The 72,089-nt window shown below is 37.2% G+C and overlaps 4 protein-coding genes and 1 pseudogene across 6 annotated transcripts; 3 read left to right on the top strand and 2 right to left on the bottom strand.

Moving 5' to 3' along the window:
* The first annotated feature begins 12,644 nt into the window (after nt 1-12,644).
* Nucleotides 12,645-26,566, top strand: LOC105051109 (uncharacterized). The gene is given in 10 exon segments (XM_010931405.4): nt 12,645-15,576; nt 16,107-16,424; nt 16,549-16,685; nt 18,672-18,785; nt 18,891-18,959; nt 20,536-20,677; nt 22,403-22,563; nt 22,645-22,774; nt 24,896-25,353; nt 25,355-26,566. Coding segments are annotated over 10 exon segments (2,373 nt in total). The 5' UTR covers nt 12,645-15,555; the 3' UTR covers nt 26,178-26,566.
* Nucleotides 26,567-28,447: 1,881 nt separating this feature from the next.
* On the top strand, nt 28,448-38,667 carry LOC105051110 (uncharacterized). Its single transcript, XM_010931408.4, has 16 exons — nt 28,448-28,716; nt 30,051-30,145; nt 31,646-31,759; nt 33,309-33,413; nt 33,499-33,570; nt 35,006-35,118; nt 35,216-35,350; nt 35,448-35,516; nt 35,817-35,904; nt 36,010-36,081; nt 36,167-36,267; nt 36,653-36,770; nt 36,886-36,945; nt 37,033-37,143; nt 38,172-38,288; nt 38,380-38,667. Exons 1-15 carry the CDS (start codon nt 28,593-28,595, stop codon nt 38,277-38,279), a joined length of 1,485 nt encoding a protein of 494 aa, XP_010929710.1. The 5' UTR covers nt 28,448-28,592; the 3' UTR covers nt 38,280-38,288; nt 38,380-38,667.
* Nucleotides 38,668-39,691: 1,024 nt separating this feature from the next.
* Nucleotides 39,692-40,905, top strand: LOC105051112 (uncharacterized protein At4g14100). Of its 2 annotated transcripts, none has more exons than XM_010931411.4 (2): nt 39,692-40,169; nt 40,566-40,905. In XM_010931411.4, the coding sequence occupies exons 1-2, from the start codon at nt 39,692-39,694 to the stop codon at nt 40,715-40,717; spliced, it is 630 nt and encodes a 209-aa protein (XP_010929713.1). In that variant the 3' UTR covers nt 40,718-40,905. The 2 variants fall into 2 exon arrangements, with proteins under 2 accessions (XP_010929713.1, XP_073099239.1); XM_073243138.1 differs by having other exon boundaries at nt 40,532-40,670.
* An 850-nt stretch (nt 40,906-41,755) lies between these two features.
* Nucleotides 41,756-46,896, bottom strand: LOC105051111 (LRR receptor-like serine/threonine-protein kinase RPK2; annotated as a pseudogene).
* Nucleotides 46,897-54,886: 7,990 nt separating this feature from the next.
* Nucleotides 54,887-57,036, bottom strand: LOC105051113 (succinate dehydrogenase assembly factor 2, mitochondrial). Of its 2 annotated transcripts, none has more exons than XM_029266426.2 (5): nt 56,839-57,036; nt 56,622-56,717; nt 56,398-56,524; nt 55,326-55,394; nt 54,887-55,235 (listed from the first exon to the last, which is right to left on the bottom strand). In XM_029266426.2, exons 1-5 carry the CDS (start codon nt 56,898-56,900, stop codon nt 55,089-55,091), a joined length of 501 nt encoding a protein of 166 aa, XP_029122259.1. In that variant the 5' UTR covers nt 56,901-57,036; the 3' UTR covers nt 54,887-55,088. The 2 variants fall into 2 exon arrangements, with proteins under 2 accessions (XP_029122259.1, XP_010929714.1); XM_010931412.4 differs by having other exon boundaries at nt 56,818-57,036.
* Between the last annotated feature and the right edge of the window lie 15,053 nt (nt 57,037-72,089).

The raw sequence follows: 72,089 nt of genomic DNA on the forward strand, positions 1-72,089 counted from the left end.
TGAAAAAAAAACTTTGTAAATTGAACTTTAGAAAAAATAATATTTTTTTAATTAAAGGAAAAGAATACGTAATAGAATGCTAAAAAGAAAAAAATGGAAGAAAAATGAAATTATAATTTCAAATGATAACTATTTTAAAATAAATAAAAAAAGTATCATAAAAAAAATAATAAAATAATAATAAAATAGGAATTATAATTATAAATTTAAAAAAAATTTAATTTTAATTTAAATTAAAAATTATCATTTAAATTATTATTTTTATTATTTAATTTAATTTATTTATTAAAAGATTACAAATACATAATTAAAGAAATAAAAAAAAAGGAGAAAACGCCATAGAGAATGGCGTTTTCCCCTCCCCAAACCCTTTTCCCCTCCTTCTTCCTTCTCCCCTCTTCTTCCTTCTCCCTCTTCTCCTTCTCCCTTCTCCCTTCTCCCTTCTCGATCTTCTCCGGCGTCTCTCCGGCGGCACGGCGGCGAGGTCTCGGCGGCGGTGAGCTCTTCCCCCCTCTCTCTCCCTCTTCCTCTTTCTCTCTCCCTCTTCCCCTCTCTCTCTTTTTCTCATGCCGGCGGCGGGCCGCGCGTCCCGGCCGCGGGTCCCGCGTCCCGACGGTGGCCCCCGGCCCCCTCCTCTCTCTCTTCCTCTCTCTCCCTTCTCCGTGGCCGCCGGCCACAGACGGCCGGTGGCGGGCCGCGCGCCCCGGTGGCGGGTCCCGCGTCCCGACGGTGGCCCCCGGCCCCCTCCTCTCTCTCTTCCTCTCTCTCTCTCCCTTCTCCTTGGCCGCCGGCCACAGACGGCCGGCGGTGGGCCGCGCGTCCCGGCGGCGGGTCCCACGTCCCGGCGGCGGGTCCCGGGTCCTGGCGGTGGCCCCCGGCCCCCTCCTCTCTCTCTTCCTCTCTCTCTCTCCCTTCTCCTTGGCCGCCGGCCACAGACGGCCGGCGGCGGGCCGCGCGTCCCGGCGGCGGGTCCCACATCCCGGCGGTGGCCCCCACCCCCCTCCTCTCTCTCTTCCTCTCTCTCCCTCCCTTCTCCTTGGCCGCCGGCCACAGACGGCCGGCGGCGGGCCGCGCGTCCCGGCGGCGGGTCCCGCATCCCGGCGGCGGGTCCCGCGTCCCGGCGGTGGCCCCCGGCCCCCTCCTCTCTCTCTTCCTCTCTCTCTCTTCCTCTCTCTCTCTCCCTTCTCCTTGGCCGCCGGCCACAGACGGCCGGCGGCGGGCCGCGCGTCCCGGCGGCGGGTCCCGCGTCCCGGCGGTGGCCCCCGCCCCCTCCTCTCTCTCTTCCTCTCTCTCTCTCCCTTGTCCTTGGTCGCCGGCCACAAACGGCCGGCGGCGGGCCGCGCGTCCCGGAGGCGGGTCCCGCGTCCCGGCGGCGGGTCCCGTGTCCCGAAGGTGGCCCCCGGCCCCCTCCTCTCTCTCTCTCTCTTCCTCTCTCTCTCCCTTCTCCTTGGCCGCCGGCCATAGACGGCCGGCGGCGGGCCGCGCGTCCCGGCGGCGGGTCCCGCATCTCGACGGCGGGTCCCGCATCCCGGCGGTGGCCCCCGGCCCCCTCCTCTCTCTCTCTCTCTCTTCCTCTCTCTCTCCCTTCTCCTTGGCCGCCGGCCACAGACGGCCGGCGGCGGGCCGCGCGTCCCGACGGTGGCCCCCGGCCCCCTCCTCTCTCTCTTCCTCTCTCTCTCTCTTCTCCTTGGCAGCCGGCCACAGACGGCCGGCGGCGGGCCGCGCGTCCCGACGGGGCCCCCGGCCCCCTCCTCTCTCTCTTCCTCTCTCTCTCCCTTCTCCTTGGCCGCCGGCCACAGACGGCCGGCGACGGGCCTCGCGTCCCGACGGCGGGCCGCGCGTCCCGGCGGTGGCCCCCGCCCCCTCTCTCTCTCTTCTTCTCTCTCTCTCTTCCTCTGTCTCTCCCTTCTCCTTGGCCGTCGGCCACAGACGGCCGACGGCGGGCCGCGCGTCCTAGCGGCGGGTCCCGCATCCCGTCCTTGGCCCCGGCCCCCTCCTCTCTCTCTCCCTTCTCCTTGGCCGCCGGCCACAGACGGCCGGCGGCGGGCCGCGCTTCCCGGCGGTGAGCCGCGCTTCCCGATGGTGGGCCCGGCCCCGGCCCCGGCTGGCGGTGGGCCCGCGCCCCGATGGCCAGGGCGGGCCCCGCGCCCCGACGGCGGTCCTCAGCCCCCGCCTCTCCCGGCGGTGGGCCCCACATCTCGGTTGTGGGCCCAGACGGTTGGTGGGGCCGCGTGCCCTGACGGCGGGCCCCGCGTGGCGATGGGTCCGATGCGATGGGCTGAGATGACGGTGGGGCCCACGGGTTTCGGCGTTCGTTTTTTTTATCTCATTAATTTATTTTTATTTTTATCTTTATCTAATTAGATCCAGTTGTATTTTAAATTTTTAAATATATTGCATTTCATGAAAACGTAGACCCGTCAATTGATCAATGTATAATATTCTACGTTATCCATATAAAATATATATGAAATATATATTTTTATATGGATATCGTAAAATACATACATTGGTCAATTGATTGTCCAGTTTGGACAGTTTGGGAATTGCATTTAATTCTATAGATAATTACATTATTCGAATGATATGCGGAGGGTTCGAGAGAAATTTCGGACAGTATTTTTCTTTAGTTCTCCTCACACATTTTGAGTCCTGTGGGGAGAACTAAGGGAAAATGCTGCCGAAATTTCTTTCGATCCTTTTTGCGTATCGTTTGATTAATGTAATTAATCTATAGAATTAATACAATTTTCGAATGGGATAGGATCTATCTGTACCTATTTGTTGATGATATGATGCATGTATCATGTAAATCTTTTGTAATGATAAAATAATTAATAATATTAAATATTTTAATCTTGATTTTATTGTAGGTTTTTTTGAGAAAATGGTCAGTACTCGAGTTCGTGTTTTATTGTATTATGATGGCATGATACAGAATGATCAAACTGGTGTGCAGTATAGTCACCCTGCAAATCGGATGATTAGAATATCCTCATCATTATCACGTCAAGAATTATTGGATCATTTATACAGCAGTATTCCTGTAGACAAAGAAAAATATGAAATAAAATTGAAATGGAGATCTCCTAATCTGTCGGGACAGTTAATGCATAGTAAATATATCTTGGTTCCAATTGATGACGATGATGATGTCGAAGAAATGCTGACCTTTCCTTTGAAATATTTAGAATGTCGATTTTTAGAATTATATATTGAAAAAGAAGATGTACCAAACTTTGGATATCATAGTCGGTTTTTAACTCAAGCGGATAATAATGTTGGGCCTTCCTCACCTTTCGTAACTCCTATGATACAAACCGATAGTGTTGAGGCCGGTTTTGCAGAACAACATTCCACTACTGCCGGTCCTAGCTGTCCAATTATTTCAAGTGCTGTGGTGACTTCTCCTGTGTCTTCTGCTATGGTGACTTCTCCTTTGGTACAAGTAGTAGTAAGTGCGGGAGACGACACTCATATAGGAAATGATGATTGGGTAGTCGGTGGAATAAATTCTGATAGTCTGGGTTTTGAGTCAGATGAAAATGAAGATGAAGACAGTTGGATGGATGAGGACAGTAGCAGTAATGATGATGATGATGAAGATGAGAATGATGATGAAGATGTTCAAGCTAATATTAATATGGAAGAATCTCAATCTCGTTTGCACGAACCTCCATAATATTTTAATGATATAAATTTAGATGATGGTGGTTGTGTTAGTGCTGGTCGAAGATTGAATTCTGACAATCAATTTTGGGACTCTTCGATGACTGAATTTTCTAAAGGTTTAATGTTTGAGAGTAAAGATGATGTAAGGAGAGCTGTTGATCTTTATCACATTATGAAGCATCGAACATACAATGTAGTTCAGTCGCATTCGAAATTATGGTCCGTACGATGCGCATCATCAGATAATGTTCAGTATTGTAAATGGAGGCTTCGTGCTGCATTGTTGAAAAAATATGGATATTTTCAAATCACAAAATATGAGGGTCCTCACACTTGTTTGTTTACGGGATTGAGTCGAGACCACAAACATGTCAGTGGAAAGATGATTAGCACATTAGTCCGACATATTGTTGAGAAAGATCCCGGTGTTAAAGTTGAAGCTATAGTGGCAGCCGTTAATGATCAATTTCAATATACAGTATCATACAGGAAAGCATGGTGTGGAAAGCATAAGGCATTGGTTGATATTTATGGAGAATGGGAGCCATCTTATGCTAAATTACCTTATTATATGGCTGCACTTCAATATGCAAATCCTGGTACAGTTGTTTCATGGAATTTTTTTCAAGCTGTGAATTCTAATGTTCGTGTTTTAAATTATATTTTTTGGGCTTTCGAACCATCTATTCAGGGTTTTATGCACTGCCGTCCTGTAATTAGCATTGATGGCACGCACTTGTATGGAAAATTTAAAGGTAAGATGTTAATTGCAACAGGCATTGATGCAGAGAATGGGATATTTCCATTAGCATATGCAATTGTCGATGAGGAAACGACTGCAAGTTGGAGTTGGTTTCTTTTCCAGCTCAGAACACATATCGTTAAAGATAGAAATGGAATATGCTTAATTTCTGACAGGCATCCAGGTATATTAAATGCCATCGCAGATGAGTCTATTGGATGGAGTCCACCACGTGCTTATCATCGATACTGTTTAAGACATATCTGCAGTAATTTCAACACTCATTTTAAAAATGTTCAGCTGAAAAGAGCAGTATGGCAAGCAGGAAGTGCTCATCAAGTTCGTAAATTCAATTTTATCATGGGTAGGATTAGAACAGTGAATGAAGAAGCTTGGAGCTGGTTGTCCGAGATAGAAAAAGAGAAGTGGACATTGGCACATGATGATGGCCTACGCTATGGTATTTTAACTACAAATTTGTTGGAGGTTTTTAACAGTGTTTTACGAGGAGCTAGAAATGTGCCAATTACAGCTTGTGTTCAACTGACATTTTATCGTCTTGTCAAATATTTCAATACGAGGCATGCTCAAGCCTTGAGATATGTAGAGGAGAATCAAAATAATCTTTTTACTCCTCATGTTGTAATTAAAATTGCTGAAGATCAAGTTAAGGCTAACCAGCACCAAGTAACAGCATTCAACCTTCAAAGAGGTATATATGAAGTGCTTACGAGAAGAGCAAGCGGAGGATTACGAGGTGGAGGAAATTCTCATACTGTTACATTAGCTGAAAGAAAATTTCTTGTGGAAAGTGGAGCACGTACAAATATCCATGTTCACATGTTTTAGCTGTGTGTCAAGAAATTGCTGTACATTTTAGTGCTTTTGTGGATGATGCATATACAATTACAGCATACATGAATGCTTGGAGTGGTAATTTCAATCCACTACCACATGAAGATTACTGGATGCATACACGTATGTTCAAATGTATGCCTGATCATCATCGTTTGAGACCGAAGCAGAAAGGTAGACCAAAGTCAACGAGACTACGAAATGAGATGGATGATAGGCAAATAAGAAATAAGAACCACTGTGGTATTTGTAGGGAACAGGGTCATGATCGTCGTCGCTGTCCGAGGATATTTCAACATACTTCAACTTCAAGCAGTGGAAGAAATTGAAAGCTTCGATAATTTATTGTTGTCATTGTTTTATGAATTACTGTGGGATTGTATTTGAATTTTCGTGTTTAATATGTTGGGATGAACTGAATTTTGTGTTTAAGTTGTATTGTGTGATAATATTGTATTTAAAAAAAAATTTAAAATATATTGTCTTATTTTTTTTAATACATTTGTGATAAAATTGCTTGAGACAGCGTATTATGGCTTATGATCCACGATATCCCGATCCCCGAGACGGCAGCATTCTTACATTGCAGGAGCACCATCGATCACAGACTATTTTAGATGGCGGCGTAAGCACTACAATCTTATTTACTCTTTAAAATTTTATTTTAAAAATCATGTACGTTATCTAATTATTATATTTTATTGCAGGAGTCCAGACATCTTCGTCTACGACGATCCGATGCAGATTTCTGGAGGATAAAGGACATCCCAGATAGAGTGTTAGATTATTTACGATATCTGGGATTTTATGGAGTATATCGGATCGGTCGTATACAGATGGACGTTGGTCTTATTACTGCTTTGCTTGAGAGATGGCGTCCAGAGACACACACATTTCATCTTCCATTTGGTGAGGCGACCATCAGTTTACAGGATGTCAGCATCCTTACTGGACTACCAGTTGATGGAGATCCAGTTACCGGAGTTGATCCCACACTTACCATTCCGGTGTGGCAGGCTTTGTGCTTGCGATTGTTAGGGTTTGAGCCCGACGTACATTTTTTCGATCATTCACGACTCAGGATTGAGTGTTTGGATGATCGTTATCGTCATTTTCATATTGCGGATGATGCACCAGAGGAGATGGTGCAGCAGTATGTTAGGGGTCAGGTGCTGCGATTGTTAGGTGGTGTCCTGTTACCTGATACTTCATCGAATAAGATGAAGTTGATATTTTTGCCATTATTAGAGGATTTAGACTTCGCTCGTCGACTCAGTTGGGGCAGTGCAGTACTAGCTTGTCTATACCGAGCTATGTGTCGGGGTTCCTATGCTGATCAGAGCGAGATTGGCAGTTATCTTGTATTATTACAGGTACGTGAATTAAAATTTTTAATTTTTAATATTTAATTATATTTTACATTCGATATATCATTTATTTAATTTTTAAATTTTGCAGATTTGGGTATGGGAGCGTATGCCGACTATCAGTCCATTACGACGACAGTTGCTCGAGATGCCATCAGAGCAGCAGGATCCTGATGTTCCATTCAAACTAGACGGACCATTAGGATACAGGTATCGAAATATTTTTTTTTTATTTAAATTTTATTATTTTAAATTTATTTAATATTAGTACATTGTGAAACAGATGGAACGTTGCATTCAACGTTCATCACGTATTGACAAGAGTGGCACGGGTTTATAGGTGCCAGTTGGATACATTAGTTGATACATCTCGACGGGTAAATTTAGAATTTTTTATAAATATCAATTTACAGTATTCATAATCTATTATAATTTTTTATTAATTTTTTTTATTTTAACTATATTATATCAGTTTTTGTGGGAGCCATATACAGATGGGATATTGGCTATACTGCCGCAGATGTGTACAGTTGGACACGACATATGGACTGCTAGGGTGCCACTTATTTGTTTTGATGTGGTAGAGTGGCATCTTCCCGATCGTGTCCTACGGCAGTTTGGTCAGACTCAGGGCATCCCAGAGCAGTTTGATACCAGCCAGGGACTTCATCGTATTGATCGACGAGGGAGAGCTCGTATCGACTGGCATATCAGACATGCACAGTACATCGATATTTGGGATGCACGTCGAGATCACATTGTTCATGGTGATCCTATTTTGAGAGGCCGTTCATATATTGATGACTACATGGCTTGGTTTTTTAGCATTACGGTGCGAGTCATTGGACAGTCTCAGTATGCAGTTTCTGGATACGAGGGCGAGAGTTCTACTGTACGTCTTTTGGTAAGATTATGAAAAGATGTTCATGTTATTTGTGTTATATTTTTGTTTTATATTGTACACTATACTGATTGTTTTATACTAACTATTCTATTTTTATTTTATAGACTGATTCTATGTCGGATCTCGTGTTGGACACTCATCGTGCTTTATCTACGACAGATGAGGATGAGCGGATTCAGATACTGCGGGAGATGGAGAGAACAGGTTTCGGAACATTGGTGGTGATTGGTGTTGATCCACATACCTGTGCGCCTTGGTATGGAGCAGTTCGGGCGCCAGATATGAGTTATACGCCGTCACCATATGCTTCACATATGCCATCATCGCATATTCTGCATATGTCATCATTTGATGCTGCACAGATGTCACCGTCTTTTCATCCACAGATGGCAGCATCTTCTTCTTCCTACATCCCCCAGATGCCATCATCGGGTACCAGTTGGCCACATGAGTATGATACTTTTTTTTCAGGTCCATCCGTATATCCAGATGAGAGAGTTGAACGGGTCTCTCAGTCCGTAGATGATCCAACAGCATCAGTTATTCCTGAGCAGCATGATCAGCAGATCTCCTCCACTGATATAGGAGAGGAGCCATCACAGCAGGAGCAGCCGGCGAGGATCTTCCTGAGAAGGTCCAAGCGACCACGGGCGCCGCGACGTCCTTGTGGGACTTAGTCTTTGTTGTATTTGTATTTAGTATTTTTATATTTTTGTTGTACTTTTTTTTTGTACGTTTGACATTTTTATTCTATTGAATAATATTAAATATTGATTTTATTTTATATTATTTAATTTTAAATGATTAGATATTATGATTGGTGCATATGGATACATATATTCGAACGTGTCTCAGAACATTAGGAGAGAAAATGTTATGCTGAAAGGATTATAAAAATTATAACGTAAATAATAATATATCAAATGTTGGTCTTTGAATTGAACTTTAGAAAAAAAAAATATTTTTTTAAGTAAAGGAAAGGAATACGTAATAGAATGCTAAAAAGATAAAAATGGAAGAAAACTGAAATTATAATTTTAAATGATAAAATTTTTAAAATAAATTTTAAAATAAATATTATAAAAAAATAATAAAATAATAATAAAATAAGATTTATAATTATAAATTTTAAAAAAATTTAATTTTAATTTAAATTAAAAATTATCATTTAAATTATTATTTTTATTATTTAATTTAATTTATTTATTAAAAGATTACAAATAGATAAGTAAAGAAATTAAAAAAAAAAAAAAAAAAAAAGAGAAAACACCATTCTCTCCCCTCCCCAAATCTTTTTTTCCCCTCCTTCTTCCTTCTCCCTTCTCCTTCTCCCTTCTCCCTTCTCGATCTTCTCCTTCTTCCTTTACAAATTTAAGTAAAGGAAAAGAATACGTAATATATCATAAAAATAGAAGAAAACTAAAATTATATTTTTAAATTATAAAAATTATAAATTAAATTAAAAAAATATATCATAAAAATAGTAAATAAAAGAAAAAAATAGTAATAAAATAGAAATTATAATTTAAAATAAAAAATTAACTTTAATTTAAATTAAAAATTATCATTCAAATACGTAAAGGCTAGAGAGAGAGGAAGAGAGAGAGAGAGAGAGGAAGAGAGAGAGGAGGGGGTCGGGGGCCACCGTCGGGAGCGGGACCCCTCCGTCGGGGCGCGCAGCCCGCCGTCTGTGGCCGGCGGCCACGGAGAAGGGAGAGAGAGAGGAAGAGAGAGAGGAGGGGGCCGAGGGCCACCGCTGGGACGCGCGGCCCGCCGCCGGCATGAGAAAAAGAGAGAGAGGGGAAGAGGGAGAGAGAAAGAGGAAGAGGGAGAGAGAGGGGGGAAGAGCTCACCACCGCCGAGACCTCCCCGCCGTGCCGTCGGAGAGACGCCGGAGAAGATCGAGAAGGGAGAAGGGAGAAGGGAGAAGGAGAAGAGGGAGAAGGAGGGGAGAAGGCAGAAGGAGGGGAAAAGGGTTTGGGGAGGGGAAAACGCCATTCTCTATGGCGTTTTCTCCTTTTTTTTTAATTTTTTTAATTATGTATTTGTAATATTTTAATAAATAAATTAAATTAAATAATCAAAATAATAATTTAAATGATAATTTTTAATTTAAATTAAAATTAAATTTCTTTAAAATTTATAATTATAATTTCTATTTTATTATTATTTTTTTATTTTTTATGATACTTTTCTTTATTTATTTTAAAATAGTTATCATTTGAAATTATAATTTCATTTTTCTTCCATTTTTTTCTTTTTAGCATTCTATTACGTATTCTTTTCCTTTAATTAAAAAAATATTATTTTTTCTAAAGTTCAATTTACAAAATTTTTTTCCACATTTTTTCTCATTTTTTAACTTTACACTGTATTTATTTTTTGATCAAAATTTAATTCAAATTAAATTTTCCTCCCATTTTTTTCCTTTATTTAAAATATTTTTTAAATAATAATATTTAAATTAATTTAGTTATTTAAAATATTATTTTTAATTTCAATTATAATTTTAATTCTTATTTCTTAAAATTAAAAATTATAAACTTTGTTCTTCAATTACAATTACAATTGCTATTTTTTTTCAATTCTTTATCTTTTTTTAAATTTTTTTAGGTCATTTTTAAATTTTATTTGAAAATTTTTTTAATTAAATTAATTTTATTTTTATAAAATATATTTAAAAAATATTTTTATTTCAATTAAACATTAATTTTTTTTTTAATTTTTAATTTACAATTCTTATTTTTTGTGACTTTTTAAAAATTTTCACTTTTTAACTTTTTAACTTTTCCTCATTTTTTTTAACTTTTTAATGTCTTTCTTTTTTTATCAAAATTTAATTCAAATTTAATTTTTTTAAGTCACATTTATAAAATACCCTAAAAAAGAAATTGTAATTACTTTAATTTAATTTTATTTTTTTATGATATATTTTTTCTAATCTAATTTATAATTTTTATAATTTTAAATTTTAATTTTAGTTTTTTTTCATTTTTATCTTTTTGATATTCTATTATGTATTTTTTTCTTTTATTTATAATATTTTTTAAAAAATTATATTTAAATTAATTTAGTTATTTAAAATATAATTTTTAATTTTATTTACAATTTTAATTCTTATTTCTTAAAATTAAAAATTATAAAGTTTGTTATTCAATTACAATTATAATTTCTATTTTTTTTTCAATTCTTTATATTTTTATAAAACTTTTTTAGCCTATTTTTCAATTTTTTTTGAATCTTTTTTAAATTAATTATTTTTAATTTGAGAAAGTAATTTTAAATAATATTATAATTTCAATTAATCTTTAAAATTTTATTTCTTTTAATTTTTACATTATAATTCTTTTTTTTTGATTTTTTAAAAATTTTAAAATTTATAATTTTCTTAAAAATTTTTAAGACAAGTATTCGAATGATGTTTTTCAATTAAATTTCAAATTTTTATTTCTTTCATATTTCTTTCTCTTTTTTTTTATTTTCTATGATAATTTTTTTTAATTTTTAAGATTTTTTTTGACATCTTTTAAAAAAAATTTGAAATAAAAAATCTAAATTAATTTTTTTAATGAATTACAAATTCAAATCTTTATATTTTAAAATTTAATCAAAATTAAAATTTTAATTTATTTATTAATTTCAAACTTTAAAAAAAAAATTTACCATTATTTCACAATTTTTTCCCTTTTTTTTTGTGAAAAAATTTAAAAATACCATTTTGAATGGCGTTTTTAAAAACGCCATTCAAAATGGTGTTTTTAAAGACGCCATTTGGAATGGCGTTTCTTCTTTTTTTTTTTTTTTTGGGATGATGCCACCGTGGAAATGGGGGGTGACGTGGAAGGGGAAAAAACGCCATTCAAAATGGCGTTTTTTCCTTTTGCATTAGTTTGGTAAATAAGTTTCGTTTTGATATATTTTGATAAATAATTTTTTTTTTGTATTATTTTGAAAAGAGCTCCATGAAATGGGTTCCTAAGAGAAAGGAACGAATGGAGAATCTGCAGGATGCAATACCGTATAATTTTCAGATTCATAGAAATCATTATCTTATTAGGTAGAATTTTAATATCATTAAGATAAATAGATCCTTATTTTAACAGCATTGATTGTGTTTTTTCCTCCCTTTTCTCCCCTTTTGGGTGAGGATTTTGGAATCAAAAAATATTCTCCCAGCCTAAATAAACCTAACGGTATTGTCCTAAAAAAAGAAAAAAAAAAAGGACATGAAAATATGGTATGTTACACTCCAGTCTTTTTTACTATAATTCAACCATTGGTTGCTCAAAACGTTTCCTTACCTTTTAGCTCCTGGCTCATATAAATTTTGAATAAATCTCAAAATTTATACATACTTGTACGCCTTGTCCGAAAAAGGTTACAAATATATAACTATATTTGTAAGTCTTGGTCGTGTGGTTGACCATCTCCATCTCAAGTCAATGTTTTAAGCTTTTAAAAGAGAAGCGTCATGACAGCCTACCACGTGCGCCATCAATCCAGCTATCAATTGAAAACCCGCCAATCGGACGGCTCAGGGCCATCCCATCACGCTAGGATTATTCGTTATCGTGATCCCTAGTTCTAATCGTACTCCCATATTAGTGTACGAAAATGATAACTTGCAAGGACGCTCATAGACATTACCATGCGCGATCCACTGAACGCATTAAGATGACCCAGCGGCAACTTGGACGGCAGATAATGGTCGCATAAGATCTGTGTGCGCTCATCCAGGAGATGGCAGCCTCGCGGTCGGCGTCGCGGAGGTGGATCCCACATCTGATCCTCATGGAAGCGGGGCGTCGAACACTGTCCGGATCGTCTGCAGCCAGAATTATAAAATAAAGCTAAAATTCATAAACGTGGCAAGTTTTGATTGGCTTTCCGGGTATGGCCCACACCCGATTCGCAATGGTGCAGAGCCGCGCTGCGCCGCGCCATGTCCGAGCCCGACGAGTTAACGGTTCCGAGAGAAGTCTCTCTCTTTCTCTCTCTCTCTCTCTCAATCCCCTCCTCGAAAAGAAACCCTATCCACTGTTCCTTTGCCCCTCCCCCTTCTGGTCTCGCGATGCGAAAGGTATCATTCCTTTCCCAATCCGATTAGGTTTTCTCTTCCACCCTGTCGGTTCTCTTGATTTTTAGGGTATTCTTTTCGTTTCTCGTTGGCTATGTGGGGTTTTCCTCCGGGAGGACCTCTTTATTGTTTGTCCTTGATTGATTGGATTTCGATTCGTATGCTCAATCTTCTTGCAAGAACTTGTTGATTTGATGGTTTTGGTGTGAAATTCGCCCCCAAGTTCTGATTTTGGTACTGCTATTGTTCTAGTCGATTTCTTTTTTTTTTTTTTTTTTGGCGAGAAATTTCTTTATATAGATTAAATAGAATATTATAAGTTTCTTTATGATTTTTTGTTCTATCAAATATGTTTCTGTTTTTTTTTTTTTTTTTTTTAATATCATTTTCCCCTTCAATTGGTAGGTTTCTTGTTGTGTGCAGTGAACTGGGATTGATGGATAATAGGGAGATGTTAATTTTTTTGGTATTCTTTTTCTTTATGCTGCATTGCGTTGTAGCCTTTATTTCTTGTACTTTTGCTGTTGCCTTGTTAAGATGGGATTGGAATAAGTCGGTAGATGTGTATTTTGTTCCACTAAATAAGTAACCCGTTTATTCTTAATTATTTTAATGAATTTCTCTGGGCCCTGCCTGATGTTCTCCTAAAAAAAAAAAAAAAAGCAGTGCTTCTACTTAGTAGTTTGGATTTTTTTTCTTTTCCATCAGATTGTGGCAAAAGTAGTGCCTTTTATGCTGAGATTTAACTAGTGAAGTTGAAAAAGTGTTTCCATCATTATTTGTTGGCACTTTAAAGTTGACTCCTAAGACATGTTTTTTTTTTTTGAGCCACTAAAGTCTTGTATCATGCCTTTTTCCGATGATTTATACTTCTGTTATGATAAAATAATGGTTGCATCCTACTGAAGTGTTAAGGTGCATAGCATAAATTTTTCCTAATTGAGGGGGATCTTGCATTGTTCAGAAATGTAAATGTTGGTTTGCTCACCAGATTCTCTATGCATTTTCTCTAGCTCTGAGTGTAAGACATGCATTATCTCCCATAGGCAAAAGTACTCATGCAGACATTATAAGATGATATTGTGACTTATAATGCTCTCTGGTTATTGGTAAATTAACCTAAGAACTTTATCCAGGCTGGTTGGAAGTGACTCGTAACAGCTTCTTACTTTTTTAGACACCATTTAGGGATCCTTAGTTTCAGCGGTGTGATTTCAACACTTTTGTACTTTAAAGAAGATGAATGTGTCTCTTTAGAAACCTTCCAAACTGGACTCCTAGGTCTGCACATTGAACTGTCTGATCTACAGTAAAATTTGTTCGGGCTTTGTCTTGACCAAAGCCCCAGCTTGTTCATGTCAGGTGTCCCCAGATCTCAAGCTGAAGCCAGTTTGCTCCATGTATTGGGTTGGGAAGGCTACCTTTAGTTCTGGACATCATCGCAAAGTTACAGTTGTTATCCTTTTGGTGCATGGAATGGCCATGACGATATGACTGCACAAGAAGAGTAGGTTTGATTATGAGGTGCAAAGAATAGATATTGGAGTAATTTCTTTCTAATTAAGGTTTGTAAGAAGACTGCTGCGGACTTAGATCAGTGGGTGACAAAGAGATGCCGTTGTCTGGAAGTTTTGTTGGGGAATTATATTAGGTCTTATAACAGTTGCTTGGATCACTGATTCTTACCATTGTCTACACTTCTTCACTTAGTTTAAAGTTTCTGCAGCAGAATCATCTTATGGAAGATCCATATTGAACCCACCATTCCAAACATGCAAGCTTACTTATCTATTGTGGGCATCTGGACTTGAAATAGCTTGCAAAATGTCATATGCCATTTTCATTATCCTTTCGAGGATAAGTGTTGAGGTAACGTGGATGTAATGAGAAAATGCTTAAGTGATCTAATTGTTTGCATAAGTCAGAATTTTTTCATGAGGGTTTTCTAGAGATTTTACTGTTTGTTTCTATTGATGTCTAATGGTTCTTAGATTTAATTCTGAAGCCTGTAAGGCATTCTCATAAACTTTTTCCTACAAATCTACTTATAGTCTAACTTCTTGCACATAAAGATGGAATTTGTTGTATCAAAAAATTGTCCAGGAAGTTGCATTTTCAGTTGGAGTTATTCTAGTTAAGGGAACTGTCTTTTTCTGATTTTTTTAATGCCTCCATTTACGAGCAACATTTAATGGAAACTTTGAAGGTGTGAATTTATGTGAAAAATGTGAGGTGTAGAAAATTTTGCTTGGGGCATGATGTTTCTGTATGAGTTCTTTTCTCTGTAATTCCTTTCCCTTATATGCTCTTGATACCCAGGATATTGATACTGACAAAAGCTGATAATCTTTTTTACTATTCACAAGTTATTGCCGTTTTCACTGACCATCTTAGTGGATTTGCTCTTGCCATGCTGCCCCTTCTGGTTTTGTTGATTTTGTTGTGGTTGCTGTGAGATATGCCATTTATTTACACAGATTGTGCATCTTGATAGGCTTCCTTTTGTGCTGTAAGTGCAAGTCTTTGTTCTGTTTGTTCTTGCTGATTGCAAAGGCCGACTTTCTTGGGGTTGGTGGCTGGGCATTGGCTGATGCCTTCCTTTTTGGATTTTTGTGTTTCTCATAGTTTTATGCTACCTCTTGTCTTTACTGACTGCAGATCCTTTCGTTCTTGATATTGCTTTTTGGGCATTGGGTGATGCTTTCTTCTTTGGTTTTATGTTTCTGATACTCTTTTTTGTGCCTCTTCAGTTACGTTATTTTTAGCCCATTTTCCTCCAACTACTTTATTCTTTCCTGTTTGGCATGTGATCTTTTAGTTGCAGCTAAAGGTGCTGTATCAATCAAAGGAATGATAGTCAATAACCATTCTATGGAGAAACTGTCACCTCTTTCTGCATCTCTGCTACATCGCTTTGGCATCTAACCAACAAAGAGAAATGGCACGGTGCCACAGAAAAGTAATTGAAGATGTTTAAACTATTGATTAATTGTTCATAACATGTTTTCAATCAGGGTATATGGATGTTGGTTTTTGATTATTTTTTTAGGAATTATTGTTCATTTTGGTTGCTTATATGAAGAGTTTTACACAAACAAAATCAGAATAGGCCATTGAAAAATTAGTTTCTTATAAAGTCTTGAGATAGACTCCAGATTTACTTTCTTAGTTCCAAATCATCACAAACTCTATGCTTTTTTTTTATTTTGTTCCAATAAAGTAAATATCCATGTACTTATGTTCATTTGTTCTGTATGCATAATGATAAATAGAAAATTAAATAGCTCTTGTGGTGGATTGATATAGTTTGATACTTTGATGTAGCTGGACTCCCTCAATAATGCTCCAATGTTATGTTAAAATAATCAGAATGATTTAGCATAAGCATTGTATCAAGGTACTTTGTAACCATATTAATGAAGAATATGTTTGGGTAGAGATCAAGGATGCACACAAACTGAAACAAATTGTTGGTGCGATTGTATTCAGATGACCTGCAGAATGGCAGCTGGTCAACAAAAAAAGCGGCTAGCAAGTTCTAACCTGCACGAACAATGCCGAGGAAAGAAGAAGAAAATGCTGGACTCATCTGATTACTTGTTGAATCTGAGATCACATGTTGATCTGGAGTGGGATGATGGTCTGAAGAGAGCTGTGGCAAAGAGGGAACAAATTGGGATAACATGGATGGACATGGCACCTTTTGTTGATTCAATTCCCAAGTCTCATTCAGGTCTAGCTGATGTTATATCTGTTCCTCAAGAAATTTTTTCTTTGGAGAATTTGACTGAGGTGCTTTCGTATGAGGTATGATTGTACTTTTTTTTTAAATATGGGATATCCTTTTGTTTGAATTTGTTCTTTTGGTCTTCATAAAAATCCATTTCAAGATTTGGCAGAGTTTATGAACTTGTTACCAAATTGTTGTCAGGTTTGGGCAACATGTCTGTCAGAGTCAGAGAGAAAGTTTCTGACTCAGTTTCTTCCTAGTGGGACAGGTGCAGAACAAATAGTTCATTCATTGCTCAAGGGGGAAAACCATCACTTTGGAAATTCTTACCTTAAATGGCAAGTAATACTTATATAATTCTCAAATGTTACTTTCTGTTTTCCTGTGTCTGCCTGATGAGTCATCACTTATTACGGTGATAAATTTAGGGTCCAATATTTGCGGTGTGTCATGTTAATTCACTTAATTGCATACTTCAAGGGGTCTATTTGGGAACATGTTATTATTAACTTTCACTTTATTTATTAATTCAAACTTAATGTTTAAGAAGCTGCAGAAAATTATATGAGAGAAAAAAAAGAATGCAAGAGTGAAATTAATAGAAATTCAAATAAAAGTTCCCCTGGTGACAAGAAAAACCAACATTCAAATCCATATGGTTAAGAAGCAAGTTAAAGCCTTGAACAACTACAAGGGACATCCCAAAGCCAGGAAAGTCTGCATGTGGTACATGTACAAAAATATTTGTCAACTTCTTGCAGTAAGCTGAAAGCTTTGCGGAAATGTTTTGATTATGAAAACTATGGTCACAAGAAATATGTGATATTTTTTTTAATCTTGGGTTGAACTTCTTCTTCTATGATATGCTGAGTTGTGTGCTTGTCGCTTTCCACCTTGATGTTTTCTTTGTTAATTTTTCTTTGATCTCTTTTTCACTTTTCACCTTGATGTTTCCCTTTTTATTTTTCTTTGATTATGGTGTAATGTTGCTTTATTTGTAAAATACATCTCTATTAAGAAGGGATTGGTAAGAGGAGAGATATGTTGTTTCAAAAGCTATGGATGGTTAGTAGGAAGAGATAGGAGGTTAAGTTTCAGGTTGAATATGCAAAATATCAGAAAGACGTAAATTCATGGTTAGATAACAAATTACTGTTGCATGTTGTGAAGATGGCTATATATGCATGTATTGGAATTTTTAGCTTCAGTTCTTAATATCTCAATGCAAGGTTTGCCGAATTAGAACCTGATCCCATGCTGGCCGACTGATAGTATGAGTCAGTATGCCCCTGGATTGAACCGTATTGGGCTTGAACCGACATGGAAACAAGGAAGAATTGGGGAGGAAGGAAGAGAGAGAGAGAGAAGGGGGGAGGGAGGGAGAGAGAGGCTGGAGGAGATGCTGGCAGAGGCCCCCAGAGGGACATGGAGGCCTCTGGGGCTCTGGCAGTCCTCTACGAGAGAAATTGGAGAGAGAGATTGAGCGAGAGGGGGAGAAAAAAATGGAGGGAGGAGAAGGTGATGGGGAGGCTGCTGGAGGCCTGCTGTGGCAATCGGATGGCGGAAATCCACCTACGGCCGTCGCAGGTTCGAAACAGGAGAGGGTCCGTTATTCATCATGTTTTCTTTAAAAATATGATTCACAGTAAACTGGCAATGGGTTTGCCGCCTTTACTGTGAATTGTGTTTTTAAAGAAAACATGATGAATAAGGATGGGTCGCCCTTGTTTCGAACCCATGGTGGCAATGGGTGGATTTCCGCCATCTTCCTCTCTCTCTGTTTCTCTCCTTCCTCCCTTCTCTCTAATCTATTTTGTGGAGGACTGCGGAGCCCCTGAAGCCTTAGCGGGCCACTGTGGCCTTTCCATCTTCTTCCCTCCCCTCCTATCTTTCTCTCTTCCTCTCTTTCCATCTCTTTTGCTTTGCTTTCACTGGTGTTTCGAATCGAATGCCCAAACTGCACCATTGGGTGCCAGTATAGTTTGGCATGCCCTGAACCGCTCGATTCGGGGCAGTATGGTGAACCATGTCTCAGTCCCTATCAAGTCTTATGGGAGAATCTGATATTTCTTTATTTAAGACAATACTTTCTTCCTTTCATGCACAAATTACAGCTGCTGCCATGGCAGGGCATTTGATCTCAACCAAATTATTGTCTCATTTTCTTTTTGTCTTGTGCATAACCCTTTTTTTTCCATATTGCATGCTCTTGCTTATCATTGATAGCCTATTTCCATGAAGGATCTTTTAGTAAGATGCCTTTGATCCTTAATGAAATTGGCCATAAACTGATGTGATTGAACATGGGTGATATATTTTTACAGGTCTTCTTCACTTTGCTCCAGTAGTCTTCATCCAGATGCTGTTCTTCATACAGAGCAGCAATTCAGAGCCAACAGAAGGGCATACTATTGTGAGATAAATAAGTATCATACTGGGTATGTCAAATATGAAAATGTTTTTGGACTTCGTCTTCCTTGCTATTCATGCTAATACTGCTGTTGAAGTAATTATTGTGCTCAATGATATATTTTTGGTGGCAGGATGCTTGAGGTTCTGAAAAAATGGAAGGAGATATGGTTAAGCTGCAAGGATCCAGAAAGGCTGAGGAGGTGGCTCTTTCGACCGAACCCTTGTCCGATTTTTTGTGAATATTTGTGCCTGAAGTAGTCATCAAGATAGTTTGTGGTGTAACAATATCTAATTTCACATTGAAGTTCAAAGAATACTAAAATTTGCGCACATATCATATGCATGTAGAATATTGTGCTTCTAGTACAATTTGTTTGTTGATTAAAAAAATGTGCATGGCACTCTTTTTTTTTTTTTTTTTTTTTTTTGGAGTTACAGTTGTTTTGGCTGCATGATTTACTTCCTTATACTCTTTACCATCTTCAACATAATTTATACAAGCACAGATTTTTCCAATCTGGCATCTCTAACTTTTGAAGTGGGCTTGGTTGATGATTTGTTGGTTTGAATTTCTTGTGAGTGTCAATCTGCTGTTTACTCAGTTTGATCAATACATTTTAAGCCATGATGTTCACTTGCGATATTGCCCCTTTTCATCCTTGTAGCGTGGTTTAACTCAGAAATGGGCAGCTGTATGGAACATATATATTTAGGTTTCCTGTCTCACCTGTATCTCTTGTTTCAAATCATAAAAAGGCTAAATTACTTATATGCACATCCTTTTTATCCCAACAACTAACAAACTTGTGTACCTAATAATATTATTATGCGGTATATTTATGATATAGGATGGTCAAGTTTTGATGAGGTGATCAAAACACTAAGTTTTCTCATAAAATAGTTAACAAAAGAAAATCAGGATCCATAAAGCTGACCTTAATAGTTGGGAAAAAGCTGAATGGTTATGGTTACATTGACTGTAGCATTTTAGAGGAAATGTTGTGAAAGATAAATTTTTATTCTTTTTTTTTATACGATACACTGATAAGATAAATTTCATTTCGGAGAAAATTTGTCATGAGATGTTTTGACTCTAATGTGCATGTGGAGGAGAGAACTTGGAGATGGATTTTTGAGTAGTTAAACTTGATAACATTTCTAGAGAGGAGCCAGCAGGTAATCGAAGGAGGTGAAAGTGGCAATCTTCAAAATGGGAAATGAAATACCTTGGATCAGGTGGCTTTCCTTTTTCTGTGTTTTATAGTCCGCATATTGTGGAAAAGATGCATTAAGGATTTTAGGGGAATTTTTTGTACTGATTCTATTTCCATTGCTCTTGTTCCTATTTTCAGCAATCCTAATTTATGCTTACATGTCTACTAAGAAGATATGATGCAAATGTCAAAATTGATGAAAGGGGAAGATTAGATTGTTATGTTGCTCAGAATTAGCCAAATAATATTTAACTCTTATTTATGCAAGATATTTGTGTATTGTAAAGCTAATGTTCAAACATTGAATTGTTTATGACAGAAAAATATCTGATTGAATTGATCAACCAAAATCAAAATTTGCATACCCAAACACAGCTTTGTCTATATTTTCGCATGCATCTCAATTTATATTTTATACAAAGTTGCTACGATCATTTTGTGACCACGATTAGCTTGTTTTTCTCTTGAGTTTGTTACTATTTAAATGCTTAATTTCTAAGAACTCTTTGCCGGTGCATTGCAATTTTATGGTACCTTTAAGTTGAACTCTTTTGATGTGCAGGGAAGGTTTTACCAAGCACAAGCAATGGAGCTTAACAGCATGTGCAGAAAAGACTAAAGTTCCTAATATAGCCAAGAAAGAAGTCCAACATAAAATCTGCATCCGAAATGGTGATGCTGCTAAATATATGTCATTTATTAAGGTCAGATTACTCCCAATCGTACATGTTGATTAGCTTGTTGTTAATGCAATATATTTTTAGACTTTTAGTCATTTTAGGATTTTTTTTTTCTTTTGGTGTAACTTTAGGTACAACTTTGATAAACTAGGATGTAGGGATTGTTTGAATAGAGGACTGTTGTAATAACCAGGATCTGGGGATTGCTCTACATTGTTAGTAAGTTCAGTCTTATGCATGATGAATAAATTACAGACTTAACAACATTTTCATTCTGGAATTTACACACTCTGGCTCATCTCTTTCAGACAAATATGAACACTGCACCTAAGACTATTGCTCAAAGTTAAATTCAGTTACACTGATAAAATAATAGGTTTAGGATGGAAAATGATTTTTATAAGAAACTCAAATTTGATATGCATGATGCATGTGACTGGAGATGGATGACCTTTAGGTGGAGCCTCACAAGTGCTGCTTTGGAATTTGCTTTTAATAGTAGAATAGATCTTCAGGTAAGTATGAACTTGATTTCAATGAAATGAGTGCATTTTTGTAAAAAATCTTACAATTCCTTTTGTTTCACAACTTCACTTTTCTTTTATGAACACAAAAGCCTGTTTCAGTTAATGGTCCTAAAATACTTTTACAGTACGAGTATGATATATTTACATGTGTGGTTTGAGGATCAAAAATCAAGCCTTGACAATGCTACAGCTTACTGATCATGGGCAATTCTGAAGAACATGATGCTTCCAAGGATGAAAAAAGTTCGTGTCCACCCTCGTTATAGTGCTGTTGCATGTTGGGCCATGATTTAATTCACTTGATATTTTTAGTCCACGATATCTTTTTTGAGATGTTAGGTGACCGTATAAGCCCACGATGCTCATGCTGTAAGCCTGTAACCTTGTTTGCTGTTTTCAATATTTGGGCATAATTGTTTCTGGCAAATTGTAACCTTGTTTGCTTTTTTTTATTTTTAGGGCATAACTATTTCTGGAAAATTCTGAACTTGATTTGAGGTGAAGTCATCACTACGTGATGCACATCCTATAGCTCATAAAAGTGCACCTCTGGAAGCTATGGTTAAGACCTCTGCATTACTTAAAAACCTGGCAAGGGATTTCACCTTTGATTTTTCTTAATGTTATTTTTTTCAGTTTCCAATTTTTCTTGCTTTTTTAGCTTTATGATTGAAAATATATTTCTGCTGGCTAGTTTTGGGCCAAATTGAAACATTTAAGCAGATGTTCAAACATTAGTCTAGGTATTTGGCTGAAAATAGCAGTTCCATTGGTTGTGATGGTAGCATAACCTGTTGATTTTGAAAGTGGCTTACTGCTGATTACATCATTTTAATAGTTGATATTTTGCTGTTATTATTGGTGCTCTGACTTAACAACATATTGGTGTTCATATTAGTCTCAATGTGGATAATAAATTTAATATCTATATGTTTATGAACCTCTAAAGGCTTCATCACACCACAAAGGTGCAGAAGTTATTGGCTTTGGTACTGTTAAAGATCTATAGTGAAATTTCTACCCAAAAGAAAATAAATCTGTAGTAAAATGAGATTTTCTCCTAGTTATTCTTTATAACAAATTGGACTAGAAACAATAAATGGTTCCAGTAAATTTCTCCATATTCTCCTAAATAATATGCCACATCTCAAGAATTAAGAGTTGGATTCTATTTACGCAATTAATTGCTTATGTATATAATTGTTCCCTTTGAACATTTCAGATAAGCAGGACACAGCATCAGCAGGTTAAAAATATAAAGCATTCTGGTGATGGCATTCAATCAAAGTCTCTCAACCGTGTACTGGGTGATATTAAAAGTTTTCATGTACAGCCATTTGAAACATATGAAAAGGAAGAAAAGGAGAAGTTGTGCGACCATTGGTTTGTAACTTTTCACCTAATTGGCAGTCAGTTTATGTATTTGAATTTGAAATTCTGAAAAATTAAGCACTGTTTAAACAGGTTGCTGGTGGCAAAGAAAGATCTCCCAGCAGCTTTTGAGGTCCGTAGAAATAAAAAGTTGCAGAGAGACCAATGGATGAAATCATTGGAACAAGAACTCATGGAGAATAAGAAACTAATAATGGATAAGGTATACCTTAGCCCCCCTATCATATAATAAAAACTTCGAGTTATAAAGCAAATAAGCTTTTCTGGACATTTCATGTTAGTTGCAGTGCGACCTTTCTTTCATCAATTAATTTCTAGTGCTCCATTTCACCATGAAGGTCTGCCCTGAATTAGTATGTATGTATATGTGTGTGTTGCTTATGACTGACATGTACAATATCACATACATAGTTATTAGTAGAAGGAATGTTAGACATTTGCAGGGCATATCACATGATAATAGAGATGCATATGCACAATATGTTTTGCATAAGATGTAAAATAATTTATTTTAGTAAGTTTTGCATATGACCCTACATGGGTTTGACTTGGTGAATGATCTCATATATTACTTATATTCTGTCGCAAATGAAAGTTCACAGATGCACTATAGATATAATTTGCATTTCCTCTTGCCTTTATATGCTTGCTCTACCAGCATACCGCCTGTTTATTGACCATGACCTATTATCTCAACCCATTATCTGGATATATTGTAATTTCAAGCAGTTCTTGAAGACTTGAATGCGCAGACCTTGCATTTATGCCTGGAAACACATTTTTCATGTTTCTTCCCATCATGACTTGCATGCCTGTGAAACCAAAATTTTCATATCCTTTCTCATAGCTTCCATCTCTGTCCATAGTCTTTCTGTTTCTTCTGACACATCACCCCACATACCACGATCCTTGTTGATATTTGATGCCTCTCTTTACATGCACTTATTATCTAAATTTATGTTCCATCACTTCATACTCTACTGCTTTCTTCAAAAGGGAAATGCTATGCATCCTCCAAAAGCTCCCAAAAGGCTGTAAACCATTGTATTTTAGGGACTGCAAAGGGAAAGGTCGGCATTTCTGGCCCAAATGAACATCAAACTGGGTTTACACATGTTCTGGGAAGTTCTTGGGGGAACTAGCAAAAACCTATTAAGTCTTTTTCCATTACTTTATTTTTTCCTAGTTTATCAGACCACTGTCTCAGCTTTCATATCTCCTCCATGCAAATTGTACGTGTCTCGACCTATATTAATCTTTTGGACTTGCAGTCCCGTACACCATTGCCAGCCTTATTGCCACACTAACATTGAGCCAAAGGAGCACCGAGATGGAGTGATCTCATAGCCTTGTCGTGATATGCACTTGGTTGATAAATGCTTTGTTGATTGATGACTTCAATTTTTTTTTGGATGGACAGAAGAGGCCCTCCCAGATTTATTTGACTGTAAGAAAATAGTTACAGGGGACCTTACCTATCGGTAAGGCAGGGAAAGAGGACTACTTACAAGGACCAACCCAAAAGTGATAAGAAATCACCCCACCCTAATCTTCTAAGACTTTTGACACGCTCTCATACTTCAACAAGAGACAACATCCTCTTACTATTTCAAAGCACAGACCATACTTTGAATAGGGAGATGCTCTCAGGACACCTGGGGAAGAAGAACTATTTCTTTAGGAAATCTGATCATTAGTGTCCATCTAACTGGTCTGGCAGACTGCTATTTTCAGCTGATTGCGGGGCAGCTTGATGACTTCATGAATATCAGGTCTAAATCAGCAGTTGCTTGTTGCAATTGTATGAGTCTATGAGATTTTTATTTTAATGTAATTATATAATTCAATGAGAACATCCTTGGTAAAGAGAATTTCAGCTCATTCTGCTGATATAATTTGAGCTACATTCCCCTTAGAGATACGAAAAAAAATTAGTCATATGCTGGGCCAGTGATGGAAAAAGGAAATGCAAAATATTCGAGTTGATGACCTTGGTAATACTGGATGAACTTGTTTTTCTCTTTTTTCTTTTGGGAGGAGGGTGATGAAAACTTGTAGTAGCTTGTTGATTGCAGTTTCTTTATTCCTTTGCTCTTCATGACATGGTGGTTTCTACTTGCTGATTTACTGCTGTGAATGGGACCACATGCATTTTGTTCCTTGTTTTCTACTCTTTTCTGTTCCTGTTTTTATCTTTGTCTGCATCTTCTTTTATGTAATCTTCCTTTCGCCTTTAGTCAAGTTCTTTGAGGTTTTGATCAAATGAAAAAGAATGTACAAGAAGGCCTCTGATGCTAATCATTGGTTCTGTTTGATTGGTCAGGATGAGAAGACTGAAAATCTGGAGACCTCAACTCAAGAATTGGTAGAAAATGGTGATTATGAACATCAAGCCAGCCCATATGTGGCAGATCAAGATGATGCTGATTCCCCACATAATTCCACACATGATCATCATCTGGAACGTCTTCCTTCGCTCAACAGTCATCTGAAGCCAAGCACAATAGAGCCTAGCCCAATTGCTCTGAATAAAGAAGCAGAGGGACATGATATATTAGAACCTACAGAAAATTCCCCACCTCTTTCGCAGTCGTTAGAAAAACAGAATCCTTCTGATGATGATGTTACACAACCAAAGGCTTCTTGTTCATCTGCTAAAGACTTGTGGCCGACAGAAAGCATTCATGATCCTTACTACACTACTCCAGAGAACCATGCATGCACATCTGCTGGTGAATTATCTCTTAGGCAACCCCAGCTCACTGAAGAATGCACAACTGATGATTGATTTAGAGAGAAACATAATAGAGCCAGAAGCTGGAGCCCCTGTTGCCTCAACCTTTCATGTGGACAGTGGGGCATCGCTCTTCTGCTCTTATGCAAACCAAGACCACAATGAGCTGCTTCCCAACTTTTCAAAGGGACCAGGAATGCTATCATCTTATCCACATGATCAAATGAATGGCGTGAAACAACCTGGTTTGCAATTTTTAATGGCCAATGACAGCCTGCCAGATCCTGGTCACTTCTCCCACCAATTCCATGAGCAACAACAGCTTCTGGGGCGGAGGCAGGCCGGAGAAAAAGAGCTTTATGTGAATCAGATGATGAACAAAAATGTCTACTGCGAGGGCAGATATCCAAGCCAAGGGCACTTTTCACCAGTTGATCAGCAGAGTTTTTCTGCCCTCCAATCCTCTGTAAATGGTGGATCCATAGGCTACAATTGGTTTCCTGGTGAGCATCAAGCTTATAATAATTGGTCTGGAGTTGAGTCTTCAAGCAGCCGAGGTCAGTGCTTGGTTGATGGTAGCAATGCAGATGGAAGCCTCTTTAGTGTTTTCTCTAACAAGATGTCATCATGCCCTCCTTATGACAATGCAAACTCGGAACCATATATCCAAGAAAGGAACTACTCGAGTGGGGGTGTTCCTACAGCTGGAAATATTTATGGGTATGCGCATCATCAACTTGACAATTCAGGCAGTGAAGAAGCAGCCACAGCTCCTTCCATGAACAATGTGTCATGGATGAACTTCCCACGTCAGAATCCTGGCCTGCATGATCCTATGGGAAAACCTTTTCTAAGGCCTTGGAACCGGTAGCACCTTTGGCAATATTGCACGATATTAGGCCACTTTTTAAGTCAATTATCGCTGAGTCAGGAAGAAGCTTAAGTGCAGAAAGCAAGAGGGTGGCTTCCCAGGTCAGTTAACTTGTAGCTCTGGATGGGGATTGCTACTTGGTAAGCTGAATGACAAACATGAAATTTGATGTTTTGTACATATAAATTTATACCATGTATATATGGGATAGGAGGGGCTTTAAGATGCCTAGGTTTAATATATGTTTTGTTTAATCGGTAATTTTGATAGTTTGATTCGACTTTTTTGATTTTCCATTGTTGAAGGGCATATTTCATGTTTAGGGGGGGTGAATTCCTCTGCACAATAAAAAAATTGATTCATATACTTGGTTAAAAACCTTTTGTTCATTCTGTTTTCTTTGGATTAGCTTGAGTCTCTTGCTTTAAACATGTTAGACACAGTTTGCAGCAGCGCCGGCATTCTCCTTTTTGTGGAGGCTTATTCATATATGTTGATTGAAACTTTAAGCTCATGTACCTGCAAATCTGGGACAGGGTCCATTTTCTAACAAGAGCTATACAGCCCTTGCACCATTGATAGCACATTCATCAAATGTATGTATGCATGTTGAGGGTTTTTGCTCGATCGACCTAGAGATTGGACTGAAACTGTGCTGAGGCGCTGGTTTATGACCTAAATCCAGTCACAATCGCAATGAGATGGAGTTCTTCAGGAGAGATTGGGTAAAACTGGAATGGAGTAAAATGGCAAGCAGATTAGCATTGAACTGCTGACCATTCATTATCTCACTCATCTGTGATGTGATGCTCCCTCTGGAAGCAGATCAGACTGTTGTATATACGTTTGAGGTTATTCTGATTGATCATAATCTACTTTACTAAATAAAAGGAGCATGAATGCCAATCAGCTTTACTGTGGAACGAAGTATTAAAGCAAAAATGTTGCCATTAGACCACCATGTACCAAACCTATCATCAAGGTTGCAAAAAATAAAGCATCCTTTTATGTGGAATCAAGTCTGGAAAGTTGAGTGCAAATATGTGAAAACTCATTTCTGACCTTATTGGATGATGAGTCCTAATCTGGGACCCAAATTTTTCTGAACTTTTTCTAATGAGTCAATTCGAGTAAGGGTCGGGACCAGGTCAGATCCATACACATCCGACCTATTTGCGTCTTTTACCAACACTAACGCTAACAAACAAATCTCTCACTATTTCATTTAGTTGTCGGTGAGTGAGCAAAGTCGAGTTTAAGTGAAATCAGGCATTAGAAGTGTTTGGCTCAAGGAAACTCTTAAAAGAAGGGTTTCCCCAGCACCTGGAATATTAAGGTTTTATCTCCCACTCGAATGATATGGTAGTGGCACTTCCCAATTTATCCTTTCTCTGAAACAGACGTTGAAAGTCTAGAAAAGTAGATTTTGTTCACAAAAATAAATACCCCAGAGGTTTAAAATTTCTTGATAATTATTTCTTTGCACTATAAAATACTCTAAGATTTCGTCAAAAAAAAAAAAAAATGAAAGTATTATTTGAATTTTTTTGTTCATAAACAATTGTTTAAATTTCGACGTTATTTTTAAATTAAAATTCAAATTCATTCAAATCTAATCAAATCATCATAAGCGGTCTGTGGTCAACTCCATTGATACTGTGTTGTAGTATCTCTGATCTATATAGATTATTGATCGGATCCGTACTAATATTATTTATAATAATTTAAGATCTTACACAATAAAAAAAATTATTGCGGTTCTATATCAAAAATCTAGCTGATGCATAGTTAATTTGGAATTAAACACATGGTCCCTATACAGTGCAGTTTTAAAGCTGTTTTACGCTTGACTCTCAACCAAACGGGCTTGGAATCTCCATATGGAATGCTCCCACTAAGATATGAGGGGCGACAAGAACACACATTCGGTGTCCAAAATGCTGTCGCTCTTTTGTTCAAGCAGACGGGTCTTTTACCCACAAAAGAGTAAAAATAAAAATGGGGCAAGGAGAATAGAACCGGTCGGTGGTTGGATAACTGTCACCCGGCATCAGCTGACACCACGGCAACATCAACCGAAATACGAAATCCAGCACGTAGGCAGAGATACTGTTATAAATATTAAATATTACTACAAGTGTTACTATAAATAGAATATCATACGACCCCACCAACCGACGTCACGGGAGCCCGTCCGCAGCGGCAGGGATTATCCATTCCCTACCTCCATCTCCACACAAGGCTTTCCTTCCTTCCTCTTCTCTCTCTGAATCGAATCGATTGCTTTGCACGAAAAGTTTTCGATTCCAAACTCCATTTCTCGCTTTCTGCTCTTCTCTCCTCTCCTCTCCTCTTGTAAGATATATAAAGTATATATACTTGCTCTTTCCAAAGACGAAGACAGAAGCGTCGGACATGGAGGAGGCGAAGAGGGAGAAGGAGAAGGATGGGAAGAGGAGGGACGTGATACGGCTGGAGCGGGAGGCCGTCATTCCCGTCATCAAGCCCAGGATCATCATGAAGCTTGTGTCCCTCATTGGTATTGTATATGCATACCTGTCTTGGTTTTTGGAAGATTTATTCTTTCTAAAATTTGTTTCTCTCTCTCATGTCATTTGAATCTTGTTATCTTGTTGTTGTTGTTTTTCGCTTTCGACATATAAATATATATTGAAATTGAAATTGGTTCTAATTGCTATTTGGTTGGCTTTAGATCCATTCTGTCTCCTTTGTTGTTTCTGGTTTTATTTTTATGCTTATTGTTTCTTGGTTGCTTAAAAGGTCTCTCTTGAATGCATGCAATGTTGGTGTTGGGAGTTGAAATGGAAGGATGGAATTATGTACATAAAAAGAAAAGAGAGACAGAGGGAGAGAATAGAAATTGTTGTGAGATTCATTCATTACCCTTCAGAGTGTGGGAGTTTCTTACTTTCTTGTCATGGAGAAGGAAGAAAAAAAAATACTAAATTTAGAGTGTTTGAGATATTGGGAAAAGAATATGGAAATTAAAAAGGACACCTTAGTTCTACATTTTTATGAGACCTTTTGAGTTAAATTCCATTTTAGTGAGTCGACAATAAGTTGTAATTGTTTCCCAGGAAATCTTGTGGTTATCCGGTTTTGACTTTCTGCCAAACCAACAAAGGGAAAATTAAAATTTCCAGGGAAGTTTGGTTTTCTGAGCTGTTTTCCTTGCAACCAAAAGGACTTGAGGAATATCAGTTCAATAAACCATCCCCTTGATTGTAAAGCAATCTTAAATTGTCTTTATTCTCAACAACTATCATTATCAACCAGTTATTGCTTATACATAGAGAAACTAAAGACAATAAGGAATACTTGTGACATTGCTTAACATAATGCTTAGTATACTATGGAACTTAAGAAAACTATTCTTTAACTTCTGGACTAGTTTTCACCTGAAAGGTTCTTTATGAGAGTTGAACAATAATAATAATAATAAAAAAAATCAGTAATGCCCTCAAACCTATCAACCTTGGTACCTGGTCCACTGTCTGACCTTCCGTCAAGCTTGAGCCATTGTTCCTGCATATTTTGAGTCTAAATACCTCTTGTGGAACCATGTCTTTTTGTATATGTTGGATGATTTGCATGGATTTTTATAGCAAAATTTGATTAAGTTTCAAAATTTTTGCATCTTTTTTCTTGTTCATATTCTGTATCAAGTACATGTTGATGTTGACTTGGTTTCCTGCATCATTAAATTCTAATCTTTGAGTTTGAAATGCTTTTCTTCCCTTCTAGATCCACAGGATTTGAATGTGTGTATTTTGCTTTAGTGTTTAGTCTTACACTTCTCAAGCTTTTGCCTAGATCTTGATACATTCCACCTTGATTTTTTTTTCCTTACAGAGCTTGCTTCTGACCGAGCTGAATTTCTGAAGCTCTGCAAGAGAGTTGAGTACACTATTCGTGCTTGGTATCTTCTGCAATTTGAGGATCTGATGGTATGGTTTTATCCTTTGCCCTTTCTATATGCATGCATTTCTGAATTCATATATATGTATCCAGTGTAGAAATAATTGACCATATGCATATCAAGATTTTAAATTCCATGGGTTAGAGGTGTCTCGGTGTCTTCATGGAATGGGATCCCTCACTGTCCCGTCCCGTCTCAATGGTTGTCCCGATCATACATCCCAGTAGATATCTTTCTTTTCTCTCCCCTTCTTCTTTCATTTCTTTCTTTTTTTTCTTTTCTTCCTTCTTTCTTTTTTTTTTCTATCTTCCTTTTTTTCTTTTCTTTTTGTTTCATTTTCTTATCTCTTCCTTTCTTTTTTTTTTTTTATTCTTTCTCTTTCCTTTCTTGGATTTTTTACCGATTTAATGTTAATTTTTAAAAAAATTACTAAAATAATATCTTTTCAAAATTATTTACCAAAATGCTGCTCAAAATAAAGTCATCCTATGATAGGATGACTTTTCATGTTGACTCACTGCTCTTACCGCTGGCTGGGGAACAGTTCGTAGGGCGGCTCTATAAGTCACCCTATGATAGGGCGACTCTATAAGTGACAGAGAGAGGGGAGGCAGTGGGATTGAGAATCAGTGAGGGAGAGAGGGAGGGAGGGATGAGGAGAGAGGGGAGAGAGTCGCCCTATCATAAGGTGGCTCTGTAAGTCATCCTATCATAGCGCGGCTATTGAGCTGGCACCCTCTCCTTCCATCCTGGCTTCTCCGTGGCCATATGGCAAATAAGTTGTTCTATGGTAGGGCACTTTCTGATGGACAGCATTTTCGTAAATAGTTTGCACAAAATATTATTTTCATAAATATTTTTAAAATTAACATTATGTTTGTAAAAAAGCCTCCTTTCTTCCTTCTTTCCTTTTATTTGCTTCTTCATTTTTCTTCTTCTTCTTTCCTTTAATTTTTCCTTTCTTCATCTTCCTTTTTTTTTTCTCTTTCTTCTTCTCTCCCTGCATGGATGGGTTTTGGAGTTCCAACCCCATTCCGGTCCTATTTTCTCACAGTAGTAGGATGAGATGGTCGGGATGCCCTCCATCCCACTGAGATGTAAAACCTTGATGCATATATATGTGATGTAGACATTTATTCCCTTGAGGAAATAAAAATGTCTACACACACATGCATACATACATTTGAGAACATAATGTGTGTATCGTGGTTGGCACTCAGCATACATACATACACAAATAAATGCATGTGTCTGAAAATATATAAATGACCAAGTACAGACATGTAAGTATCATTACATACAGTTTATTTTCACAAAAGAGTATCTACGTGCAGTTGTGCATATGCCTTTGTATGTTTATGTACATACATTTCTGTATTATGATGAACAACTTCTTATGAATTCGCATGTACCCATAAGCTTGTTTGAATGTGCATTGAAATGTTGATAAAGTCAACTCTTTTTGTTGAAGTTATAACCATGCTGGATATCAACATTGAAGAGAATATATATATATATTTTTTTGCAGCAACTGTACTCTCTATTCGATCCCATCCATGGTGGTCAGAAATTAGAGCACCAACATTTTTCTTCGGATGAGACAGATGTTCTCGAACTTAATTTCCTAAATTTTTTTTTCCAGGTTGGTTAATTTTTTGCATTGTATCTCTATATCTCATCTTTGTATCTTTGTACCTAATATTCTTAATGGTCATGATACAGAGACACACACATATTCTAGTAGCATGTATTGAAATCTTAAGTTTAGTGAGAAAATTCTTATATATAGCTTGGCCTTGGCAAGCTATCTGATATCAGATGATGTAATCTACCTGTAAACATGAACTTGCATTCATCGGAGGAATTCCAATACAAGATTATTGTGGTGTTGAATTAGCCGCTTTCACCTTTTTATTCTTTATCATCAAAGAGTAGTAAAATTGTACAATTTATACTCAGGAATGACCTTGGGTGTCCAAGCATGTGCCAGAGGCCTCTGTGAGGGTGAGTCAGGTTTGGCCTGTCTTTTGGGGCAGGTTGGATATTAGATGTTAGATCAGGGTATGAGGCAGGTGGGCAGGATAATTATTGACACACCACATCTTTTTGATGGTGTCTTACACCTTAGTTAAACTTACAAGTTCTGCCAATCTTAAATTACTCATTTTTTACGATATATTGGTTATGAGTCATTGGCAAAGTTACTTGTTTGCAAATTTACATAAACTATTGAATGTGTTTTTAAATAATATTCTAACATTTGTAAGGAAAAAATCCACTTAACTAGTTAACATGTTAAGCTATGTTAGGTCTTCCACAAATGCAAGATATTTTCCTCAACTAATCTTATATTTTTCTGTTACTCACAGTCAGTTCTCTCATTATGAATTTAACCAATTTATAATTTTTAATACAATCCAACTAAGTGCCTTTCTTTCACTTAAGCTTTATCCATTTGCTGGCTGGCTGCATATTGCATCCACCCTGTGATAGACTAGGACGTTGCAACAGCTCTTGTGAAATACTTTCTATCTGAGCTATCTAATTAGATACATACCACCAGCTCCTTGGACTCTATATCTTGCACCATGTGATAAGGGCATAACTGTAAAGAACAGTTAAGACAATCATTTGCACTTTTGCAGGATATCACAATTAATGACCTGATATTTTGAAGTTTATTTCTTAGTTTTACTAGTATACCATTGCTTATAACTGGATCTTCTCTTCATTCTATCTTTTTGAAATTATCTTCAGATATTCATTTGTTTGGTAATGTGGTATCATAATGTACTAACCAAAGAAGTTTGCATTTTCCATTCCACATAATTCATGATATTGTCAAATAGTAACAATGAATTGGTGTGACTGTTAAGATGTATAGGGATAAACATATATCCTCCTACCTTTCCTGCTCCACCTTTCTTTTTCTTTTCCTTTTTTTAAAAAAAAATATGTCAAACAAGTCAGATTGCTGTGCATTGTTACCTAAAATGAGAAAAAAAAAGGAGAAAAAAAAGGACAAAACTGACATAGCATAGGGCATGCGAGCATCATCCTTGCAACATTCACATTTTCATATATAGCTCTCTCTCATCGACGTTTCCCATGATCATCATAACTTTTATCCTAAAATGGTTGCCTTAGTTTTTTTTTTTGGTTTCAGTTTAATTTATTTTTTCTTGAAACAGATAATGGAAAAGAGCAACTTTAGATTAGTGACTGATGAGGAGATCAACATCGCACAGTCTGGGCAATATCTCTTAAACCTTCCTGTCAAAGTGGATGAATCTAAGGTCTGAAACATGATTACATGCATTCTACTTGATGCTCATGATCTATTAAATGCAAACTAACTCTTTGATTTTTGGAGGCTTGTAGCTGGATAAAAAGCTTTTCCCGAGGTATTTTAAAGACCATCCTCAAGAAAACCTTCCTGAATTTTCTGATAAGGTACTGTCTGAATATTATTACAGAATATCATATTTTGGTCACCAGATGTATCATATGCTTTTATGCATATATATTTCATTATTAATTGTATCTCAAATTGAGTTCTTTAATCTCATCCTTCTCTCACAAGTAAGATTGCATTCACCGATGCCAAACAGACTCTGACTTAGGAATTTTTATTGTTCGACAGATTCTTTTCCCCTTGTTCTTACCGGTACAACCAGAGTAGTTACTCCTGCAAATGTTTTTCTGAGTGATCCATCCCTGTAAATCCTTCTCTATCTGTAGCATACAAACTGAACACCCATTCTCTTTTTTAGTTTGGTAATATTATATGTTAGATTTTTAGGCTCATTCCAGCAAGTTAATCTCCCAAATTTGATTGTAAAGATCCCTAAAATATACAATTTCCTCTCTTCCCGGCATCTATTATTGACCTGTAAGTTAGGATTTTAGCCTTAATCAAGAAATATTTTCTCCTTAAAGCAATAAAGGCTCTCCATTTAAATATTGTTATGTAGCAAGCCAGAATCCTCTTAGTTTGAGATTTGGATCTCTTAAACCTCTTGACTTGATATTTGTATCCCATGCACAGCCATACTGGTTCACAATTCTGGAGGCCTATACCCAATCCAGTACAGAAATACCTTTTTATCCAGTTTCAAGCTACCCTTTGGTTCCTGATATAATGGTTCTTGCAGTTAGGTACTCTATATTCATTTATCTGATGCATAACAGATGTTAGAGGAGGAAAATAAATCACAGATAACATCCACTATACATCAAAAAAATAATTGAAGAAATTGGAAATGGATCTGTTATCAAAAGTGAGCATGGAAACCACATCCATTTAAGACTTCTGAACCACGAAATGATGTCAAACAATGAAAAACACTAAATACAGAATCTATTTACTTCTGGTGTTAACATTCCAGTCATGCTAGAGTCTAATTAAACATGTGTGCAAATGGCTAGTGAATTGCAGTTAGATCCTTGGAGGTATATTAGCAAAAATCTGGCATATAGTGTAGCTTATGCTTTGTGGCAGGTCAATCTACTTTGTAATGTTCGCCCTTGGTTCAATGGGGTGCTTAACGTTTCCAATGCAATCCAATATTCAAGAAGGTTGGGTTGCTTTAACTTTCATATTATTGGTAAATGATGCTGTGTCGTCTTGACAGATAAAGAATACTTATGTGCATAGCAATTGGAATCTGGCAAGCATACTAAGTAATATGAAGTTGCGGAGATATTTACATTGCCCTTATTATCTTATGCAGCAAAACCAGTAATATGGTTTAATATTTAGCAAGAAAAATAACAATTTGATTCTATTACCTGTCGATATTTTAGTGAGCTCTTCTAATTTATTTGGAAATGCTAATTTACATCATGTTAAATACTTTTATAATTTTTGATCTTTTCTGTATGGAAGTACATCATTTTTCGTCGGGGCACTGGAATTGACCGTACAACCGATTACTTCTTTATGGAGAAACTTGATATGATTATAGGTCGTATTTGGAGGGGGCTTCTTAGAGTTACTAGGTAAGTTGTGTAAGAAATGCTTCCATTTATATTTATCCTCATGTTTTTCAATAAAAAGGTTCAATATTTACATATTCGAATGAAATGATAATTGCAGGCTTGAGCGACTCTTCTACAAAAAGCCAATTGTGAAGTCCAAGAAAGATACTAAGGAAACTACTGAAGCAAGTGCTGACACAGAAGAGCAAGACTTAGTTGTTGAACGTGTTCGGATTGACAACATGGAGCTAAGGTTCTAATTAATTCTTAATTTGGTTCTTTGTAGATCCAGAGGTGTTACAACAAAGATGTTCTCATGTTCTGATATATGCACATTTTACATGTTACAGCGTGCAAAATCTATTTGGCCAGCTTACAATCCAAGAACCAACATTTGATAGGATGATCGTTATCTACAGGTATATTTTTTTTAAAGGAGAAAAAAGGGTGATAATCTGATACATACTGCTTATTAGTCATAGAGGAAGATGTGTCTATAAGGAACTCCATTTAAAGATATCTGCATTATTTGGTTTTTAAAAATTGCTTGGTGAGAAAGGGTTCTGAAAATAACACCAACTAAAGTTGTCATTGGAGGAAACTGAAACTGTAACTTTATGGGATCTTTTTGTTCAGAAAATCCATTAATTTCTACTTTGTACCCTGTATTTCTCTTAGCAACCTGTCACTTGTGGGTGATGCTAATTGTAATTTTACAGGCGGTCTAGCACCAAATCCCGAGTAGATCGAGGAATTTTTGTGAAACATTTTAAGAATATTCCGTTGGCAGATATGGAGATAGTTCTGGTGAGATCTTCTTCTCAAAATTTTGTTGGAAGGACAAAAGCACTTTAGAATCTTCTCCTACAACATTTCTTACTTATTGCTTAATTTTAATGAATGATTTTATAGCCTGAAAAGATAAACCCGAGTTTAACGCCGATGGACTGGGTGAAATTCCTTGTTTCTGCAGCACTTGGTCTTGTAAGTTTCAAAATGATACAAATCAACTGATTTTGGTTATTTTTGTCTCTCTGCATCTTATCCTTGATTCTTTTCTTCTACTCAGGCTACTCTTGTTAGCTCCCTTCAAATGCCTACAGCTGATATCTGGGTTGTTATAGCTATCCTCTCTGCTCTCATTGGATATTGTTCTAAAGTCTACTTCACGTAAGTTCATTTGGTAAATGAGACACTTTCTTGTGTCTGTCTGCATGTACATATTGAACTCTGAAGTTGTTTGCATATGTTTACCCATCTTCTATCCATTCATGTTGTTTAGACCTCAGTTCCTACTTCTCTTAGTTAAGATTTCTAGAATCAGTATGTCCAAAAGGGAGCCGCTTGCCATGAAATTCACATGTCCTACTTGTCATTGATTCTACATCTTTTCATGGATTTAGTATTTACTATTTAGGTGACACATGTGATGATAACTTTCGTATAATTGCTCTAATCATGCCACAGCCTTCATTGAAAGAAGAGAGAAAGATTGCTTAATCCTTTAGTTAAAATTAATGTCATCTTTTGGCAAAACCTTACCATTGTCTTGCAGGTTTCAGCAGAACATAAGAACTTACCAAAATCTAATCATGCGAGCCGTGTATGACAAACAACTGGATAGTGGGAGAGGCACGCTTCTGCACTTGTGTGATGATGTGATTCAACAGGAAGTGAGTCTTGTCAAAAGATTGTTTTGTCATTGTTATGTAATCTATTGATGACTTGTATTGGTCATTTTGACATCCTTCAACTTTCTAACAAGGTCTTGTAATTCTTAATATGTAGGTTAAAGAGGTGATAGTTTCTTATTTTGTTTTGATGGAGAGGGGGAGGGCAACAATACAGGTACAGAATTTTGATCGTCTGTTTTCCAGTCAATAATTCATCATGCCTGGATCCTCTTACTAACTTTTCTCTGATACATATGCGTAGGAACTTGACAAATGGTGTGAACAACTCATCAAAGAAGAGTTTCATGTGGAATGCAATTTTGATGTTGAGGATGCTGTGCAGAAATTAGAGAAGCTTGGTATTGTTACTAGAGTGAGTTTTCACATGTTTCGCTGTTCCTACTTAATTTTTTTTTTTTATTTAAAAAAAATGCCTCTACCATTGTGGCAACATCTTATTATTGGTTGAGAAATTTATCACAATTTTCTAGATGATTCCTTGATCAGTAACATTTTCTCAACTTGTGAGTGAGGTTGTGTTGAGTTTTGCAGCAAATATTTTCAGAAAATTAGCAAGAGAAAATAAATCAAAGCAACCACAAAAAAACACAGAATTTTATGTGGTTCCACAGAGCATGCACCTTCTTCACTATGATAAGAATTGAGAAAAATTAAGGAACATTCTCTGTAACCATTGTGGACCCTCTCAACTCCCTCTTTCAACCCCAGAAGCAACATAACGGCTTAAGATCTGTTTTAGTGCAAATAGAATAAAACCCTAAATAAACTTAGGCTATCCGACAACTGTTAGATTAAAACGCAATCTGATGGCTGTAATAAAAGACACAAGAATAACAAGTTGCTGATATGAGACACTTGCCATTCGCATTAAAAGTTTTCATAACTTTATCGAGAAAGGAGATGTTAATAACTCGACTTACATTGCAAGAAGAGCATTAGGTCTATATCCAATCAGAGCAAGTACTAACCTCCAATGAAGTTGCTTCTTAGTGTTTGATGAATTTAAAGTAAATTATTGAAGTGTTTGGTTTATAGTTGTATGCAGAGTTAGTCATGGTTGATCAAACACAAACAGAACAGCCACTTCTAACTCCTCAGTAATTTTGGATTCCTTACCTATTTTATCTTTGGATCAAAATCAACGGTTAAGGATGTAGCAGAAGGTCTTTCTCAACCAAACAGAACCTGATTGTATCAGTTTCTCAAATGCAGCATTTATTTGCAGCTTCTCAACTGCAATGAGTTGGAAGAATAGGAGCATTTTTCTAGTGATTTCTTGTTGAAACTTCGAAAATAAATTTAGATCATCGTCTATTATCTTGTTGGTCTACTAGACTTTTATCCATTGACAATGACAGAGATGCAAACTCGTATGTCCAGGACAACATTGGAAAAATCTCCTGTGTTAATTTGAAGCGTGCAAATGAAATCATAGGCATCACAACTGAAGAAGTGGTGCTGAGAGCCCAACAAGGACCTGCTACATAATTTTCCAAGGTAAAATACATTCCTAACACCCTTTTTCTCACTATTTTAAGTAAGTGTTTAACATGATGCATTGAGAAAGATGTGGAATTTTCATTTTCAGCTGATTGTTTGGAAAGTCTCTGGTGGATATGATTCCTTCATCCTGATCAATCCAATCATGTAATATAAACCAGCCACGAACCTTCACCTCATTCTTTTATTAATTTTTTATGTAACTATGTTATTGTCTTCGTACCTTCATGTCTAGTAATTGCTCCAAGAATGTGTGTATACAGAATTTTTTTATTTTTTTTCTCTTTTATGATAATGCTTGTTTTTATGAGAATTTTTTTCTCTCCTCTGATCAGTGTGAAAATGATGTACACATTTGTGGCTACTGATTACAGTATTTCATATGTACTCAGTACTATATTGAATAAAAACTACTAACGCACAGCAGAATTTCCAGAAGCATGATGGTGATGAACATATAAGAGCCAATCCATGTAATTAAACAGAGCCATTCTTTAGGAGTAGAAGAGAGACCAAGCAAAGTTGTTGCCACCATAACACCGTCGTATTCAAATCCCTTTTAGTTTTAACCCTCACAGATACTTCCTGTGACATTAGACTCTCTTGACAACCTTTTCACCAGTCCCAGCACCGAACAGGTGGTGCAGTGGCCTGTGCAGGCTCGAGACATCCTCAAGGTACCAGATGAACTGCACCTTTTCCAACAAAGAGGGTATATTGTAATGCTGAAACCGGTTCGGACGCCGGTATATCCGTATCTATATTTATTTTGTTTGACGGAAACAGATGCAGACATAGATATTAGTTGGATGTAAAAATTCATTATATTTATTTTAAATAGATACAGATATAAATCAGATATTAAAAATATAAATATAGATATAAGATGGATAATTAAATTTTATGATCATAAAATTTAAGATATTACTCAATAGATAATAAATTAAATTAATAATATATATTGATAAAACTATTTATTTTTTTTAAAAATTCACGAATGTCACATTAAACTAAACTAGATTCTTATCTATCCGTAGCCATATCTATCTTTCTTTGATGGATATGAATACGGTTATAGATATTAGTTTAATGCTCAAATTATTACCATAGATAGATTCGGATACGAAAAAAATTCACATTGATATTATCTAATCTATTTCCATCCATACTATATCTCTGCAACTTTGTAAGTAACAACTTGGCCCTTACTTTTCTAGGCCTAGCTATCTAACGACCACAGAGGCGTGCGTTGCAAAGACGTTCCACGTCACACTACAAGCTGACCTCCTTATCCTGACCCCCGCGCTGATCGTGGTGACCGTAGGAAACTCTCAACGTTACCACCCGAAAAGAGAGAACGAGAGCTAAAGAAAGATTAAAGAAAGAGAGAATAGAAGAAGATGGCAGTAATCTCCATGCGGATCACCATCGTATCTTGGGTGTTCCTCCTTGTGATGCCGGCCGTCGTGGTGGGATCGGACGGCGAGGATACACCGACCCCAGCGCCGTGGCCGGAGAGGTTCCATGCGCAGCTGTACATGAACCTCAGCGACGGACGGCTGCAGATCTCTGACTTGTGGTACGACTGGCCGGCGGGGAGGAACGTGAACCTGATGCAGAAGCAGCTGGGGGTTCTGCTGCACGACGTGGAGTGGGACAACGGTACGTCCTTCTACTACACGCTGGGGCCCACCGGGCACTGCCGGACCATGCTATTCCCCGTGGGGATCCCCCGGCGGGACTTCATGGTGGGCTCCACCTACCTCGGCCCGCGGTACACCGACGGCTTCCTGTGCCACCTCTGGGAGAAGGTCGACTTCATCTGGTACTACGAGGATGCCGCCACCCGCCGGCCCGTCCGATGGGACTTCTACGACGGTCAGTGATGCCAACTCTTTTAAGCCCACGAGAGCACTAACAAGAGTTAAACTTTTCCCTATCCATTATCTATTTATTCTACGCATGCGTGCCACAGTCTAGTTTATATGGAGAGACAGCACAATAATAGTCATATTACGAGGACCTTAGAGAACATAATTTACTACAGTATTGTGTATCAGTGCTACTTAGAAATTTTTTTTTTTTTAAATTATATTTTTGGAGAAAAAGAAGAAGAAGAAGAAGAAAGTCCACCAATAATTAACTTGATAACATTCCACCAGACCAGCATTTTAAAACTTTCAGTTTTATGGAAGAATTGAGCGACCATTATGATGTGTTCTTTTTCTCCCCTACCGTAGGGTAATTCTCACGCATGATAAATATGCGGTACAGGCATATCCACTCACGTGATGACCTTCGAGGTGGGCGGGGTGCTGGAAGAGTCACAGTGGCAGGCACCCTCCAACTGCTTCACCGACGACAAAGATAGGGAGGACCCATCCGAGAATGACCTCCTACCTCACAGCCTTAGGAAACTCACTTGAGCACCTCGGTGTTATGCCATTGTTCCCTGTGGTCAGGTTTTTACTTAAGATTAATTATAATGATGGTAATGATAAGTATATCAACTTAAGAAGTTAAGAGTTAAGAAGACATGAGAGATCATATGCATCTTAGTGAATATTTCTACATGATCATGTAACTTGATATGATATGTGTATTACTTTCTCCCTTTTTTTGTTTTTCTGTTTTTTTTTTTTGAAACAAAGCAGAGTGAAATTGTTTTCAAGAAACACAAAATCTAAAGATCGTGGATGTGCTAGCATGCTAGATTGATCAAGTTGATCAGTGATGATGCGGATAATCAGGCTAAACAGGCTCAGTGTCCTAGTAAAAGGATTTTATAGTTCACCAGTGGATGCAATAACATGACAGAACAGTAGAAATTCACGAATGCATGAAGAAAAGATAATAGATACATTTCAAAGATAATTAAGATAAGATACACTTATGGTTCGAGGAGAGAATGATCAACTGCTGGAGAAGAAATAACCTTTGATGCAATTCGGGGCAAGGCCCTCAAGGATCCTCAATCATCAAAGTAACTTCATTGAAATGTCCAAGTGTTGAGAGAGGCCTAGCAGAATTCTCCCTTCTTTTCTATATCTGGTTGATAGAACCATATGGACTGATAAACAAAACATGACAGCTATTAACTTCCTTTTGCTTTAAACTGCTTGCGATCATGCTGATAACAACAATGCCACTCTCTTTTTGTTACTGCCACATCACCATCTTGCCACGTTGTCATTACCTAAAACAATATCTAGGTATATCTTACCTAAAACAATGGGCAAGAGATGAACAGTGGAAATGATAAATCAGGACATTGAGTATCACCATAAGCAGTTTGACAGAGGCCCACACATTCAGGCAGGACTACAAATATTTTTTCCTTTTTCTTCTACACACACATGTATGAATGTATGTGTGTATATGATGAGACCTCCTCCATCCTCTATTTCATGCAACTTCAAGAGCAAGCAATGAAATACGTCCTGAATATTTTTTTTTTTAGAAAAGAAATGTAAATAGAGAAAAAAACCTGAAGAAGCTAATGTGTATGAGACGGCAGCCATGAAATTCACAGTCTAAAATACTTGGATAAAAGAAGGGTCACTTGCTTTGGTTAATTTAGGTGTACAACCGGTAAAACCAATTTTGCTGTACAATAAAAGGGGGAGAAAGCTCTACAATCAAGACATATCTCATTTGATGCTTCAAAGATCAAATGGATCACCAGTCCACTGCACTCTGGTGTAACTCAAAAAGAAATATATAGTTACCTGGTACAGTCCTTCACAACTCATGAAATCCTAAAACGGCATCCTGGAAAATTGCTGGTTGTAATCAAGGAACCTGGAGGAATCATCAGATGCATTGCAGAACCTGGTGATGGATCAGGCGACTATGAAATGGTCACTGCAAGGGAGGGCTTGAGTCATGCTCAAATGAACCAGCTGATGGCTTCTGCACAACCCAAGCAAGAGCATATGTGCATGTGTCTATACTAATCTCCTCAGACTGGTCACAAGGATTGCTTTAGCGATGATCAAATAAACTAGCTGACCACTTCTGCACAACATAAGCAAGAAACACAGTTCGTATGAATATATAGGAATATACTGTAAGACTAGATGTGATGTCCGGAACTGACAATAGATGCATGGATCAGAAAAGCAAGTTAATAATGTTTACCCGGGATGGAGATGACAAAAAGCATGAAGCATCAATGTGAATCACATACAAATTTTCCCAAACACTCCAAGTTCCCTAAAGAAAACAGCATATTCATCAGGCTTATGGTAATACAAAATCCAATCTATAAATAAGTTTGGACTACATCAGAACTGGTGCTACTATAGAATCAATGATAAAACACATACATAAATCACAAATTTGCATCGTCATGCAGAGAAAGCAGGTATGGCATGAAAATGGACTTCTCAAAAATTTAACACGAGAATTATGGGCAGACCCTAACATTATGCGGTTAGGAAAAAAATGTGGACATACCTAAGTATGTACACCTATGCTAGATGGCTAGATAGTCACGTATGATTGCTAACGTCAAGGCTAATTCAAGTAGGAGGATAAAGATAAGAGCTACAATTCATACAAGAAATTCTCCAAAGGACTATAAAAGAGAATCATTCCCCTGAAATATGGAATAAAGTTTGGTTCAGAAGATCAAATCATTTTTGAGATATAACAGATTCCATGAGAATTAGTACAAGGAGTATTACCATCCAGAAATGGAATCAAATGATTATCATTAGAATCAAATGACTATAATTAAATCTGGAAGTTCATTTATGTAGAAGAACACTGGTTTTTGTTCTTTAATCTTCTCAAACTTTGAAAATGGAATCTTCTAAAACATTCTCAAACTTTGTCGCAAATAAAAACATTATTAAACTTCCTACAGAACCATCCGAAATGTTGACAATTGTCATCTACCTCTATAAGAGTCTAAGGTCCTACTTCATCAAGGGGGAATTTGTTTCCATGATTTTTTTTTCAATATTGTTGAGTCATAAACCTTCTTCATCAGCTTGAAAGAAAAATGTGTTATCAGACATGAGATCTTAACTTTTGGTCCTGATATTTTACTTTCAGGAAGGAATAACTTAAATAAAATGTGTTTAAAAAAAAAAAAAAAAAAAAAGAAATCAATAACCTCACCTCAACATTGTAGATTTTCATCGAAGTTTAGGTTGGATGGCTCTTTAGATGGTTTCCTTGAAGGTTACCATCTCAGCCTCTGATAGAAGCTTGATAGCCATCTAGATGCTGTCCTAGGAAGCTCATCATGCATGAAAATTACACTCTATTCAATTCTTTCAATGTCATTAAGACCTGCTTCATTGATGGCCGAACAGAAATGGAATCCACAGTGCAGGCTAATGCAAGTCTTAACATTTCAACTAATTTATCCTTTGGCCCTGCCTCCCACAGTGTTGGAGAGAAAAGCTCATCCACACGCTCTTCCTGGATCAATAATCTTCCCCAAGCAACGATGGTGAAACCATTCCCATACTCTGCAAATGATGGATCCAAAGACCTCTTCCCTGACATTAGCTCCAGAAGCACAACGCCATAACTATAAACATCAGCCTTATCAGAGACTCTGCAAGTCGTTGCATACTCTGGCGCAACATACCCAAAGGTCCCCGCAACATCAGTAGTAGCATGTGTCTCTGAAACTTCCAAAAGCCGTGCTAAACCAAAATCTGATAGATAAGCATTTAACTTCTCGTCAAGCAAGATGTTGCTCGGTTTGATGTCCCTGTGAACTATTCGAGGGACACAAGAATAGTGGAGATAAGTTAGTGCTTGTGCAATGTCCTGAGCTATCTTATGAATCTCATGCCAATGCACATTTCTGATTGACATGCTGCGGATGAAGGTCTCCAGGTTTCCACCAGATAGATGGTTGTAAATTAGGAAAGTTTCAGCTTCTCCCATGTGGTACCCCATAAGTGTTACAAGGTTCTTATGTCGGATCCTCCCAAGTGTCCTGATTTCAGCATCAAACTGTCGAAGACCCTGGAATCTGCCTATAGAGAGCCTCTTGACTGCTACTAAGAAACCTGGAACTAGCTCTGCCTTGTAGGTCGCTCCAAACCCACCAGTCCCAATCAAGTTCTGAATGCTGAAGCTACCAGTAGCTCTGACGACATTATCATAAGTCAGTTCGGCAGGAGCATCTGCAAAGGTCACAACCACCTTTCTCCTTAGGCTTTTGACCCTAACAAATTTCCTTTTTCTACAAACCAGAACAAGAACCAGCACTACAAGAATTAAAACTATGATCGAGGCTGAAGCAACTGCTGCAATAGTGAAAGGCTTCAATCTACTCTTTCTGCCACCCTCGTTTGAATCACCAGTTACAAATGGAAGTCCGGATGGTGAGGAGGCATGTGGATTAGGGCATGGCTGCAGAAATGAATTGCCCGTGAAAAATTTACAGTCATCTAAATGTTCAAAATGAGGAATAGACCCAGAGAGATTGTTGAAAGAAACATCAAACACAGTAAGTCGAGCAAGTGTGGAGAAAGATGGAGGGATACTGCCTGAGAGCCGATTGTGATCAAGCAACAATATTCAAGGTTAGCAGCATTTGCCAAACTTGATGGAATATTGCCTGATAAAGAATTCCTGGACAAATCCAGAACTGAAACAGAAGATAATCCACCAAGCTGAACAGGTATCACTCCAGATAAATTGTTGCCAGCAAGCAGAACCTGTTCCATATACTTCAGCTCCCCCAGCTGATCCGGAATAGAGCCGTTCAAGTGGTTTCTTCTCAAATCAAGATGTTTGAGCAAATGTAAATTTCCAACACCAGTAGCGATCGGCCCACTGAACTGATTACCAGCTGCTTCAAAACTCTTCAGAAGCAAACAACTTGAAAGCATTTCAGTGCTGCCTGATATCTGATTAACACTTAGATTAACTGCAAAGCCACTTCCAAGCTTACATGGTCCAAAGAGCTTGCTTGAAACTGATCCATTAAACTTATTATTGTTCAGAAAGAGACCATAAGAAAACTTCTTGGCGACTGGCAATGAGAAAGAAGGCAAGGACCCAGTGAAGCCATTCCCACTGAAGTCGTGAAGAATAACAAATTCATTATTCAAAACTGATTCAAATGCATTTCCACTGTTCTGGAGAATATTTGCAGAATATGCTATCCCAAGATTTTTACCCTCCAACAAACTGTCATTCTGACCACCGAATATCAAACCATCTGTACAAGGAGTTTCAGATAATCCTGGAAGAGAACCAGACAACAAGTTCTGACTAACATTGAAGCAAACCATGCACTGAACTTCTAGCGAGGCAGGCACCAGGCCCTCCAAATAATTCGAGCTCAAATCCAAAAAAGAAAGGTTTTTACACATTCCAAGCCATTCAGGTATCAGACCGGCAATGTAGTTCTGCCCAAGATTGAGAATCCTTAGATTACACGAACCATTCCTGTAATCCGGAAGGTGACCGTGAAGATTTGCTCTTGGTGCCCAAAGAATCTCAAGGCACGGAATTGAGAGTATCTCAGGTGGAATTGCCCCAGAAAATGCATTAAATTCCTCGATATTACTCGAAACCACTGATGAACTATCAGTAGAGGTGAAGTCGATCAGATTGGTAAGTACAAAAACAGAAAGCTTGCGGCAATTCCCGAGCTCTCTCGGTATACTTTGAGTGAGGCTGTTCCTCGAAACATCGAGAATTCGAAGGTTGGTTATGTGGCCGATTTCAGCTGGTATCTGATCTTCTAATATATTTCGATCCAATAATAGAGTTTGGAGATTGGAGCATTTTCCAATCTCCGGCGGGATCTTATCAACCAAGAAATTACTAGAGAGTTTCAAATGTGTAAGAAATTGACATGAATTGAAAGAAGAAATCTTTATCTCTCCAGAGAGCTGATTAAAGGACAAGTCCACCGATTCAAGCCGTGAGAATCCAATCAAATTCCCCGGTATCGGACCGGAGAGCGAGTTGTAAGCGAGATCAAGAACACGGAGGAAGGGAAGATAGCTTATCTCGTCAGGAATCTTGCCAGAGAAGTTGTTGTACCGGAGGTCGAGCACTTCCAGATGCCGAAGGGCCCCGACCGCCGCCGCGGGAATCTCGCCGGAGAAGGCGTTCTGGCGAAGGGAGAGGACTCGAAGCTCCGTCAGGTTCCCAACGGCGACTGCTAGAGCTCCGGCGAGCGGCGAAGACCTCGAGCCAGTGAGGTTGAGGCCCGTCACCCGACTGGAGGCGGCGTCGCAGGTGACGCCGCGCCACTCGCAATGTCGCTGGACGGCCAGGTCCCAGCCAGAGAGGAGGGCAGAAGGTCGGCAGAGATTGAGCGCTTGAAGGCTAGAAGGGCAGCAATCTCGCCCGCCGCCACGGGATCCGACGACGCCGAGAGAGAGAAGACCGAGAGAGAGAGTACGAGGAGGAGGGGGAAGCCACCGCCATTGTCGCCAGAGAGAAATCTATGGAGAGAGAGTTCCCGACCGCAGGAGATACGAGGCGTCCGTGGCGTAAGAGGAGGCGGTGGTGGTGGAGGAGAGGTTTGGCGGGAGAAAGTCAGAGGCTCGTCGTCGAAACGGCCATCGGCGGCGCGGTATCGGAAAGGAATAGTCTGTTTTCTCTCCGTGGAGTGTTAGGATTCCAGCAAGGGCGCCACCGTGAGCGGTGGCGGACGTTTTTGAGAAATGGAGGTCGAGCTAGCGAGAGCGAGAGAGGGATTATAAATTTTTAAAAACAATTAAATTATCAATAAGAGGAATAAATAATATATATATTTTTTATTATATATTTCTTATTTTTAACTGATGCGAGGGAAAGATTCGCCGCGGGCGTTGAATACCCCACGGATCACGTGTGACCGCTGGGGCCACACGGGGGATGGTCGGACGGTCCAGATTAACTGACCATGGCCGGCTTCAAGCGATAATCTGAGATTTAAATATAAGTATGCTTTGAGTCATACAGATTTAAGTATGCTGTCAAAGGGTGATTAAGGTATAAAGAGTATATGCAATGTATTTGGTATCAGAGTGATGTGAATGGGAGCAGTTAGATAAGAGTTAGGCACTGTGAGACTTGAACAAAAAGGTAGAGAGGAGGCCTAACAAGGATTGAATGGAAGTTGCAAGTACAGAAAATCTTAACTTGTAGAGAACATGGATTAGTTGCGTGTCCCGTCCGTCTATTTTGGTAGGAAAGACAATGAGAAAGAACTATCAATCAATAGAAACATGGAGATTTGGTAGGTGAGACTGAGAGAGATTGTGGTTGGCAATTCTGCACAATCTAAGGCAGCTTTAGTTGATTGATCGATCTACAAATATAGTCTTTGCCACATTAACGGTGGGGATCGTATCTTGTTTTGAGGAGATGAGTGTAATATAGATCGCAAGGCGAAAGAAAATATGTGACTTGTTGGAAGATAAATTTGTATCATTTTCATTGAGTTATTTGAGAGCGATGGATATTTAGTAGCAAAAAATTGCTACATGATAAGCCAGAAGGTCTCATTCCATCTACATTAGTACCTTCTTTTCTCTTATCACCATTATTATTGTTAGGTAACAAATTCTCATGATTGCGGTTCAAATAGACAATCAAAACATGATCATGTGAAGCAAACTAGAATTGAACATATTTACATTGATTTGATACATGGATCATTCCGTTCCTCTAAGATTCCATCCCTCGGAGTATTTTAAGATGGCATGCCAACAACCAAGTTATATCTACATTATGATTAGCTTGTCTGGGCTGAGTTATAAACCTATAGCCTTGATCATTATCAATTAATGGCTATTTGGTTCATTAGGATTCTTATGGAATAAAATTAACAAAAATATGATGGAATTTATATTTTCATCCGATGGAATGATAGATACTTGTGACTTCAGCTTTCATGAGCATATATTGTCAATATTTACTTATTGAGCAATAATAGCTATCCTGTCTTCATGTGCTTTATGCTGTTCTGCAACGTCTCATAATTAATTTTTAATCCGCCTTGCAAAGCTGTGGGTGAGACCTGGGGCTAGGCATTGTGCAAGTGGAAGCAGGCCTCATGGGTTCCTTGTTTGTAGCTTCACTTGACCCACAATAAAAATACAAAAAGTTCTGCCCTCCCTTTATAAGCTCTTATTGGAAAGGCTCCTTCTTTTACTTGACAACCCATATATGCCATGGGATGTGGTCCTCATCCCAATACTCGTATCCCAAAAAATCAGTGACTAGATTAAGATTAAATTAGGCTAGGGTCTCTCTCTCTTTGTGACATATATTATATCACAAACAAAAGGAAATCTTCCCAATTGTGAACCATGCTAGAAAGTAAATAGATTATCCATTTCCATGGCCAGTAATCTAGATGTGACTTTTTAAACAAGGTTCATAAAATATTTTGCATTTTACTTATGCCGCTAATTTCTTCTTATTAATATCATAGAGTACTAGGATTTTCATTAGGAGTGGTAATGGGGTTAAATCAAACAAGATTCGGATCAGATTAGATATAGTGTAGATCAAAATTCTACTTATTTGAGTTTAATTTATTTATTAAATAGATCAAAAATTCAGATATGAACGTGACGTAATCTAAACAAATTAAACCATTAAGCATTATCATCCTCAATTTTCATATCCTCTTGCATCTTTTATTCCTCCTAGATCAGTTTTTTTACTTCACACAACCCTATCATCTCAAATAAGTTCTCTAAACTTGTAAGAGAGTTAAAGAATTAATATATATATGCCATGTAGCTGACACAGAGAGCATGGTAGCAACTATCCACATGCATGTGGTCCTGCCTATTAGTATTGATAGAAATGCATATGTGCACATATATATACATATGTGAATGCCCTTGATAAATACATGAAGAAGTGAAGTAACTAGTAGTACATGTACATTATGAGGATGTGAAAGGTAGGAGGGGAATCAAGTGCATGGAAATTTGTAGCCATGCATGGATATATTTACTGAAACCCAAGCCTTATTACCCGGACCTAAGCTTCACATATTGGCATATCATGGGACATGATGCCAAGGCCACGAATCTAGCTGAATGTCTGTACGGGGAGCCCGTTGTCTCTCATCATCCATTCTCTACTCACAGGAAAAGATTCCTTGCTCATGCAACGCCACACCCAATATAATATCAGACCAATTGGACCACTCTGCTAGCTTTTTAGTCTTCTGTGAATCTTTCAAAGAGATCAATTTTGTTTAGTGGTTATGGTCCATGTCTTTGATCTTTTTCTGTTGTTTGTTTCATGTAACAAATGGTGAGGTGCATGGGAAGGCTATAGATTTGAGCCAATGAGAGGTTGAAGAATGGTATTATAAAAAGGAGTAGGACTCTCCACCTAGGAGGACATGACTTGAGAGAGAAGACTCCCCAAAGCATTTTGGAACCTTGTGTTTGGGAGGGCTCGGACCAATGAGACCAGTTAGGACAAGGAGGTGATGTGGGTCATTATTTGTAGCTCATCAAGCTAAGAAACTTTTATTAAATGGTTTCTTGATTAGATTAATCCTTCGATGGAGTATAGGCCTAAGGTTGTTCCAAGAGAGGTAATCAATTTAAAGGAGCTCAGCAACCTACCTACCCTGAGACTGTTTAATATGACCAACAGAATTTGGCTCACTCCACCAACAAATATGATGCTTATGTTCCGAAATGCAAGTGATGCCCATGAGAACCTCTTAATAGTAAAATGAGAACCATTTATTCCTTGCAGCTAAGAATTCTTAATTTGCCATGCATTCCCACTAAATCTTCATATCTTTCTTCGCAATTTTGACCAATGATTTTACCTTTTGCCGGTGTCTTCTTGATTTGTTGCCATACATGTCCATATCATTTCAATCAATTTTATCATTATTTTACTGATCATTGATCTCTAATAGAGACGGTCAAACCATAATTCATCCTAAAATTTGAAATGCTTTTTCTGTGGACAATGTCATGAGTGTCAAAGTTCAAATTTTTTTTCAAAAAAAAAAAAAGAAGTCATTAAATAATAACCTGCATGTCAGTTGTCATGTTACAGTACAAGCTAGATGCTAACATCCAAATAGATCGACCCACTGGTCTATTTTAATTTCACCATCCGCGCATTGTGCGGACCGCCACGCCTTGAACTCTGTCGTGTGGACCCATGCATTGAAATCCTGTCTGAAATCGTCTGACGCGAAGAATCTAATGGCAAAAAAAATCTAACGGGCAATTGGTCACCTGTTGGAATGAATTTTTTTTCTTCTCCCATGTCTTTGTTGATGGGAAGGAATAGCACAAAAAATTAGTATGGAGACCAAGTCTTACTTCTTCCTCATTGAAAAGGTGAAATGGATTGGATGCATTTCTTTCTTTTTTCTGCTAAGATTTCTTTAAGGCCCCACCATTCTAATGACCATGGTATTCAGCCACTGCTGCTGACAGAAATAGACCACCCAACTGAGAGAAATTTAGATCGGAAGACATGGTGCCTTTTCTGCACCTTTTTTCCTGCCACCCACCATAGATGATGGTGGGGCTTTGGAGCTCTGTGATAAGATTCTCTGAAAACCATGGTTAGGTTATATTGAAACATCGAGATGTAATATGTTGTTGAACAAACTAATAGCCCCTTTTTTGTTTCTTTGATTGGAAGGCTGTTACCTAATTTATGGAAAATATGGAACAACTTATTCAGGCTTCTTAAGTTTTGGAGTAACACGTTCAGACATGCAAACTTACAAAATCTCTTATAGATTGCCTAAGTTACATAGAGGAATTCTCTTATAGACATGCAACAACAGCTCTCTAGTGGAGAGGGAGATTGATACAAGGAGTAATTCTTTATACACCGCATGTGGTGCAATAACAGTGCACCACTCCTTTTATTGGATTATGTAGCTACATTTTCCAATGCGAATTAAATGTGTCAATTTTTTTTTTGATTTGAAATTTTAAATGACGAAAATACCTCTCTATTCTAAAAAATTATGACATCCCATGGATGTTATGATATCTGAAGACATATTATGATTCTCTAAAACGGAAGTATAATGTGTCTTCAGGATTCTTAACAGTCACGGGATGTCATAAATTTTTCAGAATAAAGAATATTTCATCATTCAAAATTTCAAATCAAAAGCGAAACTGCACATTTAATAAGCATTTGAAAGCAGGGACTACATGGTTCAATGGGATGACGTAGTGTACTCCACGTTAATTTTATTACACCACACATGATGCACAAAATATTTCTCTTGATACAAGATCCGACACATTCCCTCCATCACCATTAAAGATCGTCAAGAGCCTTGATAGGAGCCACTACATGCTCTTTTGGTCTGTAGAAAGAATTTTTTTTATTGAAATATTTTTTTTTTGAAAAACTGATACATAGACACATCATACATGAGAAGTGGTTTTTATAAATTTGATTGACAATAGAAAAATCACATATTTCAGGATGATTTATATTCGGTTGAATATTTATTTTTTAAAAAAATTATATAAAATATCTATTATGTCCTTGATAAAGGAAGTGCTTAATGCATTCTATCTAAAAGCTCAAAGATATTTTTTAAAAAAATTATCCTAATTTTCATACGGTAGAAATTGAACTTTTAATGTCCTTTATGAATTTTTCTTTCAAAATATAAAAAATTTATTTTTATGAAAAAATATTTTTCCATCTATTTCTTTTAAACACTTCAACCAAATATAAAGTATTTTTTTATTTTTTCATTAACCATATATTTCCCTCCTCTTCTCGTGAACCAGACGAGTCCACACACACACACACACGAGTCCTGCACATATTCTTGAGATGGCCGGACTAAGGTACATGTGGCATGAGCTTCTCGATGGATTCAATGAATTCCAGCCTATTTACTGTAACACCATCCTTTGCTTTACGTAGCCCGAATGGAACACTTCAACAACCAAATTTATGGATTCTTTCGTATAATATACAAATCAAATTATCTAAACTTCTGTTTTGATTGCAAAATCTAAATACTTCAAAATGACATTCCATGAAACTGCATTGCATGAATTCATGTACTTCTCTCTGTTTTATAACTTTGTTTGTCGGTATCCAAATACTGAATGAGATCTCCAAGTTCTTGCTCAGAATTTAAGAACACTAATTATCAGATCCTTTCATTTCTCTAATCTATAACAGAAAGCATTAAATTCTTCGAAATGCTTCTGATTCTAATTGAGATTCTCACTAGTTAGGATTGTTTCTTCGCACAACTCAAAGACTTCAATGAACTTTCAACAAGTTATGTTCTGTCTCCATCCAATGCCACCTTCCCAAATGTGGCACATGTTTCAAACACTCAGTAAAGAATTCAAACAAATCACTTCAATGTTTACGTTTGCATCATCTTACTAAATGATTGATATTCTGATTTTTTGTCTTGAAAGAGAAATTGCTAAAAGATTTACTCGTTGATCGAAGTCAAGATCTAATCAATTTGGTTCGTGGCTTTCTTTATCACGTGCAAGGAGACAATTGTAGTCATGTTTTGCAGATCCATTTTGGTTGGTATTATTATTTCTTTTTCATTATTTTAACTTTATTTTTTTTTCTCTCTTCTCGACGTGATTAGTATTCTGTAATGTGGCACTTCGACTTCAATCTGGACTTGCTAATATGTGGCAATTAAATGCAACCTTCTTTCAGAATGTTGGTATGTTCTGAAAGCCATATCTCTATTTGAGTTCAGTATTTTAGCTAGACCTCACCCCTCCCCTGGGTTCAAAGAAAGTTCAGATTTCTCCAACATAAGCAAATGGGCCAAAAGGTTTCTAACTCTGTGAATTGCACCAGTTCCAATTTTGATTTGCCAGCTACGTGTTCATGCATAAGGGTAGTTATTGAATGGCATAATGAAAGGATTTTTAAGTTTAAGAGGAAGATACATGGGGCATCATCTTTTTTCCTTGTTCAGCCACATTTTTGAAATAATGATTTTTAAATACTTGAATGGAAATGAAGGATGCCAACTAGCTTGGAAAGTCTACCATCTTGATACAAGAGACATAAGGTCGATCCCACCCTCTCTCTGGTATTTGGCCAAGCTTCCTCCAATCTCAGTTCCCCCAAAAGGTTTTTGCTTCTAATTTTATTTTATTTTATTTTTTAAAAAAAGATCCTTTAGAAATGGGAAGCACACATTAACTAATAATCAATTCCATGTTCAGTTCGCAATTGTTATCTGTGTATGGCAAAGGCTTGTTCATACCCAATTTCTTACAGTCTAAGGTTCCAGTTTTTCATGCTTGCCTCCTATTTCTCCCCTTCTTTTACCATTTAATACTCAGCCTCTACCAATTTGATGCTCAAGATTAGAGTAACTGGCTTGTCATGCTCATAGAGCATTCAAAAGCATCAACACTGCTCCTAATACAATATACCATACTGTTCTATTGAATTAGAAAAACATGATAGGAATCTCAAATATATTTACGTAGTTGGCATTGGGTTGAAACTCTACCAATCCCACTGACAAATATCACCCAACTTGTCATACAATCATGATTCCTACCAATGTGCAACTTTACTAGAATGCTCAGAGGGGCCTCTATTTTTCAATCAACCTTACATCAACAGCAAAAATCTTCACCAATAATTCCAGCAATGAAAACAACTAGGAGGTCCGGAAAACTATATCTTGGCAGCTCTTAATAAACTATCCAATTTACAGGAAGGAGAAATGTAGATGGATCTCAAGGCCAAAGGATAAATAAACATTTGCAAAATGTTTATTTATGAGCAATTACTTGTGCTTACACATTTATGAGCAACGTTTGAAGATAATTTGCATATAGAGTTCAATTTACACTTTTTCTACAATGCAAACCCTTAAAAGATCACCTGGTAGAAGCCAATTGTTCACAGAGCTCTATGCAAAGAAGGTGAATCCTATTACTGCATCTTACCACCTCCTAAAATGTTACAAATCCTCCAATGAAAACATTGACAATAACTCTTTAAGATGCATTTACAATGTGAGTGGCCAGAACAAATTTTTAAATATATGAACAAAAGTGGAGGAGTGTTGATTAATTGGAGAAAGAGAAGGTTCATTGGAAAAGGAAGTGTGCATAGTAGTTTTGCAATGGTAGTCAGCACCATGCTATATCATAGAGGATAATTTTATAGTTAAGTGGCTAGATGTTGCAATTTTTTTTTTAAAAAAAAAACTCTGATAAGCAACAAAATAGGAAACAAAAAACTCGAATCATTTACAATTGATTTGAGTCTTTTACAATAAACCACCTCCATGTAAAAATTTTAAGAATTGGAATCACAACTATTTGAATTTTGATCTGATCGATAGAAAAGTCTGGAATCAAATTTGATTTCAGTATGAGAATAGAATTAAAACTGGAAAAAAAGGAGATCTTGAGGGCAGATTGGCAACCATAAAACAAAAACTCTCACCAGCATTCCACTTGCCTTTTCCTTTCAGCAGTCAGTGGATGACTTAGCAAATCAAGTGTGTCAATGTAGCAAGAAAAGCTTTTATTGGAAAGCAAAAACAACCAGACATATGCTACTTGCAATTTACTATGCCACTATATGTATCAAAGTCTAAAACAATTGAGGGAATGCAAAGTTCCTTAAGGTAAAATATAATTCAACCTTATTTATCAGCGAAAGATCATAATTATTACAAGATGCTGATACTCCATCACCAGTTTTATAGGAAAGACAACATAGATGCAGTACATGGTAGAGCTTATATACTATTTTACCTAACATTGATTTCCCTAGAAACCACTTCAATCTGCTCATCTTTTGTACCCACACATGAGTCTAGCATCATTGATTGCCATATTTTGGACCACCCTCTTGTCCCCTCTTATCATCCCATCCTCTTACCCATGGCTGACCAGGATTTGCTCGAGTCTCTGGAGCAGCATGGCTGTTGAGATTCCCCATGACCCTGGATTGCACAGCAGTAAATACCTGCATAAAAGAATACAGTGTATAACATCAAGGCTCCAGTAGGGAAAGAAAGATGAATCAGCGAAGCTTTTCAGCCTTGCAATGACATACAGGATTATCGTTGACTGCCTCTGGTGGTTGCTCTTGGCCAGTAAGCCATTTCCACAAATCTGGGTTTTCCTGAAGCATCAATGAGGAGCCAATCATGAATAGAGCATCAGAATATACAAGTAACATTATTTATTCTTGTACAATACAAAATGTTATGGCTTTTCAATACAGACAAAAGACTCTCAGTACGTTCTAAATCTCAGCTTACTAAAGAGGTGAAAGCACAGTGAGAAAGTCTGCATATCAATGGAGCTGAGCACACCCCTCTGCTTATGAATCAAAGCTTCTGGGATTGATTCTTGGGTGATACATCCCTGAATATCTGGATCCAGATAATTATAGTATGGGTGGGTCTCTCTCCTTTATTCTCAACAAAAATGCAGCTGTAAACACATTTATATCTTGCACCACCACCATCAGGCAAGCATGGACGAGTGGAAGGATACAAAAAGAAGTATGAAAATCCATAGGTGACTTATAAATCAAAATGGATGGTTTGGGGCTTCCAAAATATTGTAATGGATGTTATCGACATTTTGTCATGTATGTTATGGACATTTATGACAGGCTTTGATATGTTCCCGAAGCTACATGTCAGAGATCCAGACTTCCAGCACATGGTGGAATAACTAAGTAAAGTGTCCTCGAGTTGAATTTTGTATGTCAATGAGTGCATTTTCCAAAAGCAAGTGGCTCTACTAGAAATGAATATGTGATGAAAGTGAATGCACAAAAAGACAGTGAATCATTTGTTAAGAGAGATGGGACCATCATGAAGATCAATGTGGACTAGGTACAACAAGAAACACGAGAAGCAAATTGGGTAATCATGAATTGTTATCCTCAATAGTTATACGGGTTTCAATTTTAAGTCCTTAGATGTTTCATAGAAATTAAGGACTCCATGCTATCAAATTTTTCTACAAGGTACATTCAGTTATCATCTTGGAAACAATTGCATTCAAACCACACGAGGTCACTGTACTATTAAATTTTGAGTCCAGTTGCCAGCTTCCAGAAGCAAAATAATACTCAGAAGCAGTGAAAAAGGAGCAAAAGGTCATCAATTTACCAGGTCAAGAACGTCCATGAGGGCTCTGATATGCAGCTCATCTAGGGAGCGAATGTTCTCCTCCACCCAGCTCCCCAGAATCAAATCCAATTCCAGGAATCCCCTTTGCCTGCTCCTATATAACAATCTACGAAAAAAATATTCAATATTTAGGGTTTCCACGATCATCAGGACACTCAATTGACTCACTTAAGATGGATTAAGAACCGAAACCTATTCAGAACCTGTTATGAAGACGGCGCTTGCTCTCCTCATCGGAAAGGTCCACATCCAGCGATCCGCGATCGGAAGAGAACCGGGAGATGGATCCGATATGAGACCTGAGAGGGTGGAATAAAAGAGAAATCGAGATGCAACACTGGAATTAGGGGAAACTAGCGATAGGAAGTAAAGGGATTGGTGGTGGGAAATTTCGAATACCCGAGAAGGGATTGCGACGACCTTGGTGGAGTCAGGGTTAGGGTTTGGTGGAGGCGGAGGAGAGCTCTCCTTAGGGTCGCCATGGCCAAGAGTTGGTTTCACGTCTTCCCGAATAAAGAATTTCTCCGAAAAAGAAAATGAAATGAAAAGAAAAGAAAAACAAAAGAAGGTAAACGAAACAAAAGAATTTCTCCGTCCTCAGCAGTTTCAATCGGGTGGGAGGCTTGAAGCGGGCCAAGCGGCCGATTGGGGAAGCTTAGACGGTGGCTTGGACTTTAGGTATCTATTTAGGTCCACGAGTTTCAATCGGCTGGGCCCATAGGTATCAAAAATCGTTCCAACCCACCAATCAGATCCATATTCGATTCATTTTAAATATATTTAAATTTAAATTAAATTTAAATTTAAGATAATTGATCTATTTAATCTATTTAATAAATAGATTGAGATAGACCAAATCGGATTAGATCGGATTGTAACCCATAAATCTACAATACTTAGACTTAAAACATTAAACGATTTAAATTGGCCGTTGCTGTTGATCCTTCGCCCTTCGATCCCATTTTGAGTATAAAAGACTCTTTACTTTTTTCCTCCTCCAGTCCGACTTCTAGACTTAGGCTTTTTGGGTTTCATCCTTCGGTTCTCCACTCCTTCGATGGCTAATGCTTCCAGCTTCCTTCCCAACGATGATCGGACGAACTACAAAACCAACCCTCCCTTGATTCCCTCCTTTAGTTTCCTCCTTCGGTTCTCATTCGTTGTCGGTTCTTGAGAGGAGGTGGCTGTATTCGTTGGCACTTGGCCGTCACCGAGAGAGCCCATATCTATACCATTTTCTTTCTCTTTTTCCTCTCCAACAGTCATCACTAAGGGCGCTTGTACCATTTAGTGCTTGGTCGCTCAAGATCTAAGTTTTTTTCCTTTTTCCTCTTTCAATGGTTGGCGCTTTCTTCTCCAACGATCGTTGCTGAGATTTTATTATATTATATTTTGTTTGGAATTTTTTTTTTTGATTTTTGTTTGACTAAGAACAATAGATGTTCTTATGTTGCCTTTGTTTGAAATTTTAGGTACTTGTTTGGGTTTTAAATAATTTTGAGATTACTTTAAGGTTTGTATGTGGAGATTATGATAATTTTTAGATATATATTTGATGACTCAGCTATTTTCTAACGGCAACAATCTTAGACGATCTTCTTGTATAGGCAATCGATTGTAGTCATTTTGATTTAGCTGTAGATTAATTATCGGATCTGAGTCTCATATTCCTCTTTTAGATATACATGAATCTTTCTTTTCTATTCTTTGTTATTCTAATGATTTTCAGATGCAGTAATCTTGTTGTCATTCTGGGGATGGATGAGAATCTAGATAAGTAGTTTATATGTTTGAAGTTGTACCATATATTTGTATCATTGACTCATTTTCTATCAATATTTTGTACTTAATTGAATATTACTAAATTATAAATTTTTCATACAGAAACCAAGATGAGTTCCTTCTAAGAAATTAGTCCAAAATTATTTCTAGCTAGTTATTTTTGTTTAATCTAGGATGGTCTGGATTTCTTTTGTATTTAATTTTCTAGTTTGGTTTCATGTAACGTTGCATTGTGGATATCTAGTTCTTGGCGCTAGGCATTTTCAAGCTATTGTATTTGATAAATCTTGATAATTTTATATAAAAAAATAATTAGTTTTTATATTATAATGATCATTTGATTGTTGTTATTATTTAACTCTATTTGTCACGCTCCAAATCCGGAACATAACACGGCCATGCTACCGAGGGATGGAGCCCACGATAACACGAAGCCAATCCATCATGATCATCTAAAATCTATCAAATAAAAAAAATTTAATTATATTATTTATCAAATAATCGAACCAATATTGGTTCAGAGCATCTAAATCCAAAAGCAAGTACTAACCCGAATATCAACATTCATCACTAACTACAAATCCATGATTATAAAATAAATTAAACTTCTGCTGCCAAATTTTCAAGCTTGCTATGCCGATCTTCAAGCTTGGATTCCTTTTGCCGATCCTAACCTTATTTCTCTGTTCAAAAAGAAAACAAAAAGAATATGAGCTATACTAGCCCAATAAGTAGAACTTATGCTTCCTTATCGGATCAAGCATAAGTTTTTCATGATAATGCAATATTTAGTAAATAATAATTATTATAAAAATAAACATTTCATAAAGCATATAATAAAATAAGTTATAAGCTCATTATGCATGCATAAATCATGTATATTTCACAATCATGAATCGTAAATCATTTTCATCATATATTCATGTCATGTTTCAAAACATTGCTTACAGATATTCATGCTAAGGTCACTATTATACCCGTGACAGGGCCATATTTCTTAATCGACAGAGTTCTTAATTCATGTGCCAACTTTATACCCGCTGGCAGGGCCATGTTTCATGTGGATGCTAGCTCCGGATGTCGACCTTTCCGAAGGATTCATTCATAGCCATCTGAGAGCCTTTGAAATCATTATATCTTTTTCTTAAAGCATACATATACATAGATGGAAAAACAATGAAATTCATGCTTCATAATCATGCTATTTTTATAAAACATATTCATGAAATCAATGCTCATAATAAAACATGTTTTTCATATCACATATGCCGATCCTTATTTTATGATTTCATCAATAGCAATTCTTTACATAAAAACATGATCATTTAAAAATAAATAAGGAGCATAAGATCTACTTACCTCATTCATCTTAGATCTTCAGACTTCGTTAGAAGAATCAGCTAATCCTATTTAAAATATCAAATCATCGTCAATTTTTATTCTATGCATATAATAAGATTAAATCATAAGGAAAGAGGACTGTTGTCCGGATGTGTCGGACCATCCAGATACCAGGATAATTCAGGGTCTCTGATCTGAGGGTCAGATTTAAGTGACTTGATCAAGAAATCGTGAAGCACAGATCGAACTAAGATCAAGATCAATCAATAGGGTTCTTTAATAATGGGTTTGAAAAATACTTGATATGACCAAATGAGGTTGACATACAGCACGGATATCAAAGCAACTTCAGAACATCTTATTAGAGTCAATATGAGCCTCTAAAAGATGAAGGCATGACTCGATATAGGATTCATAGATCTTCTTAGAGAGAAAAAATCGATCATGAGAGAGAAAGTAGAGAGAGAAAGTGAAGAGAATCTTCGTATCTTTCAAAAGTGACAATCATGATCGAGATCATCAAAGATCATATCAGGGTGACTCAATATGGATTAACCATGGTTGATGTTATAAATTTCGAAGAAGGATCGGATCAGGATCTGATTTACTGCACAAATTTTGGAGCAGTCTTAGATTATCATATTTTCATCTCAAGTTTCTCCTAGGGTCTGTGATGCAATCAGAGAGAGAGAATGATCCTAGAGAGACAAAATCCATAAAAAGAGATAAAAAGATCTAGAGAGAAAAATATGGAGAAAATCTAGAGAGAAAAATGAGAGAGAGTGTAGAGAGAGAAAGTCCAATTTTAGAGAGAGAAAGACTTAAGAGAAAGATGAGAGAAACTTTCTCTCACATGTATATTATTATTATTATAATATATATATTTCTTTTCTTTTTCTTTTTCTTTTTCTTTTTCTTTTCTTTTTAGAGAGAGAAAGAGAGAGAAGAGAGAGAAAGAGGGAGAAAGAGGGGAGAGAGAAAATTTTTCTCTTTTCTTGTTTTTTTTTATTTTTTTTTCTATTTTGCATTTTCTTTTCTTTTCTTTTTCTTTTTCTTTTTTTCTTTTCTTTTTCTTTTCTTTTTCTTTTTCCTTTTTTTTCTTTTCTTTTCTTTTCTTCTTCTTCTTCCGGCTTTCATTGGGCCGAAACAGGGGACCTAGAGGTCCCCATGCCTTGACCGGCCGATCATGGCCATATCATGCCCGACGGTGGCCGGCGGCAATGGGCGACTCTCCCGGGTTCGGAGAGGCAGAGCCGGCGTCGGCGTGACCGTCGGTGTCGGAAAATCAGAGAAAAGAAGCGACGTGAACAGAAGTTTTCTTTTCCAACAAAATCCGACGACACCCGTCGCCGGCAATCGTGCCACAGGCACGGAAAGAAGGGAGAGAAGAGAGGGAGAGGAAGGAGACCTTACCACAACCTCCGGTGACCCTCACCGGCGTGAAATCACGGCGAGCACAGGTCGAGGGGCCGCAGCTTCAATCGAAAAAATCGAAGAAAAACTCCGGCGATCGTCGGTGACTGTTAGATCTACACTTAAAGGAGAGGAGGGGGATTCTTATAGAGTTCGTCTAGGGTCTTTTAATGGCCCTAGGACTCCGATTCTTGATCGAAATCGGGGAAGAGGAAGACTCCGATCGGGAGTCTTCCTCCCTTTTTTTTTTTTTAAAATGGGTTTTGTGGGCTTTTTGGCCCATCAGGCCGGATTATCACACTATTAACTTAACTTTACTTATTTTTGATGTCTAATTTTGGTGTTTATATTTAAGTTTATTATTAAGATTAAATTAAACAGGTCAAAATTCAAATAGTATTAGGTTAAAAACAATCAATTTTCTTAAACAAACATGTGAAACAGATCAGATCAGGTCAGGTTGGATTTAGTAAACAGATTATTTATTTAGTAAACAGGTTAGATGGATTGGATTGGATCGATTAATTAGGTTACTTGTTTAATAAAAGATTAAATGGATTGGGTTAGATGACTTATTTATTAAACAGGTCGGATTTAGACTGAAAAATTTGATCTATTTAATAAATAGATTAGCTACAAATTTGATATTTTTTGATTTGACCTATATCTGATCCGATCCATTTATGATCCGATTCGATTGCCACCTCTAGATGGGAAGCTTAGAGTGGCCGCACTGAGAAGCTTAGAGGATGGCTTGGGGCTTTGTGTTGGGTATTTATATACAAGAGTCTAAATAAGAAAAATATATTATTAATTAATTTAAAAATAGATATAATTTTGTTGGTTAAGATGGTTAGACCATCCAAAGATTTGAAGCTCAAATCTTCTCATCTTTCAATTATTTACATATTTTTATAAAAAATATAATATATATATATATGTATATATATATATATAATCAAGGGCATCTGTGGGGCAAGTCCCAAATCCAAATGGATGTTAATCTTAAATTTTAAATCTATCCCAAACTTTATAATGTATTGTTAAGTGGATTCTATTTGGACTTGAGATGGATTGGAGATTCGAAAAAATTCATCCGATTGCCATATCTAAGTCCATTGTAGTATTAAATGCAGAATTGGCCTATTACACTTTCAGACCCATGTATTATATTTTAATATAATTTTTTTTAAATTCTTTAGATAAATTTTAATAATTTATGTTTAAATATATGAAATATTTGAATTTATTACACATGGATGAAAAATATTAAAAAATTAAAAGATAAAGTTGATTATATTAATTGGATGGCACCACTTTATCAAAAACATTATTTTTAAAATTTTTAAAATTAATTTTAAGATCCTATATTGAAATATATAGAAATATTTAAATTTATTATATGTGGTCTGAGAAATATTTAAAGATCAGTATAAATAAAGCTTATTATGATTTTATATTGAAACATGCAAAAATATTTAAATTTATTATATGTGGTCCGAAAACATCCAAAAATCAACATAAATAAAATCGATCGTTCCGATTATATGGATTTATAATACACACACCTATTTAGCTTAAAAAATTGAAATCTAAAAAAACAAATTTAAATTATGAATTATATTTGTTGATTGATTTTTAGATTTAATATTTAATAATAAATAATCTATTTATAAGCTTGCCTCTGCTCAAGACATATGGGACCAAATCAGTTTAATGTCATACTAAAAATTAGGCTTGAAAAATTAGTAGCTAAGGTTGGATTAAAATATAGAGTTTGTTTATTTTTCAGAATTAGATTTGAGTATATTGTTAGTTCAACTAGGGTTAGTTTAGGGTTGGATTAGTAATATTTTAGATGTGGGATGATATTTTATTATGTCCAATAAATTGCATACATAAAAAAATTTAAATTATTTAATTATTTTTTAAAAATAAAATTTACTTACAAAATAAGTTTAAAATCAATTGACAGCTCCTATGGTGGTGACATAAGACTACAGTAAATATTTATGGTGATAGTTTTGGATATAATTAATATGATAAAAATGATCTGCCTCTTTATACAATGGTGTAATTGCAATATATCTTTTAATGCTATATTTTATTTACTAAAAATAAATATATTTTTTATTAAAAATTTAATATATCTATAAACCTTAAAGTATAAATTAAACAGTATTATTGAAGATGAAACTGATACAATGATCTATATATATATATTTGGTATATGCTGGTGATCACACCACTTTAGTAAAAGTACGGTCCAAAACGTCAGAAAACAAAATATCGTACAAAACCCACAAGCAAGTCTCGTCCTATCACCAAGTTCAATCATCAATGTACTCAGCAACTATGATACAATCTAATCTGTCGTACTGTTCGTCTCTCAAAAGACATACTAAATAGACACTGCAACAGAATCACGAAGAAAAATCTAGTCATCCCGGATCTAACTGATAATAATAGCAGAATCTCCTTTTATGAAAATCCTCTCAATCTACAGCTCCTACCTGACAGATGATATCCACCCAGTTAGCTCGAACATTGACACTTAGGATGGAAGGCTCAAATAGATATGAGCCATTCGCTACCAGCAATCTGGCATTCGAATCTCAGATGATATAGCCAGTACCACTTCTGCCATCCCTAATACTACCATCAAAGTTAATCTTGACAAACCTCAAAGGAGGAAGCTCTTAGAAAATGAAAAGAACCCTTCGGGTTGTTGCTGGAGCAGCATAGGAGTCCTAGGAATCCAGAATGTCAAAAGACAGGCCGACAGCATCGAAACTGCTATACTATGTAGCCAACTAAATGGCTCTATCCAGCACCTAGTGTGAAAGCACCATCTCATTTTTGAAGACTAAGTTGTTCTTGAAAAATCATATCTGATAGGCAATATACACCATCCTACCTCCCCAAGTATAGGTCGATCTCTCAACCATACTCTGGCATATCGCATCTAGAAAGGAGTCCAGCCCGGGGTGCTGCTTGCCTCCTAAGGTTGAGCACCCACCCTCCACCAAATTAACCTCATCCTCGGACAACATAGGAGGACATGCTCTATTGACTCATCCTTTGACTCACAAACTGGATAAGAAATTAGAAGTTCCATGCCCCTATCTCTGAGTAACGTACTTATCAGAAGTCGATCCCCACAACCTTTTAGAGAAGAGCCTCACCCTAGGATGAGTAGCCACTCTCCAGATCTAAGCAACCTCGATCCTCCTATCTAATATAGGCCTATACATCTCAGAAAGGTCCATCATGGGAGCCTTTAGGCAACATGATCAGCCCCACATCCTCAAGTCCCAACTTCGATGGACAAGAATCAGAACGGCAAGAATCTGATCAATGAGTAGACCACCAAATAGATGGGTGACATCTTGTACTCTCCAACCCCTATCGTTGGTATTGAAGAAGTCATAGATCCACATATGGTCATTCACCTCTATGATGATGTAGGTCGGTCAATGAGAGAGGGACAAGTTGAAAATTCGAACATCCTAACTCATATCAACCGATGTCCCATTTTAATCAACCACCTGACCTAGGCCAACACTTCTAGGGCCTGGGACAAATCTTCTTCAAGTTGAAGAAGCAATCGAGATCGATCTGGATTTGAGAATCCTGACTCCATACCCTATACTGAGCTTTATCATCTGTTCCATAAGCAATCAGGCTGAATGAGAAATCTAACTATATGTCTAGTAATCATAGCCTCCCTCCTATCCAACATGGACTAAATCTCTGAATCTCTATCCCTCATAGGCTGCCAAACCACCTCTCAAGATAATAGGTGGAGCCCACAACCATCATGCCTTGAGCCCCACTGGAAGTTTTTGAATAGCTGCTCCAACTCCTTAAGACAAGAGCTCAGCACCATTGTATTCGTTAAAAGATAGATTAGAATGGAGCTTAGGATCGATCTCACGAGGATCATCCTGCCCATCATAGAGAAGGTGTTGGCTTGCCAGTCCTCGAGGCGATCCTATATCTGCTGCTCCATGGGCCTATAGTTGACCCTCCGAAGTCTCTACCCCATGATGAGAATCTTAAGATAGGTCAAAACTTGGTCTTCTTCGAGATCCCTAGCCTATCCCAAATCGCCTGCTTCATCTGGATCTTCATTTTGAGGCTAAACATAATTGTGGACTTTTGTAGGTTCACTAGCTAGCCATGAGTCCAATAGTAGGCCTTAACAATGGTCGCAAAATACTTTACATTTTGGATCGAGGCCCACCAATAAGCAGATAGTTATCTACAAAAAGAAAGTAGAAAGTGGCTGAGCCCTAAGGCGAACCAGTAGGGCTCCAACTTTGACCCCTAAACTGCTGCCGTCAATGTATGGGACAAAGCATCAATGCACCAAATGACCAAGTAGGGGAGAGAGGGCAATCTTGACGAGATCCGACCATCGAGTGAAAGAATTCTATTGGGCACCATTGATTAGGATGGCAAGGCTCGGGATTTTTATACAATCCATAACCTATTCGATCCACCTATCTTAGAAGCCGAGCTCTTATAGTGTCCGATGCAAGAAACATCAACTCATCTAGTCATAAATCATTCCATATCAGCATGATCACTATTAGGCTTCGATGAGCAGGTGTTGTCACAAATCATACATAAACTCTTGGATAAGTAAGATATTATCGGTGATGTAGTGGCTATTGACAAAAGTATCCTCCTTCAGACTGATCAGACAAGACACAATTAGCTTTAGCCGTCCGACCAAGACTCTAGCATAAACTTTGTAGAGAGTGGTGCAAAGGCTAATCGTCTAAAATACCCCAGAGCAAACGCATCAGGTCTCTTAGGGATGAGGGTGATTCGTGTTTTCTTCCACTCCTCCAAAAGGCCTTTGGAACCATTTGCACCGCTTCCACCACCTCCCCCCTGACAATAGACCAGTACTGATAGAAGAAGAGAGGGAAACCCATGCGGCTCTGGCTTGTCCTCCCAAGAGACTAGTGGGCCCTGTGCACCTCCACAATAGACATCAAATGAGTCAAGACCTCATTTTTCTGATCGGAGATGTGGGTCACGATTTGGGACCCCTATAAGTGGGTATCTTCATCCAAAAGTGCGGTCCATCATGATCCAAAGAATAGAAGAATCTATCTTTTCATCCCATCATTATCATCCACCACTCTACCATCGCCTCCCTCAACTATTGATATGATTAGTAGACCTTCGGATCATAGTAGATTGATGAAAGAATCTGACATTCTGATTTTTCTTCCTGATCTACTGTACCATTGACTTTTGCCTCCATAGTATCTTCTGCTATCTTAGCAAAGAGTGGTGGACCGAGAGCTTGTGACGAAGCTCCCTCAAGTCAGGCTCATGGAGGCCCCCCTCTTAATCCTCTCTCATTTGCAACTTTGTAATGTCTGCCTTTACCCCCTTAATTTGCCTGAAGATGTCACCAACCTCAAGATATTTTTATCGAAGGAGTCTGTGCCTAGCTAGCTTTAGCCTCTGGGTCACCTTATACCTCACATCTCCATGGACTGACATCCTCCATACCTCCTAATCAGATCCCATGATCTCGGAGAGAAAGTTCTAAACTTCTCAAGTCTGAATGGAGCCCTAGGCATATGTGGGCTATTAGTGGTGATGACGATTGGACGGTGATCCAATGCGATCCTCGGCGGTGCGAACTTGGTGCCCTGGAAAGCACTGAAACCAATCTATGGTGGCTAGCGCTCAATCAATCTTCTCCCAAATCCTGCCACCCCCATCGATTGTTGCATCAGATGAATCTGGATCTAGAGTTGTCAAGATCAATTAGGCCCATGTTGTCGATAAACTTTCTGAACTCTCTAGAATCAATTCAATCCATATACTGCCTATCATCTATCTTCTTATAGGATCCTACAATACAGTTGAAGTCCCTGATGATAAGAGAAGTAAGCTCTGCGACACCATCTTATAAATCTCGGACCAACGCACCTTTCATTTCCTGTACTCAATGCTCGCATACATTTCAAACAGAAGCCAAAGGCCTTCAGTTCGCTCTGAGATGACTAAAGCCACCTATTGCTTGTATTTGTGGAAAGTATCTATCCTGACCAAGTTGCATCTCCATATCACTAGTATCCCCTCTAACAGATGTCTAGACTCCACCGCAAAGGTGCTCCACATCATTGAATTTCTGTTGTCTAGCACGAGTAAGACTCATCCCCAAAAGTTGGATCTCAAGCAAGACAGAAATGTTAAGATAATATTGCTGGATAATTTTGCCGAATGTTATCTTAATTGAGGGCTTCCTCACCCTCTAGATTAGCGGCCTTATTGTGACAACTGGCAGGGAAGGGCATCTACACCAATAATCTCCTCAGCTTGAATGTCTGCCTCAGTTCTAGCGGTGGCTGAGTTCATTATTGACGAACTCTCCCCCACCCTCTAGATGGTCTGCTTCAGTCGGACTACTGCATCCTCATGGTTCATGTCTTAACCTTCCGCCGATGTATCCAAATGCATCGGGTCCTTTCCCCTAAGACATAAAGAGTCATGCTCCATCAAAGGCTCCAGCCTCAACTTAGAATGCCCCTCCTTAGCTAGGGTTCCAGGATCAATCTCAACTCCTCCATCTGAAATGGTGTCTTTCCATCCTCCCCTCGAGATCCTGACTGAGAACACAAGACCCTAGGGCCTTCATTGCTAGTTGTCGACTCTGTCCGGACCTTCAGAAGGACCAGGACCTTGTTACTACAAAAAATAAGACAATTAGCTATGCAAAAAAAAGCTTATCTAAATATCCAACAGCATCACAAAAGATAACTACTGATGTAAAATACATCGGCAAATAAGTGTCGGCAAAATGAAGGTCATTGATTTCATTTATCGATGCTTATAATTTTTTGTTGGTAAATATAAACTTTTGTCGATGCTTACAGCAAACATCATTGATTATATTTACTTATGCTTAAGAAAACATGGCAAAAAGCTTTCTAGTGATACAAAATTAATATTAGAAATAATCAATTTACCTATGCTTAAAAAGCATTGGTAAATAGATATTTAGCGACACAAATATTATGTCGAAAAAAATTCAGTTTACCTACACTTAAATAACTATCGCAAAAAATTCATTTTTTGCGACACAAAATTGGCATCAGAAAAAACAATTAGCGACGTTAATTAAATGTCGCCAAAAATTTCTATTTTGCGATGCTAATTTTATGTCCAAAAAAATTAGTGATGCTAATTAAGCATCAATAAATGCTCCATAGTGTGCCAAAGGGCTGCCGAGATTTTGTGTCACCAAAGGACTTTGCCTATGCTTATTTTGCATCGCTAATTATTTATTTGGCGATGCAAAACAAGCGTAGGTAAGTAAAGCCCTTTTGTGATGCTAATTAGTACCGATAAATGTTCATAGCATCACTAATGGTAGTATGCTCGACATCCTAGCATGCACTTTGACGATGCTATAGATTATTTGTCGATGCTAATTAGCATCGCCAAAGGACTTTACCTATGCTTATTTTGCATCACTAATTATCCTTTTAATCCAAAAAAATTTGATTACTTTCGTGCCAATTTTTTATATTTTTTTATAAATCTGTAGATAAATAAACATATATAATATATACAATATATACACTATCTTCTTCATTCATACATATGTCAGAATCGAATTCATTTCACTTTAATAGTGACATAATATATATATATATATATATATATAGCAAAATATTATGTTAATTTTTGCAACCACACATATAGCAAAATAAATATATATACAATCGTATAAAATATTATATAAATATATACATCCATACAAAATTAAACTCCACATGCCAAGCTATATCACAGACCTACAATAGATTAAAAATGTAAAAAATTAAGTTAGCCAACTAATTATTTACTATATAATAAAAATATATAGATTAAAAATAATATAAAATAATATCATCACAGGAGGATACCCATCATCATCATCGACAGAGTCATGATCATAGCATCAATGGGGACATCGAGGGTCGGCAGGGGAGGCATGAATGATATAACTCATCGAGCTTCATCCCAAATACTTCAAATTGAGACGTAAGTCAAGCATTGGCATGCTGTAGGACTACTATATCCTCCTTATATCTACGATGCTCCTCCTCATATCTCCTCTCCACCTCCCGCAAATGAGCATCATTAGAAATATGTGATGCTCTAGAGGAGTTGGGGGCTACAACTACATATCCCAACTCCCTAATATAATTGGATCTCCTACTAAGCACCTCATCATAGATATCGTCATCTGTGGGTGGGGTGGAGCACTCAGCAGTGGGCTGGGATTGTATATTCATCATCCGCTCCTAATTAAAGAAAAAAATAAATGTAATCAAAAGTCTAAACTTTATAATAAAATTAAAATATAGAACTTAATCAATTAATACTTACATGCCTCTCTCTAGTCTCAGGAAGTCACTCCCCCATCACCCAACGATGAGTTTTCTGATAGACTTCAATCCATTCTAACAATTGTCCTGTCTCGATGTCCCTCTAAAATTTATGAATATAAGTAAACAGATATACACATATTCTACAAAATCATTAGAGATGTATGTATATGCATTTACCAGCTCATACTAGTGCTGCGCAAATGACTTTGATATGCTATAATGCATCACTGTGAGCCTCGATCGGTTATCTGTATTTTTTTTGCACAAGGCCTAATAAGCAAATGCATTCAAAATATGAGTTAACATATTACAATACCACATCAATTTAATAATTTATATTTTTATTATATATAATAGTTATACCCTGCATGCAGCGTCCTCGTACTTATTGCATAGGAGATCTTAGTCGGGGCGTGAAACATTCATGTGGGATGTCTCACGTGCCCCGCCACCCCACGTGCATTGAAGACCTCCTTCTAGTGGCTATGGAGGTCATATCTGAACCTCTTAAGCAACCTCCTCATATACCTAAGGATAGCCTCCTGCACGTGCTGGGTATCAATCTCCTCGATATCAAAGTTGTGCTACACAAATAATGTACAACATATGAGATTTAAAAAAATAAAAGTTAAGTAATTTTTAAATTAAATATAAAATAAATAAAAAAATCTATATTTAAAAAATATAATATAATTTATATTTAGTTATTTGTAAATGATCGAAGAGGATCTGCTTCTGTAGCTTCATAACTCTCTGCCAATCGAACATCGTCAAGGGAGCATACGCTCGGATAATAATGCCAACCTCGCATATGTGTGGATCTCTGATGTGATGCTGAAGTGGTATAATATATCCTAATGGGATGACAACCCTCATCATTTTCTCGAGATGTGCCCTCCTCCACTCCTCCAACTTCTTATTTTTAGTATCTCTACGAGTCCGCCTAATCACAATATCAGCTACAGTAAAATAAAAGCTTAAAATCAGTTATTTATACATAATAAAAATTTATATAAAAAATTATAATATATAAAATTAACCTGTCATGGTAGGAGATGATGTGCCTGCCTCGATAGACTGCTACAGAGATGAAGAGGTATTGACTTCTCTATGTGGATCCCCCTTGTCAGATCATCCTCTTGATGGTATAGCTTAAAATTAATTATTTATATATGATAAAAAATTAAAATAAATTAAATATTAAAAACTATAATAGGTAAAATCAACTTGTTATGGCAGGAGATGATGTGCCTACCTTGGGAGACTACTGCTGAGATAAAGAGGTATCGACATCTCCGTGTGGATCCCCCCTGCCAGATCGTCCTCCTGGTGGCATAGCTTAAAATCAATTATTTATACATGATAAAAAAATAAAATAAATTAAATATAAAAAATTATAATATATAAAATCAATCTGTCATGACAGGAGATGATGTACCTACCTCAGGAGACTGCTATCGAGATGGAGATGTATCGATATCTCTATATGGGCCCCCCCATGAGATCATCCTCTTAGTAGCATGTCTGTATCAAATAATATACTAGAGGCAATATAATACATGTAAAAATTACATCAATACTAAATGATATATAAAATATAAGATATATGAGTTTTTTTAAAAAATTATATATTATTATTCAATGTCTATATCTTCATCAGGAGGATTATCAACATCTTCATCATCAGAATCCATTAATGTATAATCTTCCTCATCATTATTTATGAAGTTGTCATCATTGTCATTATCATCCTTCGATACGTTCCAATTTTAATTTACTAACATCAACATTATCAGGTTGCACGTCATCCCTAATCAGAGGAGATATGCTTCCAATGTCGGCACTATACTATCCTAAGTTATCTGTATTCTATTCCTCCTAAATGAAATCCTAATCTATTTCTATCTTAGAACGAATATGTATGTCATAAACACCCCTTGGTGCAATCCTTTATATAATATACCATTCACCCTTATATCTCGTATCTTTTAGGTATATTACCTACTTTGCCTAACTAGCGAGTATGAAATGATCGGATCGGTACTATGTTCTTGCAAAGTTGATGCTTGTGAAGTATGCATCTTTATGAATATCAATCTTATTATTGCTAATATCTCACCATTGGTATTGAAATAGGTAAACAAATCATTTTGACCCATATCTTAACTGTATAATATTCATTAAGATGCCATAATATTCAATCTCATTATCTCTATCGATTTCCAACATCAAAATTTTACTATTTTGAGTTCACCTCTGTATATAAAGATCCATTATATGAAATCTCATACCACCAATTATACATAAGCTATAACATAAAATCCTAAGATCGAGGTGGCATGTCAAATCATATAGTTCCTCAGTTGCATCATCTTCTTTATTATGATACATTAACATCATCTACAACAACATACGTATAAGTTATGATAAACCATTTGTATACATTACATGTAATAAAAAATTGAATAAGACTCTGATAGTGCTTACACATTGTCTGAATCAAGTTACGAACTCTCTTCGATGTCGTCTCTCGATATCTCTATTATTTTATCGTAATAATATATCTCTATGCTCTCTACAATAAATACATGCTTATTATTTATTTTATCTCATGAAAAGTATATAATATTGATTATGTAAAAATACTTACTTCATAAAATGATAGATTTATTTATAATTATTTAGTATATAAAAATGTGCCAGGTCACGCTCTTCTATGTCCAT

Source organism: Elaeis guineensis, chromosome 9 (genome assembly GCF_000442705.2).
Source record: "Elaeis guineensis isolate ETL-2024a chromosome 9, EG11, whole genome shotgun sequence".
Lineage (NCBI taxonomy): Eukaryota > Viridiplantae > Streptophyta > Magnoliopsida > Arecales > Arecaceae > Elaeis > Elaeis guineensis.

Coding starts and splice junctions, on each gene's coding strand:
- LOC105051110 (XM_010931408.4), top strand. CDS start 28,593: ATGGAGGAGGCGAAGAGGGAGAAGGAGAAGGATGGGAAGAGGAGGGAC. Junction 30,146..31,645: donor TGCAATTTGAGGATCTGATG/GTATGGTTTTAT, acceptor ATTTTTTTGCAG/CAACTGTACTCTCTATTCGA. Junction 36,771..36,885: donor ATGATGTGATTCAACAGGAA/GTGAGTCTTGTC, acceptor CTTAATATGTAG/GTTAAAGAGGTGATAGTTTC.
- LOC105051112 (XM_010931411.4), top strand. CDS start 39,692: ATGGCAGTAATCTCCATGCGGATCACCATCGTATCTTGGGTGTTCCTC. Junction 40,170..40,565: donor CCGATGGGACTTCTACGACG/GTCAGTGATGCC, acceptor TATGCGGTACAG/GCATATCCACTCACGTGATG.
- LOC105051113 (XM_010931412.4), bottom strand. CDS start 56,900: ATGGCGACCCTAAGGAGAGCTCTCCTCCGCCTCCACCAAACCCTAACC. Junction 56,718..56,817: donor TCGTCGCAATCCCTTCTCGG/GTATTCGAAATT, acceptor CCACCCTCTCAG/GTCTCATATCGGATCCATCT. Junction 56,525..56,621: donor AAGCGCCGTCTTCATAACAG/GTTCTGAATAGG, acceptor TTTTTTTCGTAG/ATTGTTATATAGGAGCAGGC.